Here is a 71,412-nt window from a genome sequence, read left to right as displayed (position 1 = left end):
ATCGATACACATCGATTAATCAATATAATCCTCTATGATTTATTGGCATCAATGCTAAACGTAAACATCGATTTATATCGCCGTGTTTGACCTCAGACATTGAACGCAACTTTATTTTGAAATCCAGTTCATTGTTGCTTGCTTCCTCTTTCCGGGAGCAGTGCGCGCCGCGGCGTTGTTGTGTTGTGAGCAGAGCAGGCACGTGAAAGGGGAGTCGACAACTAGTACGCGGCTCCTGGGCCGGTGCTACGGCTAGTGTCCAAAAAGCCGAGGAAATTTGCTCCCCTTTAGGCTTCAAATCATTCGTTTGGAAGCACTTTGGATTCCAAAAAAAAGATGGCTCAACGGACAAGACACGTGCAGTTTGTAAATCCTGCCATGCGGTGATCAAATATTCAGGGAGGACAAATCTCGCCGCACATTTAAAGAAAAAACACGACATCAAAGTTCAGTGTTAAAATAAGCACTTTGTATACTACAATACTCTTGTAATTTCCTAAATAAAGAGTTTGCAGTACCTTGTTGATTTTGCGTATGAATTGTTATAAATCAGGATATTGTTCTATATTTTTTATTTAAAAAAAAATTTATATATCCATCGTAGAGCACTATATCGCGATATATCGTGAATGAATCGCAGCAGGCTTTAAGATATCGTATCGTAGTTCTTTGTATCGATATGATATCGTATTGTGACAAAACCCGCGATTTACACCCCTATTACTGTCACGCCTCCGCGTCACCTGACTTCCAGCCAAGCCCTACTCAGTGAATTGCCAGAACCTGCTACAGCTCGTTAGGTCCCCTACTTAACCTCTCTGTGTTCTGCCAGTGGTTGTCAGTTCGTCTGCTTACCCTGCCTGTGATACTCCTGCCTTTTTTCCCCGAACCGATCTTTGTAGCCACCTGCTTCCGTGATCTTCGACCACGCTTCTGCTCGCCGCCTGTCCTGACAACGTGCTCTTCCTTCGACTGCCTGCCTGCCTCCGACTACTCCTACGCGCTGTGCTCTGCCACGCCACCCCGTCCGCAGATCCGGCGTTCCATTTCCCCTTTGGCAATAAAGGATTGTGCTGCACTTGGTTGCCCTGCCTTTGCTTCCTGACAGAACGAACTGACCAAAGATGCAACCAGCGCACAATCCCTCAGACCTGGACCGCCTGACCACCACGGAGTGGGGACTTAGCAAGACCACAGAGGAGATGGCGGCTTTAACGAGGATCGTCCAGCAGCAGCAACAGCAGCTCCAGCAGCAGCAACAGCAGCTCCAGCAGCATCATCAGCTCCACCAGGAACTGGTAGAAGCTCTCAGGGACCTCAAAGACTTGGTACCTCTGGCTGCTGCAGACCAATCTGCACGAGCCATGTCCACGTAAGTCAGCACAGTTGTACTACTCCTCCCACCCAGCCCGGCTGGCCAGAGCCGATGGAGATAGGACGCACCGTTCTCTCGGCAAAAAGGCGTAGGGAGCGCCTCAGAGACGGGCTTTGCCTGTACTGCGGGGGTGAGGGTCACTGGGTGGCTTCTTGCCGGAAGAGACCTAAGGGCAACGGCCCAGCAGCGATCCGTTTGGGGACGGTTTCCTTGCCCCCTACCACCTGTTGCGAGGCTCTGCCCCGGACCCGCTATCCGACTCCAGCCCGTGCCCTTGCCTCTCGGCCCCCCGCTTCACCAGCCCGGGGACAGCGGCCGCGGGTCCGGTCTCGTCGCCAGCCGCGGCGTATGGCCCGGGCCCTAACTCGGCTGCCGTTGCGACGTTTGCAGCCGGGTTCTGCTCCGGAGGGCGGGGTGTTATGTTCTGACCGGCTCCCTGCTCAAAGTAGTCAGGTAGAGGCCCATTCGGTTCCTGTGCCGGCCCCCTGGTCGGGATATCCCGATGCCACGGCTGGAGAGGGGGACTGGGCGGTGGTCCCGCCTGAGGATGGGGCTTGGTCGACGTGTTCTGACTCAGACTTTTCGGATTATTGATCGACGCGCGTCTTGGGGTAAGAGCCTCCTGCTCTGGCTCGGGGTTCTGTTTCTTGGACGTCGGGAGCCGTCCCTTGGGGGGGGGGGTTCTGTCACGCCTCCGCGTCACCTGACTTCCAGCCAAGCCCTACTCAGTGAATTGCCAGCACCTGCTACAGCTCGTTAGGTCCCCTACTTAACCTCTCTGTGTTCTGCCAGTGGTTGTCAGTTCGTCTGCTTACCCTGCCTGTGATACTCCTGCCTTTTTTCCCCGAACCGATCTTTGTAGCCACCTGCTTCCGTGATCTTCGACCACGCTTCTGCTCGCCGCCTGTCCTGACAACGTGCTCTTCCTTCGACTGCCTGCCTGCCTCCGACTACTCCTACGCGCTGTGCTCTGCCACGCCACCCCGTCCGCAGATCCGGCGTTCCATTTCCCCTTTGGCAATAAAGGATTGTGCTGCACTTGGTTGCCCTGCCTTTGCTTCCTGACAATTACTTATAGTAGGTTTTAAATTACGTGTATGCATATTGTTAGGCTACGGATTTTAATTATTGATCTGACTCCAAATTGCGATCAACAGTTAACACATGAGTCGTTTTGTCCTAATCCTAAAAAAACTGGATTAAAATTAAGGCAGAATATCCCGAGATCGCCACAAAAGCATTGAAAACCCTGCTTCCCTTTCCAACATCGTATCTTTGTGAAGCGGGATTTTCTGCAATTACAGCAACCAAAACAAAGCTACGGAAGTAATGGTGAGTTTTATTTTTATGCGCTTCGTATTTGTTTTTATGCCAGTCGTGTGGTAGATTGGATCGAGCACTCGGTGCTCGACTGTGTTTGTCTGTCAGTACTGGGAGGTTTAGTGATTGTGTGGTCAGGTCTGTGTGTGGGGGTTGTGACTGAGCACCCAGCAAAGATCAACTCGTACTGCATCCTTGCCTCAATAAGTAATCCACGATAAGTACCAACACTACAATAGTTCGCACAGCATAAAGCCACAAGTCGTATCATTCGCCACATTTCAGGCTTCAAACATAAAGATATAAAATCGTATTCTTTTGTCAAGAATCAACAACAAATGGGACACAATCGTGAAGTGAAACGAAATTTATTGGATAATTTAGACTTCTTTAACAAATAAAAAACTGAAAAGTGGGACATGCAATATTATTCGGCCCCTTTACTTTCAGTGCAGCAAACTCACTCCAGAGGTTCAGTGAGGATCTTTGAATGATCCAATGTTGTCCTAAATGACTGATGATAAATAGAATGCACCTGTGTGTAATCAAGTCTCCATATAAATGCACCTGCTCTTTGATAGTCTCAGGGTTCTGTTTAAAGCACAGAGAGAACCATGAAGACAAAGGAACACACCAGGCAGGTCCGAGATACTGTTGTGGAGAAGTTAAAAGCCGGATTTGGATACAAAAAGATTTCCCAAGCTTTAAACATCTCAAGGAGCACTGTGCAAGCAATTATATTGAAATGGAGTATCAGACCACTGCAAATCTACCAAGACACGGCCGTCCCTCCAAACTTTCATCTCAAACAAGGAGAAGACTGATCAGAGATGCAGCCAAGAGGCTCATGATCACTCTGGATGAACTGCAGATAACTACAGGTGAGGTGGGAGAGTCTGTCCATAGGACAACAATCAGTTGTGCACTGCACAAATCTGGCCTTTATGGAAGAGTGGCAAGAAGAAAGCCTTTCTCAAAAATATCCATAAAAAGTCTCGTTTAAAGTTTGCCACAAGCCACCTGGGAGACACACCAAACATGTGGAAGAAGGTGCTCTGGTCAGATGAAACTAAAATGGAACTTTTTGGCCACAATGCAAAACGATATGTTTGGCGTAAAAGCAACACAGCTCATCACCCTGAGCAAACCATCCCCACTGTCAAACATGGTGGTGTCAGCATCATGGTTTGGGCCTGCTTTTCTTCAGCAGGGACAGGGAAGATGGCTAAAATTGATGGGAAGATGGATGGAGCCAAATACAGGACCATTCTGGAAGAAAACCTGTTGGAGTCTGCAAAAGACCTGAGACTGGGACGGAGATTTATCTTCCAACAGGACAATGATCCAAAACATAAAGCCAAATCTACAATGGAATGGTTCACAATTAGACGTATCCAGGTGTTGGTATAGCCAAGTCAAAGTCCAGACCTGAATCCAATCAAGAATCTGTGGAAAAAGCTGAAGACTGCTGTTCACAAACGCTCTCCATCCAACCTCACTGAGCTCGAGCTGTTTTGCAAGGAAGAATGGGCAAGAATTCCAGTCTCTCGATGTGCAAAACTGATAGAGACATACCCCAAGCGACTTGCAGCTGTAATTGCAGCAAAAGGTGGCGCTACAAAGTATTAGCGCAAGGGGGCCGAATAATAAACTTTTCAGTTTTTTATTTGTTCAAGTTTAAATTATCCAATAAATTTTGTTCAACTTCACAATTGTGTCCCACTTGTTGTTGATTCTTGACAAAAAATTAAACTTTTATATCTTTATGTTTGAAGCCTGAAATGTTGAAAGGTTCAAGGGGGCCGAATACTTTACATATATATATATTAGGGGTGTAAATCGCGGGTTTTGTCACGATACGATATAATATCGATATAAAGAACTACGATACGATATTTGCCAATATCTTAAAGCCTGCTGCGATTCATTCACGATATATCGCGATATAGTGCTCTACGATTGATTTTTTTTTTTTTTTAAATAAAAAAAATATAGAACAATATCCTGATTTATAACAATTCATACGCAAAATCAACAAGGTACTGCAAACTCTTTATTTAGGAAATTACAAGAGTATTGTAGTATACAAATTGCTTACTTTAACACTGAACTTTGATGTCGTGTTTTTTCTTTAAATGTGCGGCGAGATTTGTGCTCCCTGAATATTTGATCACCGCATGGCAGGATTTACAAACTGCACGTGTCTTGTCCGTTGAGCCATATTTTCTTTAGAATCCAAAGTGCTTCCAAACGAATGACTTGAAGCCTAAAGGGGAGCATATTTCCTCGTCTTTTTTGGACACTAGCCATAGCACCAGCCCAGAGTACTAGTTGTCGCCTCCCCTTTCACGTGCGTGCTCTGCTCACAACACAACAACGCCGCGCACTGCTCCCGGAAAGAGGAAGCAAGCAACAATGAACTGGATTTCAAAATAAAGTCGCGTCTAATGTCCGAGGTCAAACACGGCGATATAAATCGATGTTTACCTTTAGCATCGATGCCAATAAATCGTAGAGCATTATATCGATTAATCGATGTGTATCGATGTATCGTTACACCCCTAATATATATATATATATATATATATATATATATATATATATATATATATATATATATATATATATATATATATATATATATATATATATATATATATATATATATATATATATAAAGGCCGGTCCGCGAAAATATTTCTGACACGTGACCGGTCCGTGGCGCAAAAAAGGTTGGGGACCACTGCATTAATGGACATTTTCAAATGTTTGATTTTGTTTTGCTGTTATAAATCTTTTTTTTTTATACTTGGTCTGAGGAAATATTCTAATATTTTGAGATTGGATTTTTGAGTTTCCTTAAGCTGTAAGCCATAATCAGCAATATTAAAATAATAAAAGGCTTGCAATGTTTCAGTTGACTTGTAATGAATCCAGAATGTATGACATTTTAGTTTTTTTAATTGCATTACAGAAAATAAAGAACTTTATCACAATATTCTAATTTTATGAAACAGTCCTGTATAGCAGTGGTCCCCAACCACCGGGCCGGGGACCGGTACCGGTCCGTGGGTCACTTGGTACCGGGCCGCCAAGCCGCACAGAATTTTTTTTTTTTTTATCGACGATCAATTAATTCAGGTCAAGACACTCGTCCCGGTCACGTGACATGTTTTCCCAGTCGAGCCCGCAAAGCTAATATGTGGCGACAGGCTAACTAACCAGGCAATGAAGCATTCATAACTGCTTCAACACATGGAGACCAAGCATCCTGCAATAAAAGACAAACCTTAATCACTTCGGGTGTCATTGTCTCCGATTACGTCTAGATGGGACCGGCTCGTTTCTGAGAAAAAACTCAGTGCTCCCACTAATTCAACGTAATGGTGAGTTTTATTTTTGTCATTTGTAATTGTTTTTATGTCAGTCGTATCATTTTATTTCATCGTATTTATATATTTATTATAAATGTGTTATTTATTTATTTATATAAATGTATTATTTATTTATATAAATGCCGGTCCGCGAAAATATTTCTGACATGTAACCGGTCCGTGACGCAGAAAAGGTTGGGGACCACTGCTGTACAGGTAGGATTTTTGCACACACAAACAGGGGGTGGGAGTAACTGGCAGTTTAGGCCAGTTCAACAGGGGGAGCCATATATTTTTTTATCAAAAGCTCAAGTTTAGTTGAGTGACCTGTATGTTCACTCAAACAGGGGGATTGTTAGAATAGGCCTCTTTGCCACATGTGATTGGCTAGGTAGCTTGAGCTACGCCGTTATATCGCTGTAACCCTTCTCTTGGTTCATTAGCTTTCTCTTCTCTATGACACTCTATGCACATATGTAGAAGTCCCTCTCAGTTAAGACTACAAGGTCACACATTATCACACAGGCTAGGCAGAGTCGCCTCCTTGCAGGAAGGCGGCCGAGAGTAGTATAAGAGCAGGAACCTTGGCGCTGGGAGTTAGACCTTCTTCAGAATCTCACAGAAAGGGCTCCACAGCTGTGCATCGATCATTCTGGCATACATTAAATAGTTAAACTGTGAAAGCGGCCTCTTGGTAATTACTAGGGGTGTAAGTCGCGGGTTTTGTCACGATACGATATAATATCGATACAAAGAACTACGATACGATATTTGCCGATATCCTAAAGCCTGCTGCGATTCATTCACGATTAGGGGTGTAACGATACATCGATACACATCGATTAATCGATATAATGCTCTACGATTTATTGGCATCGATGCTAAAGGTAAACATCAATTTATATCGCCGTGTTTGACCTCGGACATTAGACGCGACTTTATTTTGAAATCCAGTTCATTGTTGCTTGCTTCCTCTTTCCGGGAGCCGGGAGCAGGGAGCAGTGCGCGGCGTTGCTGCACATAAAAGGGGAGTCGACAACTAGTACGCGGCTCCTGGGCTGGTGCTATGGCTCGTGTCCAAAAAGACGAGGAAATTGGCTCCCCTTTAGGCTTCAAGTCATTCTTTGGAAGCACTTTGGATTCCAAAGAAAAGATGGCTCAACGGACAAGACACGTGCAGTCTGTAAATCCTGCCATGCGGTGATCAAATATACAGGGAGCACAAATCTCGCCGCACATTTAAAGAAAAAACACGACATCAAAGTTCAGTGTTAAAATAAGCACTTTGTATACTACAATACTCTTGTAATTTCCTAAATAAAGAGTTTGCAGTACCTTGTTGATTTTGGGTATGAATTATTATAAATCAGGATATTGTTCTATATTTTTTATTAAAAAAAAAAAAAAAAATCGATCGTAGAGCACTATATCGCAATATATCGTGAATGAATCTCAGCAGGCTTTAAGATATCGGCAAATATCGTATTGTAGTTCTTTATATCGATATTATATCGTATCGTGACAAAACCCGCGATTTACACCCCTATTCACGATATATCGCCATAGCCATAGCCATAGCACCAGCCCAGGAGCCCAGGAGCCGCGTACTAGTTGTCGACTCCCCTTTCACGTGCGTGCTCTGCTCACAACACAACACGCGCAGTGCGCTCCCGGAAAGAGGAAGCAAGCAACAATGAACTGGATTTCAAAATAAAGTCGCGTCTAATGTCCGAGGTCAAACACGGCGATATAAATCGATGTTTACCTTTAGCATCGATGCCAATAAATCGTAGAGCATTATATTGATTAATCGATGTGTATCGATGTATCGTTACACCCCTAGTAATTACTGTTAGCATAGCGAGCATTAAAGCTAAAGAATTGGGAACGAACCTAACAGGCGGCAAAATGTAGCTTAAGACATGAAGCATTTCAGAAAAATGTGTCAAAAAGTACTGATTCCTTTCTTGAGACATCGTGTGCTTTTTGTGTGAAAATCTTTGATAGCCAAAATGAGAATGGGCTGTCAACAGCCGTACTGAAGGGATTGCTTTTACGGCAGATGATTGTTCCCTATGTTTATCTCGGATCAAAATGCTTCTCTTTGCGGTCATCCGTAAAGAGACACACACGGCTTCACACAAGCAACTCAGTCACAGGCCATTCCATTCTAACAATGGGAAATTTCTCAGTCTTTTTGTCTGTTTTTGAAACCTTTACAAGTCATTATTACTGACAAAATTTCACGACAGTTTTGTTCCTTTATTTCAAAGTCTGCTTTATTGTCAATTTCTTCACGTCACCCCAAAATGAACACAAAGTGAGCCGGAAGGGCCCCAAAACAAACCGGAAGTGACCCAACATGAACAGTAATTGAACTGGAAGTGCCCTAATTTTAACAGGAAGTGGACCGAAAGTGCCCCAAAACAAACCGGAAGTGACCCAAATTAAACAGGAAGTGACCCAATTCAACCGGAAGTGACCTACCGTTTTTGTCCGTGTATAGTGCGCAATATTTTACTAATTTATTGTCCTAAAATCTGGGGTGCGTATTATACATGGGTACAAAGAAAAAAATTTTTAATTTTTTTTTTTTTAAATTTTTTTTTTTATTTTTTTTTTTAAATAAAGTCATGGTACAACAAAACCAACAACAGGACTGACCGACAAAGTCGTGGAACAAAAAGACAGGGTGACATTACCAAAGACAGGAACAGAATGACAGTAACACATGCAATGATCCAACGGTGAGCGAGGGGCAGACAGGACTTAAATACAAAACACGTTACATCGATTGAGGTGACACAGGAAGAGCGGGGTGACACGAACAGAAACTATGGCAACCTAGACACATAGCAAAACTGGGGACGAGACATGACAAATCTCCCCCGAAATAAAACTCACCTTTCTTCTTGTTTGTTGTCAATCGCGCATCGCATTCAGCCATCCTGCCCAACACACTTAGTAAAATTCATAATTGACGACACATCGTTTGATGCGATGGTGCAATCCTCGATGGTGTGTTATTGTCAAATATTGTTTGTTTTTTAATCTCCATCGCGGACCGGACGTCATACGGAGGCCGCCATTACAGATGCGCAGAACGGTTGCGCAAGACACGTCAGCTATATAAAGAGCGAGAGTTCAGTTCTCCACCCATTAGTTTCAATTCACAGTTTAATTAGCAGTTTCAATCAGCAAATAACAAAATGCGTATTACAGGTAATATTTTATTTCACAACACTTTGCCTTGTTCCTTTCGTCTCTGCTGTTCATTTCAAACACGCTCCATACGACCGCAATGCTCTTGTATCAGACGCTCGCTCGATCACCTGCTAGTTTGCCGTCTGTCACAATGTACCCTACACAAATCCGAAACATTTGTTGCGGCTCCGAGTCACGACGAGGGGCAAGTTTTGGTTTCCAAGGGTGTTTTTATTCCTCTTCAACGTCTCTCCCATACAGAGCCGCCGTGTGCGCACGGAGCGCGGTGGTGCGTTTAGGGGCAGTCGGAGAAATCAACGCCAACAAAAAAAATGACATCCAGCCTAGTTAAGACCATACCAAAGACTTTAAAAATGGGACCCATTGCCTCCCTGCGTGTGTGACGATCTTTGGGACTTAAAAAAAAAAAAAAAAAAAAAAATTAAAATTTTTTTTTAAAAAAATTCATAAAAATTGGGTGCGTATTATACATGGGTACAAGCTTTTTTCCAGCATCAGCATGCCATTGTTAGGGGTGCGTACTATACATGGGGGCGCACTATACACGGAAAAAAACGGTAAATCAAACAGGAAGTGACCAAAATAAACAGGAAATTACCTTTTTAAACCGGAAATGACACGCATAAACCAGAAGTGACCTCAACTAAAGCGGAAGTGACCCTAAACAAACCGGAAGTGACCCAAATAAACCGGAATTGACCTTAATTCTACCAGAAGTGCCCCCAAATAAAACCAGAAGTGAACTACCGTTTTTTTCCGTGTATAGTGCGCCCCCATGTATAGTACGCACCCCTAACAATGGCATGCTGATGCTGGAAAAAAGCTTGTACCCATGTATAATACGCACCCAATTTTTATGAATTTTTTTAAATTTGTTTTTTAATTTTTTTTTTTTTTTTTTTTTTTTAAAGTCCCAAAGATCGTCACACACGCAGGGAGGCAATGGGTCCCATTTTTAAAGTCTTTGGTATGGTCTTAACTAGGCTGGATGTCATTTTTTTTGTTGGCGTTGATTTCTCCGACTGCCCCTAAACGCACCACCGCGCTCCGTGCGCGCATGGGCTGCGGACGTGAAAAAGGCGGCTCTGTATGGGAGAGACGTTGAAGAGGAATAAAAACAACCTTGGAAACCAAAACTTGCCCCTCGTCGTGACTCGGAGCCGCAACAAATGTTTCGGATTTGTGTAGGGTACATTGTGAGACAGCAAACGAGCAGGTGATCGAGCAAGCCTTGTCTGATACGAGAGCATTGCGGTCGCATGGAGCGTGTTTGAAGTGAACAGCAGAGAAGAAAGGAACAAGGCAAAGTGTTGTGAAATAAAATATTACCTGTAATACGCATTTTGTTATTTGCTGATTGAAACTGCTAATTAAACTGTGAATTGAAACTAATAGGTGGAGAACTGAACTCTCGCTCTTTATATAGCTGACGTGTCTTGCGCAACCGTTCTGCGCATCTGTAATGGCGGCCTCCGTATGACGTCCGGTCCGCGATGGAGATTAAAAAACAAACAATATTTGACAATAACACACCATCGAGGATTGCACCATCGCATCAAACGATGTGTCGTCAATTATGAATTTTACTAAGTGTGTTGGGCAGGATGGCTGAATGCGATGCGCGATTGACAACAAACAAGAAGAAAGGTGAGTTTTATTTCGGGGGAGATTTGTCATGTCTCGTCCCCAGTTTTGCTATGTGTCTAGGTTGCCATAGTTTCTGTTCGTGTCACCCCGCTCTTCCTGTGTCACCTCAATCGATGTAACGTGTTTTGTATTTAAGTCCTGTCTGCCCCTCGCTCACCGTTGGATCATTGCATGTGTTACTGTCATTCTGTTCCTGTCTTTGGTAATGTCACCCTGTCTTTTTGTTCCACGACTTTGTCGGTCAGTCCTGTTGTTGGTTTTGTTGTACCATGACTTTATTTAAAAAAAAAAAAAAAAAAAAAAAAAAATTAAAAAAAAAAAAATTAAAATTTTTTTTCTTTGTACCCATGTATAATACGCACCCCAGATTTTAGGACAATAAATTAGTAAAATATTGCGCACTATACACGGAAAAAAACGGTAGATTAAACATTTGCTCTAACTTTTACAATTTTCGTCCGATTCAACCTGTTTCAACTTTAAAATTCCAAAGTGAACCTCTTAAACCAGTAGTTTTTCTTTCATTCCAAATTTCAAAAATGTCTGGCGCAATTTTTTTTTTTTTTAAATTCCTATTCATTCTCTATGAGGATTGAACATTTGCTCTAACTTCTACATTTTTCAACCGATTCAACCTGTTCCAACTTTCAACTGTTCATCTTTTGCCTACCTATTCCACAACTTCCCACATACCGAAAATTCAAAATTTTCAATTTTGGAATTCTCACCAATTTCTTCAAAATTTCATTTTTCAACTCTAATTTCTACATTTTTTAATCGATTCAACCCGTTCCAACTTTCAACTGTTCATCATTTTCCTACCTATTTCACAACTTCCCACTTATCAAAATTCATAAATTTTCAATTTTGAAATTCACCACAAATTCTCCAAAATTTTGTTTTACACTTCTATTTTCTACATTTCTCAAGTAATTCAACTCATTTCAACATCATTCTGCAGCATTCCCCAAGAAGTTATTCAACCTCTTCGCCTTCACACGCATTTTTTCCAGAAATGGCATTTTCTAGTTTGTCTATGATGTCTGGGTTTTTACTTGTGCTGAAAACATGGATGGCTAATTGGTAGTAATCACATCTGATGTTTTCGTTGAGATCTGTTGGGTCCATGGATGACAACCATGAACTTGACCGAATTTGTTGGCACCTGGACCTTTTTTTTTATGCATCCAGGTTGGTCTTCCTGTTCGTAGATCTTCTATATTAAGGAAGAGGTTGCCATTGGGTGTCCTTCACCGAGCTTCCGTCACTATTTCAGGCCCGCCCAGTCCGTCCGAACACAACCCAGACAAAAGTGGAGGTAACACGTTTGGGACAAGAAATGGATTTTATGAATTGGAAAAGGAATAAAATGTGGTTTTGGTTCCATTACCAGCTGCCAAGCCAATCTTCAATTTAAGTTCATGGTACTTTGTCATTAATGAAACTTTTTAAGTGTTCATAGTTGAACGTGGGGTGTCATGAGACATCTGAGTCGTGACCTTTGTGACGATAAGCAGGTTAGATAATGGATGGATACTTTTAAAATGGCTTTAGGCAGGGCTGTCCTGAAGAGCCCCTATCCAGCCTATTTGAGATGTCATCCAACTGCAACACATCCGATACCATGGATGAGCTCAGCAATAAATTTGCAAAAGCCTGATGATTTGAATCAAGCAACGTTGGAAATACAGCCTGGGTAGGTTCTCAGGACAGGACTTGGGCAGCCCTGGTTTTAGGGCTGCTTGTGACACCTGCAGGACAAAAGGTGGACTGTGCAACAAAGAATCGAGTCAGTCTTTCACACTGAAAAGTCCGCAAAGGAAGGGAAGAAAACAGTCACCACTCAGCAGGAGACAAAACAGACAACGACCTCTGAGGAGGAAGACGAGTCATCGTGTCAGAGGATGACTAGGAGCAGGAGGATGACCAAGAGGACAGCCAGCAGCACACCAATGGCGCACCACTGGCGGCGGTCTGCGCCGTCATCCGCGGATGGGGAGATTGAGGGAGGGAGAATGGGAGGTGAGGGAGATTAGGTGTGAGAGATGCCAGTTGGCCAGCCCAAGTCCTTCTAAACCAGCAAGCAGGATGTCCTGCGGCCGGCCGACAAGTTTGAGTGCCTACCGCTGGTCATGTGGGACACTTTGGCCAGTTTCTTCATGACGTTGTCCAGTCTGGAGTGTGTGCTGTCCATCTCCTGGCCAAAGTCGTCCAGCATACTGCAAAAAAACAAAGACGCACACAACTAAGTGCCGGTTTTCCTCGCCTGCCGTCATGGCGGGAGCGGGGCCATCTTACACAGCCTGCTCATCCAACTCCAGGCCAATCCTCTCTGACATGTTCTTCAGGACGCCAATGGTTCCCGAGACAAGCTCCAGCTGTTCGTCCTGCTTCTCCGCCATCAACTGACAGGAAAACCAAGGAATGAGCGAAGCCGGCCGGCGGTTTTTGGGCCGGCCGTGCGTCTTGGGCAACCTGTTGCTGAAGTTGCTGGTTCTCGATGCAGTCGGAGTTAGTGCCGTGCAGGCCACGCGCCGGCGGCCAGTACACGTCGCATTTGGCGCCGTCGCCAAGCGCCACCTGCGCACACACCACATTCTTCAGACCTTACCACCTGAGCACACGCATGGTCATTTGCGCCGGAAGCCGATGGAGCACCCGCTTGTCTGTCCCGTCAGCAAAGGCCACGGCCGGACCACCCGTCATGTGCTCCTTCATTTGCTGCGACGGGAGGGAGGAATGTGACAAGTAGCTCAATGCAAGTCAGACAAAATGAGGCGTGGCGTACCTTGACACTGCGTCTGGTGCTGCTGATGAAGGCTTTTCTCTTGGCCAGCTCATCGGCATCCAGGTTGAACTTCTTGGGGTTGGACTCCACGATGCGTTGACTGACTGTTAAGAAAGCAGACACTGGCGGGCCGGCTTTGAGCCAAAGGGCGGGCCATGTTCTCGCTTTCTCAGCGTGGACTGGACGGACCGCTTTTAAAAGCTCTGAAGGACCTCCTCCCTGCCACCACTTCAAGAAAATCTCATCAGAGTAAAACTACTGTGGCGCTGAAAGTACCTAGAATGCACCACATTCCTTTTACAGCAGGCATAGCCTAGGCCTGAGCATGCTTGATCCTGAACCCTAACCCCAGAAGGGTATTCCAGAAAGTAAGGGGAAACGCTCAGTTATCCGTTCCAGAAAGAGAGGTAACTTAAACTCTCGGTCAGTTACTGCGGTAACTTACTCTATGAACATAACCTGCTCGCTGGCAGGTTTACTATAAGAGACCCGGAGTTTCAACCTGTCTCCTCCCACACAAAGAAAGCGGTTAATCGCGGATTGGCTGTTCATTCAAAATCCGATCGAAGCCGAAATAATTCAAAACACTTTGTCGCGAGAGAATCTTCCCACCCAGATTAGACGTTTTATCATTTCTCGAAGAATATATTTTCGAACGCTACTGCTTTTCTTTAAACAGTATAATTTATCTCAATAACCTTCTCCGTGGCATGCCTGATAGATAGTGTAGTGGCACACTCACCTGTCTTGGGTGCAGCACCGTGAGTTCGATTCCCACACACCGCAGATCAGACCAAACTTTACGCATAGCACTACGTTTTTTTGGGGGGAAATGGCATTTTCTTTATAATATCAGGGATGCATAACATTACTTTTTTCTATTGGCTGAGCAGAACTCAATGTTTGTTTTAAAATTGTATTTTAATGAGTGTTGCTGTAGGCTAGTGTCACATTTTACATGACTACAACATGTCAAGTATTAATCCATGAAGTGTAGGGATTTTAGCCTAAATTAATATTGACTTTGTTTAATAGCGTAAGTCCATTTAAAATAATTAAACCGGAACCGAATACTCAGAGTCTCCATTCTCAGAGTAAGTCACCTCAGAGTTCAAGGATATACTCAGAGTATGTTGAACCTGCTTTCTAGAATACCCCCCAGGTGGAGTTGATTGTCAGCCTGAACACACGACAAAAACGACGACACACCTTGTATATTTGAACAAATTTCAAATACATCACCAATGCTAATGCTAAAGTCAGGGGGAAAATCCCACTCACACGCGAACATTAAATTAGCATTGACTTCTGGGAGCGACAAATATTCACACACAAACGCTGTCCGAGAACTCACGCACACACACGCAAACAGCAAATAGAAAGATCGGCTTGTGAAAACCAGCTCAGCGGCCTAGTGGTTAGAGTGTCCGCCCTGAGACTGGAAGGTTGTGGGTTCAAACCCCGGCCGGGTCATACCAAAGACTGTGAAAATGGGACCCATTGCCTCCCTGCTCGGCACTCAGCATTAAGGGTTGGAATTGGGAGTTAGAAGGAGTGGAGCTCTTTACAAGCCCTAGGCTTTGTCTCCCTCCTTGCACAGTTATTGATATAATAATATGTGCTAAAACAATATAAACATAAACTAAACTAAAAAGCTTAACTTTCTTCTTCTCCTCTTCTAAGCAGCTATCTACACTGGGGAAAGGATATTGATGGTCTCATCAAGGTCTTCCAGGTCCCACTCAATGGAGCGCAAACTGTTCCTCAGCTCATTCGTGGTCCAGTCCATCTCCTCCTTCGAGGCTGCACCCCCTTCCAGCAGCAACTCTCTCCATCTGTGATGGAGGGTTTGAGCGCCGCTCACGGCCTTCTGCACCTCCCTGTTGACGAGCAAACAGGCAAAGTTGGGGGTTGCCAGCTGTCACGAATCATTCTTGGGCAACAAAAACATGGGTGCAATAAGAGGCGAGCTTGAATCCAATTCAATGGAAAGTTGCTACCTCCGGTAAAAATGAACAGTGATATTTCCTATTTACTCATCACTTGTTCAGGCCATTCCAGTTGTGTGTCGCAGAATTGTAGGACGTATTGGCTTTTGACTTGAAGTGTAAACCAGTGGTTCTTAACCTGGGTTCGCTCAAACCCTAGGGCACAGGTGTCAAACTCAAGGCCCGGGGGCCAGATACGGCCCGCCACATCATTTTATGTCGCCCCCGAAGACAAATTGTGCATCAAATTCGTGTCATTACTCGAACTGCAAATTGTCTGCACTTTTATTATCATCTTTTTTTAAAAAATATTTGACCAGTTTTTACTGGTCTGATTTGAAAACGAGTTATTTGGCAGTTTGTTTTGTAGCTTTTACTGTACCGTAATTTTCGGACTATAAGTCGCTCCGGAGTACAAGTCGCACCAGCTATCAAATGCACAAAAAAGTAAAAAAAAACATATATAAGTCGCTCCGGAGTATAAGTCGCATATTGGGGGGCAATTTATTTGACAAAATCCAACACCAAGAACAGACATGAACGTGCAACAACAGGCTAAACGATACGGTATGCTAACGTGACAAACACAAACGGGGAGCTGAGAACGGGCCTGACGTAACATTGAGTTATTTATAAAAACTATTACATAAATAACACGTTTATAAAACCATCTGTGTCACTCCAATTCATTAAATCCATCGATCGTCTTTTGTCAACAATGCCGTGTGCCGCGCCGCAGTTCAAATTATTCCACAGGCCCATACAACGATATATAAACTATATTTTAAATAACTATCACATAAACAACATAATCAAACCATTTGTGTCACTCCAAATCATTCAATCCATCGATCAAATTTCTCGTCCTTTATGTCAACAACGCCGCGCATGAGCAGCTGACGTCAACCTCGTCGGTCAGTCGCGACTCCTTTTATTCCACAGATGAACTCTTCGTCCTCCGTGTCACTTTCAAACAAAGCCGCGACTGATGCCAGTAGTATGTGGGTCCCTTCGTCATCTCCGTCACTGACGTCAGACTTCTCGTCAGTTTCCGTTGGAATTATTCCCGTTTTTCTAAATCCTGACAGAATGATTTTGGGTGTAACCGAAGCCCACGCTTTGTCGATCCATCCAATGACGTCCAGGAATGTTGCTCGTCGCATTCTCCCGGTTGCCGTGAAGCTGTGTTCTCCGTCCACTATCCACTGCTCCCACAGGTTACGCAGAACTGCTTTAAAGCGCCTATTCACGGAGACGTCAAGTGGCTGGAGTATTTTAGTACAGCCTCCAGGGATGGTGGCAGGTATGGAGTTGAGGCTTTTTAATTTCTCTTTTATCTGTGGCGTGATATGCGCTCTCATGCTGTCCATCACAAGCAGAGCTTTGTTCTCTCTGAAGAAGCTCCGATTTTCGCCAATCCCTCACAGGTTTCTCACTAACTCCAAACTTTCTTTCTGCTGCTCGATTATTTTACTTGAAGTTTGTAACCTGCAGAATATGAGTTTGTTTTTGGTGCCATTTTTGTTAAGCCCTTCCCAGTTGATGAGTCACGGCCAACGGTGAAATTTAGAGCGCCCTCATCCAGTTTTGTCTGAAAATAACAGGTTTTTTTTTCAGCTGTAGTTTTTTGTTTTGTTTATTTGGTTGTTTCATTAAAGTCAAAGTCTGCTTTATTGTCAATTTCTTCATATGCCAAGACACACAAAGAGATTGGAATTACGTTCCCACTATCCCACGGTGACAAGACATAGTACAGAATATACATACAAGTAAACACAAAAAAATAAAAACAAGAAGGCACAAACAATGAATAAATAAGAGTGATGAATAAATAATAAATACCGTTTTTTTCCATGTATAATGCGCCCCCATGTATAATACGCACCCTAAAAATGGCATGTTGATGCTGGAAACAAAGCCTGTACCCATGTATAATACGCACCCAAATTTGGACTTTTTAAAAAAATTTTTTTTTATTTATTTATATATTTTTTTAACGTCCCAATGATGGTCACACGCATCTGGGTGGGGTGAAATTTGTCCTCTGCATTTGACCCATCCCCGTGTGATTTTGGTCCATCCCCTGGGGGAGAGGGGAGCAGTGAGCAGCAGCGGCGCCGCGCTCGGAAATCATTTGGTGAACTAACCCCCCAATTCCAACCCTTAATGCTGAGTGCCAAGCAGGGAGGCAATGGGTCCCATTTTTTATAGTCTTTTGTATGACCCGGCCGGGTTACTTAAGTCCGTAAACGTAAAATTATTTCAGAAAAAAAATCATCTTTGGGAACAACCGGTTGTTATTCTGCCGGTCAGCATCACTGCTCATGTAGTGGCAAACTCGATAGCGAAGAAATATGTGAGACTCTCAATGGGATCACCAATATTTGAGTGATGTTCCAGTTATTTATCACAATTATTTATTATTATAATAATAATATATATAATATATATAATAATTATTTATTTATTATTCACAATTGTCATGGTGATCTTTCTGGTGATTTCTTAACTAGGCTGGATGTATTTTATTTGAAATAAATAAACTTGACTTTTGTTGGCGTTGATTTCTCCGACTGCCCAGAAAGGCACCACCGCGATCAGTTAGGTTAAAATGAAAAGAGAGGAAAGTGACGTTGTAAAGAACCATCCGTGACAAGATTTTCTTAAAAAAAAAAAAAAAATTCTTTTTTTTTTTTTTGTACTCATGTATAATGCGCACCCCAGATTTTAGGACAATAAATGAGTTACATTTTGCGCATTATACATGGGAAAAACGGTAAACAAATAACATAATAAATATTAGAGGAGCAAAAATGGAGCAAGTGTGCATACAGCAGATAGTGAACTTGGATATGGCGCTTTAAAGTATTAATTGCTTTATTTGATTTTTTTCTCTATTTTTCATGTTTTGAATATGTTCAAGATAAAGATATAAAAGCATGTGACGTGATCAACTATACTAAAAATAACATGTGAAGTGGTCAACTATACTTGTAAGTAAATGATGTGTTAATGATCAAGTAAAGATTTGTGAAAAAAAAACCATATATAAGTTGGTCCTGACTATAAGTCGCCCCCCCAGTATTGTATTGGAGTATTGTGGTATACAAAGCAGGGCTGTGGACTCGGTTCGGACTCAGGGACTCGGTCGGACTCGGTCATTTTTGCCGGACTCGGACTCAGTGCTGATTTTGACCGAGTCCACCGAGTCCGACAATAAAAAAAAAAGAGGCAAGACGCAGCCAGAGAGTGTCACGTTACAGTCAGCGCGGTAGGAGTTGTAAGAAGCAGTAAAAACTCCACCAAACTCGCCGTAATGACCCGTGATATATGTTATATCCTTACTATTTTCCAGGTTCTTAGATAGCAAGAATAGGTCGGACAACGACGTGAATGATAACTGCTTTATTCCTTACTCACAGTGCGTTCACAGGGCGTATCACAACAACACAGAATGCGCCCATCCCACTTCCGGGGTTTTTCTACTACGGAATTTGAGTTAGCCCAAAATACACAACATCTCTTCCCCTCTTACAATGAACGTGCTATATGCACCTATAACTTGACATCTTCAAGATCTATCAATAACTACCATTAAACAAATATCTTATATGGTCCAGACAATTATGACAATAATATTCCCATGAAACCTTAACTTTGGGTGCGTTTGGACTACGTCAAATTATACCGAATTATAGCGAAAAACCGATGTCGTACGGCGTCAGCACTATGTTTATAAAGGATTATTCTCATTTGATGTCTTTAAATTCATCTGCATTCTGCCATTGAAGCGGGGTGCATTAAAAAACCAGTCGTACAGACGGAAACGTTTTGTGATCAAATCTTTCATAACGAGAATGATTCGAGTGAATTGATTTGAATGAATAATTGAGACAAAATTTCCCCAAGCAAAGTGACAGATGGTGGGGAAGGTGGATACAAATTGTAAAATCAATTCACTCAAATCATTCTCGTTATGAAAGATTTGATCACAAAACGTGTGTGGCTTTTTCTTAAATGAACACGTTTGACATTGCTATCGGGTTAGCTTTTAATTATATTGCGCTGTCATGTTAAAGCAAATTAATAAATGCAACAATATTAATTTGCTTTGAAAATACCTGAGTAATAAAATAAAATGGATGGATGGATGAATGATGATCACAATTAAGTAGAAAGTCTCCTTTGTAATATATACTCCTTGTAGCCTGTACCCAAAAAGAGGAGTTTCTTTGCATCGATGTTTATGCAAAGAGCTCACGTAATTATATTGTTGCGTTTTGGTGAAGTGAATGAGTGTTCCGTCTGTACGACTGGTCTTTGAATGCACCCCGCTTCAATGGCAGAACGCGGATGGCATCAAATGAGAATAATCCTTTATAAAAATTAAAATTGACTGACGCAAACGTGAGTTCATGTTTTTATTGAAAACAACATAGTGCTGACGCCGTACGACATGGGTTTTTCGCTTTCCAAATAAGGGGTCGTCACTAATCATTTGTGTTTAGATAAATGTCTGAGCTATAATGGTGTAATTAATGATTAAAACTTGAAAGTATCTGTTTATTGTATTCGTTTACCGTTTTTTTCCGTGTATAGTGCGCAAAATTTAACTAATTTATTGTCCTAAAATCTGGGGTGCGTATTATACATGGGTACAAAAAAAAAAAATTTTTTTTTTTTTTAAAGAAAGTCATGGTACAACAAAACCAACTAGAATTTTGCAATTTCTGGAGAAATTGCGTGTGAAGGCGAAATGTATGAATAACTTCTTCGGGGAATGCTGCCGAACGATGTTGAAACGTGTTGAATTACTTGAGAAATGTAGAATATTTGGAGAATTTGTGGTGAATTTCAAAATAAAAGATGTGAAGTTTTTGGTAAGTGGGAAGTTGTGGAATAGGTCGAAAAATGATGAACAGTTGAAAGTTGGAATGGGTTGAATCGGTTGAAAAATGTAGAAATGAGAAGGGAAAAGGGAATTGGGTGTGAATTTCAAAATAAAAGATGTGAAGTTTTTGGTAAGTGGGAACTTGTGGAATAGGTAGAAAAATGATGAACAGTTGAAAGTTGGAATGGGTTGAATCGGTTGAAAAATGTAGAAATTAGAGTACAAAAACGGAATTTGAGAGAATTTTGGTTGAATTTCAAAATAAAAGATGTGAAGTTTTTGGTAAGTGGGAAGTTGTGGAATAGGTAGAAAAATGATGAACAGTTGAAAGTTGGAATGGGTTGAATCGGTTGAAAAATGTAGAAATGAGAAGGGAAAAGGAAATTGGGTGTGAATTTCAAAATAAAAGATGTGAAGTTTTTGGTAAGTGGGAAGTTGTGGAATAGGTAGAAAAATGATGAACAGTTGAAAGTTGGAATGGCTTGAATCGGTTGAAAAATGTAGAAATGAGAAGGGAAAAGGAATTGGGTGTGAATTTCAAAATAAAAGATGTGAAGCTTTTGGTAAGTGGGAAGTTGTGGAATCGGTAGAAAAATAATGAACAGTTGAAAGTTGGAATGGGTTGAATCGGTTGAAAAATGTAGAAATTAGAGTAGAAAAACGAAATTTTAGAGAATTTTGGTTGAATTTCAAAATAAAAGATGTGAAGTTTTTGGTAAGTGGGACGTTGTGGAATAGGTAGGCAAAAGATGAACAGTTGAAAGTTGGAACGAGTTGAATCGGTTGAAAAATGTAGAAGTTAGAGCTGAAAAACGAAATTTTGTGAAAATTTGTCGGAATTTTTAACGTGAAAACGTGAAATTTTCGAATTTGGGAATTTTGGGAATGTCGAGAATCCTTCCGAATGTGATTAGAATGTGCTGAATGATGTGAATTTCAAATTGGAACGACGTAAATGTGAAATGTCGAATGTGCCATTAAGAATGAATGGGGAAAAATTTGTCGGAATTTTGGGAATTTTGCGGAATGGGAAAATTTTCGGAACGAGAAAAATACAAGCACCCATGTCATGAATTTTTGGAATACGTGAAAAGTGGAATGGAGTGAATCGGATGAATTTTGTGGAAGAAGAAGCGGGACAAAAAAGTGAGGAGAATAAAATAGAATAATAACTAGAATTTTGCAATTTCTGGAGAAATTGCGTGTGAAGGCGAAATGTATGAATAACTTTTTCGGGGAATGCTGCCGAACGATGTTGAAACGTGTTGAATTACTTGAGAAATGTAGAATATTTGGAGAATTTGTGGTGAATTTCAAAATTGAAAGTTTGGAATATTTGGTAAGTGGGAAGTTGTGGAATAGGTAGGCAAAAGATGAACAGTTGAAAGTTGGAATGGGTTGAATCGGTTGAAAAATGTAGAAATGAGAAGGGAAAAAGGAATTGGGTGTGAATTTCAAAATAAAAGATGTGAAGGTTTTGGGAAGTTGTGGAATAGGTTGAAAAATGATGAACAGTTGAAAGTTGGAATGGGTTGAATCGGTTGAAAAATGTAGAAATGAGAAGGGAAAAGGGAATTGGGTGTGAATTTCAAAATAAAAGATGTGAAGTTTTTGGTAAGTGGGAAGTTGTGGAATAGGTAGAAAAATGATGAACAGTTAAAAATTGGAATGGGTTGAATCGGTTGAAAAATGTAGAAATGAGAAGGGAAAAGGGAATTGGGTGTGAATTTCAAAATAAAAGATGTGAAGTTTTTGGTAAGTGGGAAGTTGTGGAATAGGTAGAAAAATGATGAACAGTTGAAAGTTGGAATGGGTTGAATCGGTTGAAAAATGTGGAAATGAGAAGGGAAAAGGGAATTGAGTGTGAATTTCAAAATAAAAGATGTGAAGTTTTTGGTAAGTGGGAAGTTGTGGAATAGGTAGAAAAATGATGAACAGTTGAAAGTTGGAATGGGTTGAATCGGTTGAAAAATGTAGAAATGAGAAGGGAAAAGGAAATTGGGTGTGAATTTCAAAATAAAAGATGTGAAGTTTTTGGTAAGTGGGAAGTTGTGGAATAGGTAGAAAAATGATGAACAGTTGAAAGTTGGAATGGGTTGAATCGGTTGAAAAATGTAGAAATGAGAAGGGAAAAGGAATTGGGTGTGAATTTCAAAATAAAAGATGTGAAGTTTTTGGTAAGTGGGAAGTTGTGGAATAGGTAGAAAAATGATGAACAGTTGAAAGTTGGAATGGGTTGAATCGGTTGAAAAATGTAGAAATGAGAAGGGAAAAGGAATTGGGTGTGAATTTCAAAATAAAAGATGTGAAGTTTTTGGGAAGTTGTGGAATAGGTAGAAAAATGATGAACAGTTGAAAGTTGGAATGGGTTGAATCGGTTGAAAAATGTAGAAATTAGAGTACAAAAACGGAATTTGAGAGAATTTTGGTTGAATTTCAAAATAAAAGACGTGAAGTTTTTGGTAAGTGGGAAGTTGTGGAATAGGTAGAAAAATGATGAACAGTTGAAAGTTGGAATGGGTTGAATCGGTTGAAAAATGTAGAAATGAGAAGGGAAAAGGGAATTGGGTGTGAATTTCAAAATAAAAGATGTGAAGTTTTTGGTAAATGGGAAGTTGTGGAATAGGTAGAAAAATGATGAACAGTTGAAAGTTGGAATGGGTTGAATCGGTTGAAAAATGTAGAAATGAGAAGGGAAAAGGAATTGGGTGTGAATTTCAAAATAAAAGATGTGAAGCTTTTGGTAAGTGGGAAGTTGTGGAATCGGTAGAAAAATAATGAACAGTTGAAAGTTGGAATGGGTTGAATCGGTTGAAAAATGTAGAAATTAGAGTAGAAAAACGAAATTTTAGAGAATTTTGGTTGAATTTCAAAATAAAAGATGTGAAGTTTTTGGTAAGTGGGACGTTGTGGAATAGGTAGGGAAAAGATGAACAGTTGAAAGTTGGAACGAGTTGAATCGGTAGAAAAATGTAGAAGTTAGAGGTTAAAAAACGAAATTTTGTGAAAATTTGTCGGAATTTTTAACGTGAAAACGTGAAATTTTCGAATTTGGGAATTTTGGGAATGTCGAGAATCCTTCCGAATGTGATTAGAATGTGCTGAATGATGTGAATTTCAAATTGGAACGACGTAAATGTGAAATGTCGAATGTGCCATTAAGAATGAATGGGGAATAATTTGTCGGAATTTGGGGAATTTTGCGGAATCGGAAAATTTTCGGAATGAGAAAAATACAAGCCACCCTTTCCTGAATATTTGGAATACGTGAAAAGTGGAATGGAGTGAATCGGATGAATTTTGTGAAAGAAGAAGCGGGACAAAAAAGTGAGGAGAATAAAATATAATAAAAACTAGAATTTTGCAATTTCTGGAGAAATTGCGTGTGAAGGCGAAATGTATGAATAACTTTTTCGGGGAATGCTGCCGAACGATGTTGAAACGTGTTGAATTACTTGAGAAATGTAGAATATTTGGAGAATTTGTGGTGAATTTCAAAATTGAAAGTTTGGAATATTTGGTAAGTGGGAAGTTGTGGAATAGGTAGGCAAAAGATGAACAGTTGAAAGTTGGAATGGGTTGAAAAATGTAGAAATTAGAGTAAAAAAACGAAATTTTGGAGAATTTGGTTGAATTTCAAATTTCGAATTTTTGGTAAGTGGGAAGTTGTGGAATAGGTAGGCAAAAGATGTACAGTTGAAAGTTGGAACGGGTTGAATCAGTTAAAAAATGTAGAAGTTAGAGCAAATGTTGAATCCCCATAGAGAATGAATGGGAAAATAAAAAAAGCAATTGCGCCAAAATCTTTCTAAATTTGGAACAAAACAAAAAAAACGGCCTCAGGAGGTTCACTTTTGGGGTAAAAATGTTGAAACGAGTTAAATCGGACAAAAAACGAAGACGTTAGCGCAAATGTAGCTATTTGGGGCACTTAGTGTTGAAATAAGGTCACTTCCGGCTTGATTCGGGTCATTTCCGGTCTAATTTGGGTCACTTCCGGTTTATTTGGGACACTTCCGATTTAATATAGGTCACTTCTGGTTTAGCTGAGGTCACTTCCGGTTTATTTGGGGTCACTTCCGGTCTAAAAAAGGTCACTTCCGGTTCATTTGGGGTCACTTCCGGTTTGATTTGGGGTCACTTCCGGTTTACCAGAGGTCACTTCCGGTCTATTTGGGGTCACTTCCGGTCTATTTGGGGTCACTTCCGGTTTATTTGGGTCACTTCCGGTTTAATTTGGGTCACTTCCGGTTCGTCTGAGGTCACTTCCGGTTTATTAGGGGTCATTTCCGGTCTAAAAAGGTCACTTCCGGTACATTTGGGGTCACTTCCGGTTTGATTTGGGGTCACTTCCGGTTTACCTGAGGTCACTTCCGGTCTATTTGGGGTCACTTTCGGTTCGATTTGGGGCACTTCCGGTTCATTCTGGGTTCATTGGTGGCACTTCAGGGTCATCCAAGATGGCCGCCACACTGGAATTGGGGGTCAAGGGTTGAATTGTGTAAGCATAGTGGAAGTGGGGGTGAATGGGAGTGAATGTGGGAAGCATAGTGGAAGTGGGGGTGAATGGGAGTGAATGTGGGAAGCATAAGGTGAATAAGGGGAATAAATGTGGAATGGGTTGAATCGGTCGAAAAATGTAGAAATTAGAGTAGAAAAACGAAATTTTAGAGAATTTTGGTTGAATTTCAAATTTGGGAATTTGGAATTTTTGGTAAGTGGGAAGTTGTGGAATAGGTAGGCAAAAGATGAACAGTTGAAAGTTGGAACGGGTTGAATCGGTTGAAAAATGTAGAAATTAGAGTGGAATAACGGAATTTGAGAGAATTTTGGTTGAATTTCAAATTTGAAAATTTGGAATTTTTGGTAAGTGGGAAGTTGTGGAATAGGTAGGCAAAAGATGAACAGTTGAAAGTTGGAATGGGTTGAATCGGTTGAAAAATGTAGAAGTTAGAGGTGAAAAACGAAATTTTGTGAAATGTCGAATGTGCCATTAAGAATGGATGGGGAAAAATTTGTCGGAATTTTGGGAATTTTGCGGAATCGGAAAATTTTCGGAATGAGAAAAATACAAGCCACCCTTTCCTGAATATTTGGAATACGTGAAAAGTGGAATGGAGTGAATCGGATGAATTATGTGAAAGATGAAACGGGACAAAAAAGTGAGGAGAATAAAATATAATAAAAAAAATAATAACTAGAATTTTGCAATTTCTGGAGAAATTGCGTGTGAAGGCGAAATGTATGAATAACTTCTTCGGGGAATGCTGCCGAATGATGTTGAAACGTGTTGAATTACTTGAGAAATGTAGAAAATTTGGAGAATTTGTGGTGAATTTCAAAATAAAAGATGTGAAGTTTTTGGTAAGTTGTGGAATAGGTAGAAAAATGATGAATGGTTGGAAAAAAGTTGGAATGGGTTGGATCGGTTGAAAAATGTAGAAATGAGAAGGGAAAAATGAAATATTGGAGAATTGGGTGTGAATTTCAAAATAAAAGATGTGAAGTTTTTGGGAAGTTGTGGAATAGGTAGAAAAATGATGAACAGTTGAAAGTTGGAATGGGTTGAATCGGTTGAAAAATGTAGAAATGAGAAGGGAAAAGGGAATTGGGTGTGAATTTCAAAATAAAAGATGTGAAGTTTTTGGTAAGTGGGAAGATGTGGAATAGGTCGAAAAATGAGGAACAGTTGAAAGTTGGAATGGGTTGAATCGGTTGAAAAATGTAGAAATGAGAAGGGAAAAGGGAATTGGGTGTGAATTTCAAAATAAAAGATGTGAAGTTTTTGGTAAGTGGGAAGTTGTGGAATAGGTAGAAAAATGATGAACAGTTAAAAGTTGGAATGGGTTGAATCGGTTGAAAAATGTAGAAATGAGAAGGGAAAAGGGAATTGGGTGTGAATTTCAAAATACCGTTTTTTTCCGTGTATAGTGCGCCCCCATGTATAGTACGCACCCCTAACAATGGCATGCTGATGCTGGAAAAAAGCTTGTACCCATGTATAATACGCACCCAATTTTTATGAATTTTTTTAATTTTTTTTTTTTTTTTTTTTTTTTTTTTAAGTCCCAAAGATCGTCACACACGCAGGGAGGCAATGGGTCCCATTTTTAAAGTCTTTGGTATGGTCTTAACTAGGCTGGATGTCATTTTTTTTGTTGGCGTTGATTTCTCCGACTGCCCCTAAACGCACCACCGCGCTCCGTGCGCAGGGGAATGAGGCGGCTCTGTATGGGAGATACGTTGAAGAGGAATAAAAACAACCTTGGAAACCAAAACTTGCCCCTCGTCGTGACTCGGAGCCGCAATAAATGTTTCGGATTTGTGTAGGGTACATTGTGACAGACGGCAAACTAGCAGGTGATCGAGCGAGCGTCTGATACAAGAGCATTGCGGTCGTATGGAGCGTGTTTGAAATGAACAGCAGAGACGAAAGGAACAAGGCAAAGTGTTGTGAAATAAAATATTACCTGTAATACGCATTTTGTTATTTGCTGATTGAAACTGCTAATTAAACTGTGAATTGAAACTAATAGGTGGAGAACTGAACTCTCGCTCTTTATATAGCTGACGTGTCTTGCGCAACCGTTCTGCGCATCTGTAATGGCGGCCTCCGTATGACGTCCGGTCCGCGATGGAGATTAAAAAACAAACAATATTTGACAATAACACACCATCGAGGATTGCACCATCGCATCAAACGATGTGTCGTCAATTATGAATTTTACTAAGTGTGTTGGGCAGGATGGCTGAATGCGATGCGCGATTGACAACAAACAAGAAGAAAGGTGAGTTTTATTTCGGGGGGAGATTTGTCATGTCCCGTCCCCAGTTTTGCTATGTGTCTAGGTTGCCATAGTTTCTGTTCGTGTCACCCCGCTCTTCCTGTGTCACCTCAATCGATGTAACGTGTTTTGTATTTAAGTCCTGTCTGCCCCTCGCTCACCGTTGGATCATTGCATGTGTTACTGTCATTCTGTTCCTGTCTTTGGTAATGTCACCCTGTCTTTTTGTTCCACGACTTTGTCGGTCAGTCCTGTTGTTGGTTTTGTTGTACCATGACTTTATTTAAAAAAAAAAAAAAAAAAATTTAAAAAAAAAAAATTAAAATTTTTTTTCTTTGTACCCATGTATAATACGCACCCCAGATTTTAGGACAATAAATTAGTAAAATATTGCGCACTATACACGGAAAAAAACGGTAAAAGATGTGAAGTTTTTGGTAAGTGGGAAGTTGTGGAATAGGTAGAAAAATGATGAACAGTTGAAAGTTGGAATGGGTTGAATCGGTTGAAAAATGTAGAAATGAGAAGGGAAATGGGAATTGAGTGTGCATTTCAAAATAAAAGATGTGAAGTTTTTGGTAAGTGGGAAGTTGTGGAATAGGTAGAAAAATGATGAACAGTTGAAAGTTGGAATGGGTTGAATCGGTTGAAAAATGTAGAAATGAGAAGGGAAAAGGGAATTGGGTGTGAATTTCAAAATAAAAGATGTGAAGTTTTTGGTAAGTGGGAAGTTGTGGAATAGGTAGAAAAATGATGAACAGTTGAAAGTTGGAATGGGTTGAATCGGTTGAAAAATGTAGAAATGAGAAGGGAAAAAGTAATTGGGTGTGAATTTCAAAATAAAAGATGTGAAGGTTTTGGGAAGTTGTGGAATAGGTCGAAAAATGATGAACAGTTGAAAGTTGGAATGGGTTGAATCGGTTGAAAAATGTAGAAATTAGAGTAGAAAAACGAAATTTTAGAGAATTTTGGTTGAATTTCAAAATAAAAGATGTGAAGTTTTTGGTAAGTGGGACGTTGTGGAATAGGTAGGCAAAAGATGAACAGTTGAAAGTTGGAACGAGTTGAATCGGTTGAAAAATGTAGAAATGAGAAGGGAAAAGGGAATTGGGTGTGAATTTCAAAATAAAAGATGTGAAGTTTTTGGTAAGTGGGAAGTTGTGGAATAGGTAGAAAAATGATGAACAGTTGAAAGTTGGAATGGGTTGAATCGGTTGAAAAATGTAGAAATGAGAAGGGAAAAAGTAATTGGGTGTGAATTTCAAAATAAAAGATGTGAAGGTTTTGGGAAGTTGTGGAATAGGTCGAAAAATGATGAACAGTTGAAAGTTGGAATGGGTTGAATCGGTTGAAAAATGTAGAAATTAGAGTAGAAAAACGAAATTTTAGAGAATTTTGGTTGAATTTCAAAATAAAAGATGTGAAGTTTTTGGTAAGTGGGACGTTGTGGAATAGGTAGGCAAAAGATGAACAGTTGAAAGTTGGAACGAGTTGAATCGGTTGAAAAATGTAGAAATGAGAAGGGAAAAGGGAATTGGGTGTGAATTTCAAAATAAAAGATGTGAAGTTTTTGGTAAGTGGGAAGTTGTGGAATAGGTAGAAAAATGATGAACAGTTGAAAGTTGGAATGGGTTGAATCGGTTGAAAAATGTAGAAATGAGAAGGGAAAAAGTAATTGGGTGTGAATTTCAAAATAAAAGATGTGAAGGTTTTGGGAAGTTGTGGAATAGGTCGAAAAATGATGAACAGTTGAAAGTTGGAATGGGTTGAATCGGTTGAAAAATGTAGAAATTAGAGTAGAAAAACGAAATTTTAGAGAATTTTGGTTGAATTTCAAAATAAAAGATGTGAAGTTTTTGGTAAGTGGGACGTTGTGGAATAGGTAGGCAAAAGATGAACAGTTGAAAGTTGGAACGAGTTGAATCGGTTGAAAAATGTAGAAATGAGAAGGGAAAAGGGAATTGGGTGTGAATTTCAAAATAAAAGATGTGAAGTTTTTGGTAAGTGGGAAGTTGTGGAATAGGTAGAAAAATGATGAACAGTTGAAAGTTGGAATGGGTTGAATCGGTTGAAAAATGTAGAAATGAGAAGGGAAAAAGTAATTGGGTGTGAATTTCAAAATAAAAGATGTGAAGGTTTTGGGAAGTTGTGGAATAGGTCGAAAAATGATGAACAGTTGAAAGTTGGAATGGGTTGAATCGGTTGAAAAATGTAGAAATTAGAGTAGAAAAACGAAATTTTAGAGAATTTTGGTTGAATTTCAAAATAAAAGATGTGAAGTTTTTGGTAAGTGGGACGTTGTGGAATAGGTAGGCAAAAGATGAACAGTTGAAAGTTGGAACGAGTTGAATCGGTTGAAAAATGTAGAAGTTAGAGCTGAAAAACGAAATTTTGTGAAAATTTGTCGGAATCTTTAACGTGAAAACGTGAAATTTTTGAATTTGGGAATTTTGGGAATGTCGAGAATCCCTCCGAATGTGATTAGAATGTGCTGAATGATGTGAATTTCAAATTGGAACGACGTAAATGTGAAATGTCGAATGTGCCATTAAGAATGAATGGGGAAAAATTTGTCGGAATTTGGGGAATTTTGCGGAATCTGAAAATTTTCGGAATGAGAAAAATACAAGCGCTCATGTCGTGAATATTTGGAATACGTGAAAAGTGGAATGGAGTGAATCGGATGAATTTTGTGGAAGAAGAAGCGGGACAAAAAAGTGGCGGGAATAAAATAGAATAATAATAATAAAGTAAATGGAGTAGAATAACATATGTGTGAAGGCCTTCGCCTTCACACAATAAAGTGAATGGAGTAGAATAACATATGTGTGAAGGCCTTCGCCTTCACACAATAATAATAAAGTGAATGGAGTAGAATAACATATGTGTGAAGGCCTTCGCCTTCACACAATAATAGAGAATGGTGTAGAATAACATATGTGTGAAGGCCTTCGCCTTCACACAATAACTAGAATTTGCAATTCCTGAAGGAATTGCGTGTGAAGGTGAAGAAGTTGAATAAATATTTAAGGAATGTTGCAGAATGATGTTGAAACGAGTTGAATCGGTTGAAAAATGTAGAAATGAGAAGGGAAAAAGGGATTGGGTGTGAATTTCAAAATAAAAGATGTGAAATTTTTGGTAAGTTGTGGAATAGGTAGAAAAAAGATGAACAGTTGAAAGTTGGAATGGGTTGAATCGGTCGAAAAATGTAGAAATGAGAAGGGAAAAAGGAATTGGGTGTGAATTTCAAAATAAAAGAAGTGAAGTTTTTGGTAAGTGGGAAGTTGTTGAATAGGTAGAGAAAAGATGAACAGTTGAAAGTTGGAATCGGTTGAATCGGTTGAAAAATGTAGAAATGAGAAGGGGAAAAGGAATTGGGCGTGAATTTCAAAATAAAAGATGTGAATTTTTTGGTAAGTGGGAACTTGTGGAATAGGTAGAAAAATGATGAACAGTTGAAAGTTGGAATGGGTTGGATCGGTTGAAAAATGTAGAAATGAGAAGGGAAAAAGGAATTGGGTGTGAATTTCAAAATAAAAGAAGTGAAGTTTTTGATAAGTGGGAAGTTGTTGAATAGGTAGAAAAATTATGAACAGTTGAAAGTTGGAATGGGTTGAATCGGTTGAAAAATGTAGAAATTAGAGTAGAAAAAAGGAAATTTTAGAGAATTTTGGTTGAATTTCAAAATAAAAGATGTGAAGTTTTTGGTAAGTGGGAAGTTGTGGAATAGGTAGAGAAAAGATGAACAGTTGAAAGTTGGAATGGGTTGAATCGGTTGAAAAATGTAGAAATGAGAAGGGAAAAGGGAAAAAGGAATAGAGTGTGAATTTCAAAATAAAAGATGAAAACGTGAAAATGTTGAATTTGGCAAGTTTGGGAATGTCCCCAATGTGATTTGAATGTGTTGAATTATGTGAATTTCAAACTGGAACAACATAAATGTGAAATGTTGAATCTGCCATTAAGAATGAATGGGGCAAAAATCGCCGTAAATTTGTGAATTTTGCGAAAACGGAAAATTTTTGGAAGGAAAAAAATCTAAGCAGTGTTGCCATGAATATTTCGAATAAGTGAAAAGTGGAATGGAGTGAATCGGTTGAAGTATGTGGAAGTAGTTAAGCGCCGAAAAAGTGGGCAGAATAAGTAGAATAATAATAACTAGAATTGCAATTTCGGAAGAAATTGCGTGTGAAGGCGAAGGCAGATGTTAATTTAGAAACGTTAAGCGTTAAAAATGATGAGCGGGAAGAATGAAAAGGGAAAGAAATAATTGTGAAATAAATGGGAAAATGTTACAAATACATGTTACAAAAAGGTACAAATGATAAGCGTTAAAAATGAAATGTTACAAATGTTACAAAAAAGGTACAAATGATAAGCGTTGAAAATGATAAGGGGAAGGATAAAGAGTAAAATAAATAATGACGCCCAATGTGGGAATCGAACTGACGCGGGTTTTGATACCACTCGGGAAAGATACTCGTGTACTGGAATCACTTGTGTTTCCCACGAGCTAATTGTGTCCCTGTCTACATACTGGTTGAATTTGGTTAATGTAATGAATGTGTTTGTTGAATGCGAATACGTAATCAAAGTGGTGGAAATTGCTTAATGTAATGAATGTTGAATGCGAATGTTAGTTACAAATGATAAGCGTTGAAAATGATAAGCGGGAAGAATAAAGAGTAAAATAATTAATGACGCCCAATGTGGGAATCGAACCCACTACAGGAAACTGGCTCGGGTTGACATTGCCATTAAGAATGAATGGGGAAATAAAAGGCACAAATTTGCTAATTACTTAAAAACGGTAAATGTTATGAACGCGAAAAATACTGGCAAGCGTGCCATGAATTTTTGGAACGTGTGAAAGGTTGAACGAGGTGAATCGGTTGAAGCATGTGGGAGTAGTTAGATGTCAAAAAAGTGGGAGGAATAAGTTGTTTAATAATAAAGTACAATATCAATGTGTGAAGGCCTTCGCCTTCACACAACTAGAATTGCAATTTCGGAAGAAATTGCGTGTGAAGGCGAAGGCAGATGTTAAGTTACAAACGTTAAGCGTTAAAAATGATGAGCGGGAAGAATACAAAGGGAAAATAGATAATTGTGAAATAAATGGGAAAATGTTACAAATACATGTTACAAAAAGGTACAAATGATAAGCGTTAAAAATGAAACGTTACAAATGTTACAAAAAAGGTACAAATGATAAGCGTTGAAAATGATAAGGGGGAAGAATAAAGAGTAAAATAATTTATGACTCCCAATGTGGGAATCGAACCCACTACAGGAAACTGGCTCGGGTTGACATTTCCATTGTGTTTCCGACTGAGCTAATGAGGATCCTTCCTTCTTGCTGGTTGAATTTGGTTAATGTAATGAATGTGTTTGTTGAATGCGAATGCGTAATCAAAGTGGTGGAAATTGCTTAATGTAATGAATGTTGAATGCGAATGACAAAAGTTACAAATGATAACCGTTGAAAATGATAACCGTGAAGGATAAAGAGTAAAATAAATAATGACGCCCAATGTGGGAATCGAACTGACGCGGGTTTTGATACCACTCGGGAATGATGCTCGTGTACTGGAATCACTTGTGTTTCCCACGAGCTAATTGAGTCCCTTACTATGTCATGGTTGAAATTGGTTAATGTAATGAATGTGTTTGTTGAATGCGAATACGTAATCAAAGTGGTGGAAATTGTTTAATGTAATGAATGTTGAATGCGAATGTTAGTTACAAATGATAAGCGTTGAAAATGATAAGCGGGAAGAATAAAGAGTAGAATAATTAATGACGCCCAATGTGGGAATCGAACCCACTACAGGAAACTGGCTCGGGTTGACATTGCCATTAAGAATGAATGGGGAAATTAAAGGCACAAATTTGCTAATTACTTAAAAACGGTAAATGTTATGAAGGGGAAAAAAGGTGGCAAGCTTGCCATGAATTTTTGGAACGTGTGAAAGTTTGAACGAGGTGAATCGGTTGAAGCATGTGGGAGTAGTTAGATGTCAAAAAAGTGGGAGGAATAAGTTGTTTAATAATAAGAATAAAAAAAATAATAATAATAAAGTAGAATAACAATGTGTGAAGGCCTTCGCCTTCACACAACTAGAATTTGCAATTCCTGAAGGAATTGCGTGTGAAGGTGAAGAAGTTGAATAAATATTTAAGGAATGTTGCAGAATGATGTTGAAACGAGTTGAATCGGTTGAAAAATGTAGAAATGAGAAGGGAAAAAGGAACTGGGTGTGAATTTCAAAATAAAAGATATGAAGTTTTTGGTAAGTTGTGGAATAGGTAGAAAAATGATGAACAGTTGAAAGTTGGAATGGGTTGAATCGGTTGAAAAATGTAGAAATGAGAAGGGAAAAGGAAATTGTGTGAATTTCAAAATAAAAGAAGTGAAGTTTTTGGTAAGTGGGAAGTTGTGGAATAAGTAGAAAAATGATGAACAGTTGAAAGTTGGAACGGGTTGAATCGGTTGAAAAATGTAGAAATGAGAAGGGAAAAAGGAATTGGGTGTGAATTTCAAAATAAAAGATGTGAAGTTTTTGGTAAGTGGGAAGTTGTGGAATAGGTAGAAAAATGATGAACAGTTGAAATTTGGAATGGGTTGAATTGGTTGAAAAATGTAGAAATGGGAAGGGAAAAAAGAATTGGGAGTGAATTTCAAAATAAAAGATGTGAAGTATTTGGTAAGTTGTGGAATAGGTAGAAAAATGATGAACAGTTGAAAGTTGGAATGGGTTGAATCGGTTGAAAAATGTAGAAATGAGAAGGGAAAAAGGAATTGGGCGTGAATTTCAAAATAAAAGATGTGAATTTTTTGGTAAGTGGGAAGTTGTGGAATAAGTAGCAAAATGATGAACAGTTGAAAGTTGGAATGGGTTGAATCGGTTGAAAAATGTAGAAATGAGAAGGGAAAAAGGAATTGGGTGGGAATTTCAAAATAAAAGATGTGAAATTTTTGGTAAGTGAGAAGTTGTGGAATAGGTAGAAAAATGATGAACAGTTTAAAGTTGGAATGGGTTGAATCGGTTGAAAAATGTAGAAATGGGAAGGGAAAAAGGAATTGGGAGTGAATTTCAAAATAAAAGATGTGAAGTATTTGGTAAGTTGTGGAATAGGTAGAAAAATGATGAACAGTTGAAAGTTGGAATGGGTTGAATCGGTTGAAAAATGTAGAAATGAGAAGGGAAAAAGTAATTGGGTGTGAATTTCAAAATAAAAGAAGTGAAGTTTTTGGTAAGTGGGAAGTTGTTGAATAGGTAGAAAAATGATGAACAGTTGAAAGTCGGAATGGGTTGAATCGGTTGAAAAATGTAGAAATTAGAGTAGAAAAAAGGAAATTTTAGAGAATTTTGGTTGAATTTCAAAATAAAAGATGTGAAGTTTTTGGTAAGTGGGAAGTTGTGGAATAAGTAGAGAAAAGATGAACAGTTGAAAGTTGGAATGGGTTGAATCGGTTGAAAAATGTAGAAATGAGAAGGGAAAAGGGAAAAAGGAATTGGGTGTGAATTTCAAAATAAAAGATGAAAACGTGAAAATGTTGAATTTGGCAAGTTTGGGAATGTGCCCAATGTGATTTGAATGTGTTGAATGATGTGAATTTCAAACTGGAACAACGTAAATGTGAAATGTTGAATCTGCCATTAAGAATGAATGGGGCAAAATTCGCCGTAAATTTGTGAATTTTGCGAAAACGGAAAATTTTTGGAAGGAAAAAAAAGTGAGCAGACGTGCCATGAATATTTGGAATAAGTGAAAAGTGGAATGGAGTGAATAGGTTGAAGTATGTGGAAGTAGTTAAGCGTCAAAAAAGTGAGCGGAAGTTGAATAATAATAATAATAATAATAACTAGAATTTGCAATTCCTGAAGGAATTGCGTGTGAAGGTGAAGAAGTTGAATAAATATTTAAGGAATGTTGCAGAATGATGTTGAAACGAGTTGAATCGGTTGAAAAATGTAGAAATGAGAAGGGAAAAGGAACTGGGTGTGAATTTCAAAATAAAAGATGTGAAGTTTTTGGTAAGTTGTGGAATAGGAAAAAAACTGATGAACAGTTGAAAGTTGGAATGGGTTGAATCGGTTGAAAAATGTAGAAATGAGAAGGGAAAAAGGAAATGGGTGTGAATTTCAAAATAAAAGACGTGAAGTTTTTGGTAAGTGGGAAGTTGTGGAATAGGTAGAAAAAGTGATGAACAGTTGAAAGTTGGAATGGGTTGAATCGGTTGAAAAATGTAGAAATGAGAAGGGAAAAAGGAAGTGGGTGTGAATTTCAAAATAAAAGATGTGAAGTTTTTGGTAAGTGGGAAGTTGTGGAATAGGTAGAAAAATGATGAACAGTTGAAAGTTGGAATGGGTTGAATCGGTTGAAAAATGTAGAAATGAGAAGGGAAAAAGGAAGTGGGTGTGAATTTCAAAATAAAAGATGTGAAGTTTTTGGGAAGTTGTGGAATAGGTAAAAAAATGATGAACAGTTGAAAGTTGGAATGGGTTGAATCGGTTGAAAAATGTAGAAATTAGAGTAGAAAAACGAAATTTTAGAGAATTTTGGTTGAATTTCAAAATAAAAGATGTGAAGTTTTTGGTAAGTGGGAAGTTGTGGAATAGGTAGGCAAAAGATGAATAGTTGAAAGTTGGAACGAGTTGAATCGGTGGAAAAATGTAGAAGTTAGAAGTGAAAAAGGAAATTTTATGAAATTTTGCAAAATTTTATGCAAATATTAAAAGTGAAAACGTGAAAATTTTGAATTTGGGAAGTTAGGGAATGTCCCCAATGTGATTTGAATGTGTTGAATGATGTGAATTTCAAACTGGAACAACGTAAATGTGAAATGTTGAATCTGCCATTAAGAATGAATGGGGCAAAAATCGCCATAAATTTATGAATTATGCGAAAACGGAAAATTTTTGGAACGAGAAAAATGTGAGCAGTCGTGCCATGAATATTTGGAATAAGTGAAAAGTGGAATGGAGTGAATCGGTTGAAGTATGTGGAAGTAGTTAAGCGTCAAAAAAGTGGGCAGAAGATGTTGAATAATAATAATAACTAGAATTGCAATTTCGGAAGAAATTGCGTGTGAAGGCGAAGGCAGATGTTGATTTACAAACGTTAAGCGTTAAAAATGATGAGCGGGAAGAATAGAAAGGGAAAATAAATTATTGTGAAATAAATGGGAAAATGTTACAAATACATGTTACAAAAAGGTACAAATGATAAGCGTTAAAAATGAAATGTTACAAATGTTACAAAAAAGGTACAAATGATAAGCGTTGAAAATGATAAGGGGAAGGATAAAGAGTAAAATAAATAATGACGCCCAATGTGGGAATCGAACTGACGCGGGTTTTGATACCACTCGGGAAAGATGCTCGTGTACTGGAATCACTTGTGTTTCCCACGAGCTAATTGTGTCCCTGTCTACATACTGGTTGAATTTGGTTAATGTAATGAATGTGTTTGTTGAATGCGAATACGTAATCAAAGTGGTGGAAATTGCTTAATGTAATGAATGTTGAATGCGAATGTTAGTTACAAATGATAAGCGTTGAAAATGATAAGCGGGAAGAATAAAGAGTAAAATAATTAATGACGCCCAATGTGGGAATCGAACCCACTACAGGAAACTGGCTCGGGTTGACATTGCCATTAAGAATGAATGGGGAAATAAAAGGCACAAATTTGCTAATTACTTAAAAACGGTAAATGTTATGAACGCGAAAAATACTGGCAAGCGTGCCATGAATTTTTGGAACGTGTGAAAGTTTGAACGAGGTGAACCGGTTGAAGCATGTGGGAGTAGTTAGATGTCAAAAAAGTGGGAGGAATAAGTTGTTTAATAATAAAGTACAATATCAATGTGTGAAGGCCTTCGCCTTCACACAACTAGAATTGCAATTTCGGAAGAAATTGCGTGTGAAGGCGAAGGCAGATGTTAATTTAGAAACGTTAAGCGTTAAAAATGATGAGAGGGAAGAATGAAAAGGGAAAGAAATAATTGTGAAATAAATGGGAAAATGTTACAAATACATGTTACAAAAAGGTACAAATGATAAGCGTTAAAAATGAAATGTTACAAATGTTACAAAAAAGGTACAAATGATAAGCGTTGAAAATGATAAGGGAAAGGATAAAGAGTAAAATAAATAATGACGCCCAACGTGGGAATCGAACTGACGCGGGTTTTGATACCACTCGGGAATGATGCTCGTGTACTGGAATCACTTGTGTTTCCCACGAGCTAATTGAGTCCCTTACTATGCCGTGGTTGAAATTGGTTAATGTAATGAATGTGTTTGTTGAATGCGAATACGTAATTAAAGTGGTGGAAATTGCTTAATGTAATGAATGTTGAATGCGAATGTTAGTTACAAATGATAAGCGTTGAAAATGATAAGCGGGAAGAATAAAGAGTAAAATAAATAATGACGCCCAATGTGGGAATCGAACCCACTACAGGAAACTGGCTCGGGTTGACATTGCCATTAAGAATGAATGGGGAAATAAAAGGCACAAATTTGCTAATTACTTAAAAACGGTAAATGTTATGAACGAGAAAAAAAGTGGCAAGCTTGCCATGAATTTTTGGAACGTGTGAAAGTTTGAACGAGGTGAATCGGTTGAAGCATGTGGGAGTAGTTGGATGTCAAAAAAGTGGGAGGAATAAGTTGTTTAATAAAAATAATAATAAAGTAGAATAACAATGTGTGAAGGCCTTCGCCTTCACACAATAATAATAATAAAGGACAGGAATAACAATAGTGTGAAGGTCTTCACCTTCACACTAATAATAAAGGACAGGAATAACAATAGTGTGAAGGTCTTCACCTTCACACTAATAAAGGACAGGAATAACAATAGTGTGAAGGTCTTCACCTTCACACTAATAAAGGACAGGAATAACAATAGTGTGAAGGTCTTCACCTTCACACTAATAAAGGACAGGAATAACAATAGTGTGAAGGTCTTCACCTTCACACTAATAATAAAGGACAGGAATAACAATAGTGTGAAGGTCTTCACCTTCACACTAATAAAGTAAATGGAGTAGAATAACATATGTGTGAAGGCCTTCGCCTTCACACAATAATAATAATAGAGAATGGTGTAGAATAACATATGTGTGAAGGCCTTCGCCTTCACACAATAATAATAGAGAATGGTGTAGAATAACATATGTGTGAAGGCCTTCGCCTTCACACAATAATAATAATAGAGAATGGTGTAGAATAACATATGTGTGAAGGCCTTCGCCTTCACACAATAATAATAAAGTAAATGGAGTAGAATAACATATGTGTGAAGGCCTTCGCCTTCACACAATGATCCAACGGTGAGCGAGGGGCAGACAGGACTTAAATACAAAACACGTTACATCGATTGAGGTGACACAGGAAGAGAGGGGCGACGCGAACAGAAACTATGGCAACCTAGACACATAGCAAAACTGGGGACGAGACATGACAAATCTCCCCCGAAATAAAACTCACCTTTCTTCTTGTTTGTTGTCAATCGCGCATCGCATTCAGCCATCCTGCCCAACACACTTGGTCAAAAAAATCCACAATTGACGACACATCGTTTGATGCGATGGTGCAATCCTTGATGGTGTGTTATTGTCAAATATTGTTTGTTTTTAATCTCCATCGCGGACCGGACGTCATACGGAGGCCGCCATTACAGATGCGCAGAACGTATGCGCAAGACACGTCAGCTATATTAAGAGCAAGATATGTTTTCTTCCTATTAGTTTCAATTCACAGTTTAATTAGCAGTTTCAATCAGCAAATAACAAAATGCGTATTACAGGTAATATTTTATTTCACAACACTTTGCCTTGTTCCTTTCGTCTCTGCTGTTCACTTCAAACACGCTCCATACGACCGCAATGCTCTTGTATCAGACGCTCGCTCGATCACCTGCTAGTTTGCTGTCTGTCACAATGTACCCTACACAAATCCGAAACATTTGTTGCGGCTCCGAGTCACGACGAGGGGCAAGTTTTGGTTTCCAAGGGTGTTTTTATTCCTCTTCAACGTCTCTCCCATACAGAGCGCCTTTTTCACGTCCGCAGCCCATGCGCGGACGGAGCGCGGTGGTGCGTTTAGGGGCAGTCGGAGAAATCAACGCCAACAAAAAGAATTACATCCAGCCTAGTTAAGACCATACCAAAGACTATAAAAATGGGACCCATTGCCTCCCTGCGCGTGTGACGATCATTGGGACTTAAAAAAAAAAAAAAAAAAAAATTAAAATTTTTTTTTTTAAAAACTCATAAAAATTGGGTGCGTATTATACATGGGTACAAGCTTTTTTCCAGCATCAGCATGCCATTCTTAGGGTGCGTACTATACATGAGGGCGCACTATACACGGAAAAAAACGGTATATGTTTAATAAAGACAAAGCCATCACAAAACTGTTGTAATTATTTAGATTTTGATCTAAATTAGCCTTGAATAAAGACTAAGCAGTCACATGAATTAACAGAAAAAATGGACAGCCGGACTCGGACTCATGGCCAAGAGGCCGGACTCGGTGCAAAAATCCGACCGAGTCCACAGCCCTGATACAAAGTGCTTATTTTAACACTGAACTTTGATGTCGTGTTTTTTCTTTAAATGTGCGGCGAGATTTGTGCTCCCTGAATATTTGATCACCGCATGGCAGGATTTACAAACTGCACGTGTCTTGTCCGTTGAGCCATCTTTTCTTTGGAATCCAAAGTGCTTCCAAACGAATGACTTGAAGCCTAAAGGGGAGCAAATGTCCTCGTCTTTTTGGACACTAGCCATAGCACCAGCCCAGGAGCCGCGTACTAGTTGTCGACTCCCCTTTCACGTGCCTGCTCTGCTCACAACACAACAACGCCGCGCGCACTGCTCCCAGAAAGAGGAAGCAAGCAACAATGAACTGGATTTCAAAATAAAGTCGCGTCTAATGTCCGAGGTCAAACACGGCGATATAAATCGATGTTTACGTTTAGCATCAATGCCAATAAATCGTAGAGCATTATATCGATTAATCGATGTGTATCGATGAATCGTTACACCCCTAATAGTTAATATAACATTCATATTATATGTTCCCCCTCCTGAGAGATTGCCACCTTATTGTGGTCAGGGGGTTTGCGTGCCTCAGTGACCCTAAGAGCAATACCAGCAGAAGCTTTAATCTTCAGGTGGGACACCCAAGCTGGACAGGTCTTAGTGTAGAGGCCTGACAGAGTGCAATCCACTTCTCCAGGTTGAGATCTGGACACACAGCTAACAACTGCCGTGAAGAAAACACTAACAGTGTTAAAAATGTGTAAAAAAAAAAAAAGGAAAAAAGAACATGCCCCCTTCACATTTCTGACTTCCCCCTCTCATGTGCATTCTTAGAACCGGCCCTGGTTGACAGTCATAATGGCCTTCCGAAAGAAGCTATGACTACAATGCGGCCCGCAAAAACAAAAGAGTTTGACACCCCTGCCCTAGGGGTTCAGTGAGTCGGTCTCAGGGGTTCGGCAGAGCCTCCACTGCAGAGGTCCGAACTCACCTGGTTTATTGTGTAAATTCGTGATGACGCATATCTTGCAAAGGCAACAGCAGAAGTCGAAACTAATTTTATTTTTTTAACTAAAGAGGGGTTCGGTGAATGTGCATAAGAAATTGGTGGGGTTTGGTACCTCCAACAAGGTTAAGAACCACTGGTGTAAACCATGTGAGCCATTAGGCTGAGCCTGTCCTTCGTTGTAAATACGAGATGAATTGCTGATTTGAGCTATTATCAACGCACCTTTTTTCCACCTAATTACTGTCAAACGAATTGTTTAATGGAACGAGTTGATTACGAATATCGCTCTATTATCACATGAACTATTGTTAGGAATATAAGATAAATTATTTCTTGAAAATCATACGTTATATGCTTGAACAAGTCTATATTTGGAGATTTAACGCTGACTTGTTTGTTTGTGCAGAGACACGGGATGTGCCAGTGCTAACACGCTAACAGTTTCCCATAAGCTTTTCTGACCCTTTGACGACGAAGAAGGGGTCTTCCATGGACATGTTGCCGCCTCCACTTCACTCCATCATTCGCGTCACACCCACGAACAACCTCGACGTCCAGTACGAGAGCCTTTTTCTTAAACGCCGTTTGTTTACATCAAGCTGCTGTAGCTGCCTTCGTCAACGGAAATAGCAGATGGAAGTCATCCGGCGGGATGGGGGGTTATGTATGCGCCTGCTGCTATCTTGCGGATAGAAAGGAACTACGGTCTTCAAAAACCAGCGGCGCACATACCACGTTTCTCCAGTTGAGGTTACTTTACGGAAATGTATATATAATTCAATGAAAATGAAGCCCAGATGCATTTATGATCAATACATCTTTTATATAGCACTTTCGCAATGGCTTTCGTTGAAATAAAGCGTTTTACAAAACTAATGACAGAAGATAATAGAATATTGATGATCAACATTGATAATGTTGCCCCAGTGCATGCGGAATTTGTATGCTGACAGCACATAGCCTACTATGCTACCGCAATGATAGCATAGTTGCTTGTGATATGTTGCATTACTTGGCTACTGAGAAACTTCAAAAGCTTCTTGTAAATCGCTACTGTTAGGATACGGATTTTAGCTATTGATCTGACTCCAAATTGTGATCAACACTTAACACAATAATTGCTATGTTCTAATCCACACACTGGCGCACCTAACAATTTTGCGAGTTCGTTCTGTCAAAGAGAAGACCAGTAGATCAATCAGACCGGATTTACCAATTGTTTAATCCTGACAAAGCAAGCTAATACAGGCGCCTGGGTCTTGGGTCCTTAACACAAAAACTCGTGTGCCTTCGTGACCAGGAAAGACGACACATTCTTCCGGGTTGCCCAGTTTTAAAGAAACACAATATGAATATTCAAACATGCAGAAGATTGTGTGGTGATTGGTCGATGGTCGATGGTCATCTCCTCCTCGTTTGGGTTTTTCCCCTGCTCAGCACAGGTGTCTGGACCACAATGACGAGTTGTTTTTCGCGTTCCCCATCGGCCTTGAGATATCCTCCCTTTCTGGACATCCTGTTCCACAATACTTTGAAGAAAACAAATTCATGTAGCCTGCACATTCCTTTCCACTTATTAAGCGACCACACTACTACTAGAAATTATATTGATATGATTATATGTGTCTAACGGAGCCTTAATCAAATGTGTTTGCAAACTGCCGAAAGTACATTTCCCTTTATTCCCTCTCATGACCTCATTTATGAGGTCATCACCAGTTACTTTAGCAAGCAGCAACCAGCACATGTCGGTCCTTTCTTCCCCCCGCGGCTCATGCTGAGTCAGCAGGGTATATTGGCCATTCGGCAACAGCGGGCCAACGGTTTTCTCGATCAACCGAACAGTGAGTGATCTAATACATGGAATACAGCAACAACCGCATAAAATCATTATTGTAGTAAAAATAGCCACAGCAACAAGCACAGACATGATGAGGCCTTTCCAGTTTCCGAACGTTTTCATCCAATCGTACCAAATATCGGTGCGTACACCTGAATGATCTTTCATCTTTTTGTTCAGTGTCCTTAGTCCTTCCAACGCCCGGGTCAGTCGGCCCCCTGGTGCCGTGTTGTTGGGGATGAAAGTACAACATGCATCACCAAACATTCCGCACACACCATGTTCCTTAGCCAATAGCATGTCCAACGCAATTCTATTTTGGAACGACATCAATGACGTCGCGGCCAATTGTTCATGGACCGCTGCAAATGATTCAGCTGTATAATTACCCAGTCGTTGGACATTGTAATGAACGTAATTAATACGGTCAACATTTTTATTAGGGGTGATCCATAAGAAAATGCTTTCGAATCCCGAGGCCACTTGATTAACGAGTTTATACTGATCTGGCACACCCCGGGGCACTCCTATAGCGTCAATATATGTTGGATCGTTTTCGCTCAACCATGGGGGCAAAACGTCTCTTTTGGCTCGCCTCAGAAGCCCCGCCAGTGGGAACTCCATGTTCCAATTGAGATTCTGTATTTCAATGGGGACTACCACCACAGGCATTATCAAAGACACAAGGGCACAGATACCTGATCCATTCTTCGGCAAGCGATCATATAATTTGTTGTCACCACACCACAACCAGAGGTCTGCACGAGAGAGAGGAGAGGGGACATTCAGAGACAAATTTATCTTGCACCATGTGTGATCTATTGTCCCAATACTTATGCCGTTTCCCTTTAACTTTAAACATGTCATATTTTGCTGAGTCACATGGCTATCAAAAATGGGCTTTCTTTTTTCCAAGCCCACGACCGGGAAAATATCATTATAAATCAAACAGTCGCCACTGGTCCTGGACTGAGTCAACACCTGTAAAACACATGCTGATTCTATTGCAGCTGGAACAACTTTTAACACTATTCTTGCTTCTAGACAGACCACACAATCTTCACCAGTTGCATTAGCAGCTTGTTCCGCCATCAAAAGCCAATTATTGTTTACAGCGGTGACCCTCGTAGTGACCCTAAACCAATCATCTACGCTCCTAACCGCTTTCGCTAAGATTCGGGGGTCTGTTGAGGGACTCAAATACACTTCTTGTTTGGCATCCTCATCTTGACAGAGGAACATCTGCCAATACGGGTATTTATACACATATATGTTTAACTGGAAACCCCAGCACCCTTCTGTGCGTCTTCCTAAATGTAAATCGTGTGAAGCATTAACCCACAAGGTGATGCCTGTCTTCGTTTTTTCCCCTTTTATCATTTGCTGATGTTGTTTTGCTTGAACACTAGTCCCCCATGACTGATACCAATCTTTAGTGTCCCATACCAGATCTTTCCAACCCCCAAGTCGTTGGTCAAATACCAATCATAATCCCGATAATCCTGTCCTCTAATCTGCCCGTTCACCAAACTTTCAAACGGTATGACAATTTGTACTGTCACGTTTTTAGGGACGCAAACCTGGATCCCCCATTTAAATGATTGAACCGGTTCGCAGTGTCCCCGGTGTGTCTGAGTGACCCCGGTCACTTGTCTTTTGGACCGGATGTTTAAATGATGCTCAGACATGATGTTGTTTGTGGTGTGTGAAATTTGAATCTGGGACGTTTTCTGCTGGAAGGTCTCATCAATCGTCATCACTGTCCACACAAAAATACAATTTACAAATAGCAGTCCTAAAATTAATCTCGCAAATTTTGAAAAAACATTCGGGCCCTCCCCTTTCCTTCTCCGTATTGCTTCCCCTACTCCTTCTGTTCCCCCCCTCTTGGCCGGGTCCGGGACACGGCCAACCAGGAACACCTTCATCCTGACGGAACAAACTCTGGGGCCGGACGGAATTGTGAGTAGTGATACCACCGGCGTCCTTTGAAGTCGAGTTGGGCCGCGTGAGACGTCCTGGCCAAGACACGAAAGGGGCCTTTCCACCGGGGGTCCGTCCACTTCCTGGAGATGACTCGGACGTACACGTACGGCGTGAGCTGTTTCTCCACCGACACACCTTCCTCTGCCGCAGCCGCAGCGGATTTCTCTCCAAGCTGTGCAGAAACACTGGACACCAAAGCAGACAAATAGGACCAGTACGCTGTGTGTGACAAATTAGGTACCGGAACATCCTCTGGTGGGACGAGCGTCGTCGCTGGTCCCGGCATTAGACGGCCCGTCATCAACTCAAACGGTGCGAATCCAGTGCTCCTGTTAACGGATTGTCTCACAGACAGCAAAGCAAGCGGAAGTGCTTGTAGCCAATTCATCGTCGTCTGAGCCATAAATTTGGCCAATTTCTCTTTTAGCGTTCGGTTAAGTCGTTCAACGCGGCCTTGTGACTGAGGATGGTAAACACACCCGAAGCGATGCTTCAATCCCAAAATTGATTCCACCTTGGCCAAGGCTTTGTTGTTAAAGTGTGTACCATTGTCAGAACGGATCAAGGCCGTGAAATCAATGATCACCTCCGCCCCCGGCCACGGGGCTGGTTGAAACAGGCCGGGTTTAGGCTTCAACGTAGGGCGTGCATTGAACGTCTGGCAAGACCCACAATCTGCAACGAATTTCCAGACCACATCTGAGAGTTTGGGATGCCACCAACTTCGAAGATGAATCATCATGGCATGGGGACCCACATGGGAAGGTGTGTGAGCCTGTGTCAGGATCTCCGACATCAGCCTTCCCTCCGGAAGAGCTGGCTGTCCTTTGGGTCCTACCCACAAGCCATCTGATCGTTTGACAGCCTTTGCTGCCAGCCAGACCGATTTTTGTTCCGGGGACGTGGCACCCTGGGCGGCACACAGATCGGCATGCGAGAGTGACAGAGGCAAACAGGAGTCGGGGTGTTCCCCGTCCACAATTAGTGGACCGCGGGACACCATCATGTCCTCTGCCCCGCCGTACCCGGCCGTCTGCTTGGCCAATTCATCAGCCGCTCGATTCCCCCTAGCCACTAAAGTGTCAGCTTTGGAGTGACCAGGCACTTTGACAATGGCCACCTCGCTCGGGCACTTCAACGCCTCAAACAACTGTAACATCAAATCCTTGTGCGCAATCTCCGAGCCTCTGGCCGTCGTGAACCCATTCTGTAGCCACCCTACCAGATCGATCAAAGCCGCTGACACCGCATAAGCGGAGTCAGAATAGATGGTCACGGCTTCCCCCTTGCATTGTCGTAAAGCTAACACCAGAGCAAAGACTTCTGCCGCCTGGGCCGATGGGTGGGTGCTGAGCTTCATCACTATAAGAGGCTGGAAGGACCCATCCCTCCACTCGACTGCAGCCGCATGGAGGGAGCCCATCCTGTCTCTCCAACAACAGCCATCTGTAAACACCACCCGACCGCGCCCGAGCGGAGTGGAATAGAGGTCAGGTCGGACTTTCGTCACCGTCTGGATCTTTGATGCACACTCATGGGGTCCCACCAACAGTTGATCGGCCATGTTCACTCCGGAATGGACATAGTTGACATTTGGGGCAGTCAATATTTTCAACAACCGTGTTTGTCGCAGCGGAGTCAACGTGAACGCCGTCGATGCGACAAATGAGGAGACTGCATGATCAGTTAACACATAGACCGGATGCCCCATGACCGTGTGGGCTGTTTTGAGTAAGACCTTCGCCAGGCCAGCCGCATACCTGGAACAATCGGGTTGTCGTTGCTCAATGTTGTCCAAGGGGACGCTGCAATACATCAACACTGCACGTCCATGCTGAATTTTCTGGTACAGAGCTCCATTCACAACTTTCCCTGAAATAGAGACATCCAGATAGAAGGGCAGAGTGTAGTCAGGAGTGGCCAAGGCCGCAGCAGAGGCCAGCTCCTGCACCAGTGACACAAAGACCTCGGCAGCTTCCGGTGTCCAGACCAGGCAAGCCTTGAGATTCCTGGCCCCCTGTTCGCGGATCAGGGTTCGGAGGACACCAGTTTTGTCGGCAAAACAGGGTATGTAATGTCTGCTGTAGCCGCACAACCCCAGGAATGATAGCGTCTCCTGGACGGTGGCGGGCCGTGGGTGCCGGAGGATGGAGTTTCTATGTTCAGGCGACATGGCGAGGCCACTAGGGGTCAGCACACGTCCCAGAAAAGTGACCTGTTGGCGACAGCATTGCAGTTTCTTTCTTGACACCTTGAACCCTTTCTCCCCTAACCACAACAACACTTTCTTTGTCCCTGCAAGACACGCCTGCTCGTCTTTTGCTGCAATCAACAAATCATCAACATATTGCAACAACAATGTGCCATCCGGCATTTGGCATGGTTCGAGGAGTTCTTTGAGGACCTGATTGAACAATCCTGGCGAATTTTTGAATCCCTGCGGCATGCGAGTGTATTGTAATTTCATCCCTTTGTAAGTGAATGCGAACACGTGCCGCACTGAGGGGGAAAGCGGGAGGCAGAAGGAGGCATTAGCCAAATCAATCACGGTGAACCACTGATAGGCAGGGTTCAATGATGCAAGAATTCGGTGTGGGTCTGGCACGGGAAGAACAGGAGTTATAGTGACATCATTTACTGCTCTCAAATCATGTGCCATGCGCCATGTTTTCCCATCTGCTTTTTGGACTGGCCTTAACGGGGTGTTCCATTCGGAGCATGACACTTCCAACACCCCTGCGTCCCAGAGGCCGCACAGAGTGTCTTCCATGCCTTGGTTCGCCTCACTCGGCCAACGATATTGAGGTCGTTTGATAGGCTGCGTCTCATCCATTTGGAGATCAATAGGGGCCATAGAGTGACAAAACCCGACATCAAATGGACCTTGGGACCACAAGGTGTCGGGCAAGGTCGCGAGCATTACTTCCGCGTCCTCATGATCAGTTAATTCCCTGCCATGTGTGCGAGATACTAACATCATCTCCAGCATCCCTGAGTCTACCATGGGTTGTTTAATTTGGTAAGCTTTCTGAGACTCTGACCAGTACAAATTAGGGATGTGTGTTTTCCGCCAGTCGGTTTGCAGCAACAAATGTTTGACCATTGAGCCCAATTGTCTGGCTTTATGACCTGGGGCAAGAGCTAGCGAAATGTGTGGTACCCCTTTTTCTGTCATTTTGAACCACTGCATTTGTTCAGGTGTTAATTCAGTAGCTGCCGCAACTCCCTCTTTACCAATCAAAATGCATGATGAAGTTAAATCCCACATGTGCCCTTCAATTTCTTCAAACAAATCCCGATAAACATCACTTTTTCGGTCATAGTATAGAGTGCAATGCAAAGGATCAACAGGTGGGTGGCACGGCGCCAGTGAGCAGATCCAGGGCTTCCACAGTAGGTAGGTCGAGAACACGCCGCCACCAGCAGGGGTCTCAGGCTCCAGCCTGGCCCAGTAGATGGTTGCAGTTTCTGCTTCTGCCTGTAGGGGCGCCATCAGCCACTGGCCATGTTGTTGTAGCTGCTGTGAGCACGGAATGCTGACACCATTTGGAAATTGAATAATCACACCCTCTGGCCCACACAGGATTTTAGCTTCAACGGCTGACAGCAAATCCCTCCCCATCAAGTTGATCGGAGTGTCTGTAGAATGGATATATTTGTGCCACAGTCTACACCCTGTCTGGGTGACCACCGTCTCAAGTGGTTTGGTAAAAGGCAGAGTCCGTGGTTGTCCCGAAAAGCCGACTAAAGTTGTTGTTTTCTTGGACAGTGAGGATACAGGTAGGGCAGTGTTTATTGATGAATAAGTTGCTCCAGTGTCCACCAGCATCTGCACAGGTTTTCCCTCCACTGTCACCTGAAGCATTGGCTCCGCCGGGCCACTGCTTCTCTGGCTTCCCGGGCAGCCCTATTCAAATTGTCCACACCAGAGATCATCATGTTGGTAGTACTGACCTCCGTGTGTTTGTGGCTGTTGCCAGGGCCGTCCACCAGATGGAGCTGTTGCTGCCTGTTGCATCGGCGCCTCGGGTTGGGGTGGTGGGCCTCTGGCTGGGCGGGCGGCTCCTTGCGGTCGACTTTGTGGGCATCCTCTTGCCCAATGATCGGTTTCGCCGCAGATGAAACATGCGTTGTATGGAGAGGGTTGGTATGTCGCCCTCCCCTGGTAAGCAGGCGCACTCACTCCCCGGGCCCTGTATCCACCCCGGAACTGGCCCCTCCCGCGCCCAACCACCCGAGGAGCCTGTGACATTTGCATTTCCCTTTTCTGTGATTTTGACTGTTTAGCTTCACCATGCATCTTTGCCAATTGTAATTTCAGCAACTGTTTCGATAATGCGTCTGTCTCGTTCTCAACTTTAGCTTGTGACTCAGTGAACGTTCTGCAGTGATACAAAAGATGACGTTTAAATCGTGCTTCGGCACAAACCAGAATGTCAGGGTCTGACATCAGCTGCTTCTTCACGTCTGGCGGAAGTCCATCCACTAGCGCCGTCCGGAAGAGCACCTCTGCCTCGGGCGAGAGAGCTGGATGGCGACCTGTGGTTTCAATCCAACTTTCCACACATGTTACATAATGTTGTGCTGGTGACATTTTCACATCATAAGGAAACATAGTGGGGGCCAAATCGGTGGGTTGTGGGAAAGTCAATTTAATGTTTTCAAACAGGGGCGCTGCTACTTGTGGCAAGGGTACCTCCCTCCCCAGTCTCGCTGTGCCTGCTGCTTCCTCAATCGCCTGCAATTGTACTAGAGAGCATGCTCCTGCCAATATCTGACGCATGTCACCGAATGTACAGCTCTGCCCACTCATCAGAGCCAAAAATTTGTTCAGCCATACTTTACCTCCTCTGTGAAGTGGGGGCATTTTTTCCATCATCGCAGTCACATCGCGGAGCACCATAGGCTCGTAGTGCTGGCCGCCTGGTGTGGTCACCAGCGGACACATTAATTCATTTTTCTGCCCCTCGGTCTGCGTCATCTGTCCCTGACCACTCCGCAAATTGTATCCTTTCCGCGTCTCTTTCTCTCCCTGCCTGTACCTCTTTCTACTATCCTGATTCGCGTACTGTAACATTTTCCTCTGTTGCATTACAACGTCGTCTTCTCCCTCCCCCTCGCTGCTATCACACTGTGGAAGCTCTTTCTGTCTCCGCTCGCCCTTTGCGTCTTCTCGTCTCACTTTCTCTGTTACCCATTTCAACATCTGCGTTTCCAGTCTACGCTGCTCATCAGCTTGATCAACTTTTTTCTTTAGCTCCTCATTTTCAGCACTAAGTCTCTGCCAACTCTCTCCTTTCGTCACGTTGGAGGAGTGGGGGCTCGGGCCGGGGGTGGATGTGACCACGTGGGCTATATCTCCCTCCCGGGCCCGGCGCCTCTCTTTATTTACTGCTTGTTCGATCAGCTGCACAATGCTCTGATCTGCCCTTTCGCCTTCGCCCTCAACATCCAATACCATCCGGCCACCCAACGTCACCACCGGAGCCATCACTCCGGGGGCGCCGTAGGGCGGCGGTCCAACATTGGTCACTCCGAGTGTGGGGGCACTCGGGTGTGTCACATCATGCAAAGATGGATAAATGCTCTTGTATTGATTCCTTTCCTTGTCTATTTTCACCACTTTCTCTACCTTCTCTGCTCCTCTCTCACTCTGCGTGTTCTACGGGAGTTTTCTTTTGAGTAGCATACAAAGCTGTTGCAGCTGTCGCCAAATTGTGCAGAGCGCGCCGCTTTTCCTCTTTCTCCCTAATGTGCCTCTCTAGCAACCTGCGCTTGCGCCAGCCGGCGCCTTTTTTCTCAACCTCTAGGTCAAGCTTTCCTTTCAACACTACACGCTCTTTTTCTTGTAATTGCCTTGCCAGGCGTTCCATGTCCCAAGCTGTTGGGAAGCCCTGAAACAATTTGTCAGTTTCCAATTTCGCGAAGACCTTTCTGTGTTTCATGCGCTCCTTTGCAACTTCCTTTCGGTCAAATCCACTCACAATTTGCGCTTCCACATCATCATACAATCCTTCAACCTCATTCCATTCATTCCTCTCATCACACACACTCCCCCCAATTTGGTTGTTCTTTTTGGACATTTTAGCGCTCTTGTCTCTCACAGGAGGGACTGTTATCACCGGATACTTTTTGAGGAGGCCTCACTTCTCCTCGGGGATCTCACAAGCACCCCAGCTATTTGAATACGATCGTCACCGCACCCTTGTCCGCCACGATGAAGCACTAGGTCCCTGACCTATCCTTAGTACGCGTAAGTCCCTGACTTTACCGTACACGTTACACACGTAAGTTCCAAACTTATTCACCGTATATGTAACTTAATACACACGTAAGTTGCAAACTTATTCACCGTATATGTAACTTCTTGCACACCTTATTTGATCTGAACGACAGTCTCCTCTTAAATTTCCTCTTTCAATTTGCAAAATTTCGACATATAGTAACAGGTATTCTGCTTACCTCATCGGTGATGAGCTCAGGGTTGAGGAGACGTCGTACCAGCTCAACGTTGTGCGCTTATTCCTTATTCCCAAACGGTACGCCGACCGGGAGTCAGCTGTCCCAGACTAACTGTCCGATGACCTGGATACAGACCACGAGTTTGTCAATTACCCTTCTCTTGACATCACGTACGGGGTCACCAAGAAACTGTTAGGATACGGATTTTAGCTATTGATCTGACTCCAAATTGTGATCAACACTTAACACAATAATTGCTATGTTCTAATCCACACACAGGCGCACCTAACAATTTTGCGAGTTCGTTCTGTCAAAGAGAAGACCAGTAGATCAATCAGACCGGATTTACCAATTGTTTAATCCTGACAAAGCAAGCTAATACAGGCGCCTGGGTCTTGGGTCCTTAACACAAAAACTCGTGTGCCTTCGTGACCAGAAAAGACGACACATTCTTCCGGGTTGCCCAGTTTTAAAGAAACACAATATGAATATTCAAACATGCAGAAGATTGTGTGGTGATTGGTCGATGGTCATCTCCTCCTCGTTTGGGTTTTTCCCCTGCTCAGCACAGGTGTCTGGACCACAATGACGAGTTGTTTTTCGCGTTCCCCATCGGCCTTGAGATATCCTCCCTTTCTGGACATCCTGTTCCACAATACTTTGAAGAAAACAAATTCATGTAGCCTGCACATTCCTTTCCACTTATTAAGCGACCACACTACTACTAGAAATTATATTGATATGATTATATGTGTCTAACGGAGCCTTAATCAAATGTGTTTGCAAACTGCCGAAAGTACATTTCCCTTTACTACTTATGTCTGCGGAAGTGAATACTGAGCAGCATGGCTGATTTTTGGGATGGCTTTTTATTGAGCTGAGGTGGTTTGGAGAGAAACAAGCAACATTGTGGGGAGAAATTTAGTCTGTGGATGAGAAGGGTTTGCTTGTGACAAGTGAAACCAAAGCAACGAGTTGAGCTCAGGACAGCCAAAATGAGCGTACACTCCACAGGTGGACAAGGTAAGCCCCAGAGAAAGAGCAACAAGCTGGGACCTGGGGTCTACTTGTGTCCTTTGCTGGTCTTGAAGGACACCTGGAGGACTTTGTCCCCCAGCCTGTAGCCATTGAGGTTGTGTATGGCCATGGCCGCCTCCTCGTAGTTGTTCATGGTGACAAAGCCAAAGCCTTTGCATTTGTTGCTGCTGAAGTCGCGGATGACCTTGACATTGCTGACGGCGCCAAAAGGTCCGAAGAGCTGCCACAGCATGGCCTCGTCCGCTTCCTGGCCCAGGTTGTAGATGAAGATGCACCATCCTGACGGAGTTCCCGAAGCCCCTCCTCCTGCGCCCATGTGCTCCACGCTCATTGGAGAGAACCTGGAGGAGAAACAGCTGTTACGTGATGGCAGCGATTTTCGCACCACCCCGCCTTCCTAAAAAAATCCCAATTTTTCTGTAAATTTAAAAACCACATCCTGTGTGAATTCCCATATGCCAGGATTAAAGCAAAAAGAAAAACACACAAAAAGATGACTTACAAGTTGGGGTACTTCCATCTTGAAGTACATAAATATTATACATTTTTATACCAGGTATGATGTGCCCTAATTGCAGTTTTTCACCTGGGTTTAAACCAGGGGTGTCAAACTCCTTTCCTCGGGGGCCGAATCCCATCGTAAATGACCAGTTCGTCCTCACTTTCAGCAGGAGCCTGATTAATTGAATCAGGTGTGTTTAACGAGGGAAACTTGGAAAACATGTAGGGATTCTGCCCCCGAGGAAAGAATCCTGACTTCCCTGGTTTAAACCCTCAAAAACAGCATTATTTTTCTCTGCAAAAAGTGAATCGCCATGGCAACGGCATGTGACAGGGAAAAAAGCATTCAAAAACGTTTCATGAATGAAACACCAAATGTTTGAAGATAATCGGAGAAAAAAACTAGGAGTTTGTTAAAACATGACCTCTGTCCAAAGGACGGACTTGCTGCATTTAGATAGATGAAACGTAGAACCGTGAATAATTTGTCAAACCTTTGTAAGGGGAGCTATGAATCCTTTCTTGAAAATCGTACAAGAGGTCTCAAAACTATACGTAGGCGTTTATGCCAGGTCTAATGTGCTTGCAAAGTTATTAAGTTTGCGTTCAAGGTCCGAACAGGGCTGGGCCAAATAGCCCACAATTTATATCACTATCAATTGCATGCCTTCACAGTGACTATACATATCATCAAGATACAAAAATGATATATGGGACGTTTAGCAACGCTAAATCTGTACAGTTCCGCAGCTTGTGGCGAACAGGCAAGATAAGCTTAACGATTTCAGTGACGACAAGGACCGCGTCGTGTTTACGTTTCCTGGTGATTTATGAAAGGCAATGGACAGCCATGAGCAAAATGGCACCTTAGCCGCAGGGAGGCAGCTCATTGCCTGCTCTTTGGCATGGTGGCCAAGAAAAGCGGTATATGGTTTTGCTTTTGTATTGTCATTGTCCTTCATTCATACTTGGCCTGACTTTTGTGATAAGACATTCCAGTGACCACTGTCTGTGGCTTGTTCTTTCCTGAGCACATGTATGTGTGCCGTGGCGTGTACCTGAACCTCTGTGTCTGGTGGTGCACAGGTCCAGCGAAGCGTCGCGACTGGCCATGGTACATTTGTGACACAAGCTGAGAGTTCCTGGCCTGGTTGGGATTAGCAGCAAACTTGACCGTGATGGGCTCGGAACCGCCGGGCGGTGTGTGCCCGTTGAGCTCCTTGATGGCCTCTTCCGCCTCAGCCCTCTTGTCGAATCGGATGAAGGCCACGCCCCTCGACAGACCTAAATGGCCGAGCGCATGTGTGAGCTGGATGTGACTGCTGCCTGGCATGCGTGTGTGCTTACCTGATGCCTGGTCCACCAGCACACGGGAATTGATGATGTGCCCGTAGCGAGAAAACATGTCTTCCAGGTCCTGCTGGCTGATGGTGCGCGGCAGGCCGCTAATGTACAGATTGGCATCTTTGATGGTGTCTGAGCTGGGACGCGCGTACGACACCTGCAGCAAAAGACCAAACGCTTGAACAAGCTGCACAAAGTCAAAAGAAAACATTGACATATTCAAGAGCAAAATTTCATTGGCAGCATTTAGGCAATTTCACATTAAAAGTCAAAACAAAAGCCTCAAACAGCAACGTTTGTTCATAAAAATAGAAATAAAAGACATCAAAACTTGATCAAATCAAAACAATAGGTGAATAAAAAAAAGTCAGGCACAATAGAAGTGACAGATTGCTTTGTTGAAAAAAACCCCGACAATGTTGAGTACCTTGTGGATGCTTGAGAAAGAGCACCCCCTACAGAGCAGCAAGTGAAAGTGGAACTTTACCTTGATGGTTTTAGACTGAAGCCTCAGGCCGTTGAGGGAACTGATTGCCCTCTCGGCATCACTAGCGTTAACAAAGTTAACAAAGCCGTAACCTAAACTGTTTCCTAGAAACACAAAGCAAAACAACAAAACAAAAAACAACAACAAAATGACAGAGGTCAACAAAAGTGCACAGTGTACAAATGCTCGCTAAGGCTGCATGACCTTTCCACCGGCTCAGATTTTACAAAAACACAAAAGGTTGCTACAAATCAAATACATTCCCTTCATGTTGACGATTACAGTGACTCTTTGACAGCGGGGCCAGTTCAAGAAACAAACAATTTAGAAAAAGCTCACAGGTCAACACGCCCTCGACGCAACATATTGTAAAAATTCGACATCCAAACAAACACAAAGCAACGCCGGTTCCCAAAAACAAGGACAACGGTCGGCGGAAAAAACAAACGGCCGCCTGAACAGCATTTGAAAGGGAACCGGTCGTGGATGTGACAGACATGGAAAATCCAAAATAAAATAACAAAAACACACCATTTGGAACTCAGGTCTTAACTGAAAGACGTCATGACTGGAAATGATTGTCGTGACACGAGACTCGTTGCCGCTGCCCGTTTGCAACTGGCCCTCGCTTCAAGGCGTAGGGAATGTGCGGGGAGCGCCCGCCGTCGTACATGTTAAGTACGTCCGATGTAGATCGAGCATATTTCCGTTCCAGTGGCGGTACTAATTTCCTTGAGCGGCCCAATGGCTGGCTCATGTGAGCGAGAGAATGCAAAGGGAGGCACTTTCCAAGACTGATTCTTTCAATAAAATGTCATGACATTAGATGCCAACGCTGTACCGCTTCACCGCATCAGGAATAACGTCAGGCGCCCAGACAAACTTTCTTTTCTTTTTCTCCATAAAAAAACAAAACAAAAATAACCTAGGAGCACAGTGGGCCTGAACTGACACTGCTTCACGCCCCGTACAGGTCAGTGTCATTGTGGTAGTCCGCCGCCGCTAACGTGACAGCATGGTGGTGTGAGCGGCCGCAATGCGATTCAGCAAACAATCACATACCTGCGACTTTGTCCCGAATCAGCTTGGCCGACTCCACCTCCCCGACATTGCTGAACAGGTTGCGCAGTTCCTCCTGGTTCATACTTTGCGGCAGGTAGTTGACGATCAGGTTGGTTCTGGCGTTGTCGTCCTCGGCAGCGTGCTCGCCGTAGCCGTTGTCGTACATCTCCTGCGGACACAGCGTCATGACATTATCAAGCACATGGACATTCGCGGGCCGTCGCGCCCTGCTGTGCAAAATCACCTTTGCTCCGCCGGCTCCTTCAGCGTCTCTGATATCCTTCTGGGACGCCTGCACCTCGCACACCTGAAACACAGCCTGTGGGTTAAAGGGTCCCCTGCCGACACATTTCAACTTTGTGACTTTCTCCCACAGGCCAACTCGGCCAGGGATCAGAGGCCTCTCTCACCTTCAGGTACCTCACGTGTCCTCGTCTCAGCGCCATGCGATTGACTGACCAACTGATGGATTGATGAATGGTCTGTCTGTCCGCCTGCCCTTGAAACAGTTGGGTGCCTGAGCAACAGCCCACGACACATACAGTTATACATGCGCAAATTGATAGATACTTTATTGATCCCCAGAAGCAGGTCATGTGCATCATAACGTGAAGGGGTGCCAGTGTGCCACTAGATACTTTATTGATCCCCAGAAGCAGGTCATGTGCATCATAACGTGAAGGGGTGCCAGTGTGCCATAAATATCGTAGATGCAGGAGGTTTTGCATTGTCTCAGAGCGGTTATTGTGCAGTGATCACCAACTCGCCACAGTTAATTGCACATGGATGACCAGGACAAAATCTGTGATGGGTAAAATGTTGAAGACTACTTGAAACAGAACTTACCCTGTATTTTGCTCCTTTTTAATGTTTTCCTTTACAAACGTTTTTTATTAGGCTGTTCATTTCCACAAACTAATTATGAATGGATAATGTGTGAATTAGGGGTGTGAATCGCGGGTTTTGACACGAAACGATATATCGATACAAAGAACTACGATACGATATTTGCCGATATCTTAAACCTGCTGCGATTCATTCACGATATATCGCAATCGATTTATATACATATTTTTTTTTAAATAAAAAATATAGAACAATATCCTGATTTATAACAATTCATACGCAAAATCAACAAGGTACTGCAAACTCTTTATTTAGGAAATTACAAGAGTATTGTAGTATACAAAGTGCTTATTTTAACACTGAACTTTGATGTCGTGTTTTTTCTTTAACTGTGCGGCGAAATTTGTCCTCCCTGAATATTTGATCACCGCATGGCAGGATTTACAAACTGCACGTGTCTTGTCCGTTGAGCCATATTTTCTTTGGAATCCAAAGTGCTTCCAAACGAATGACTTGAAGCCCAAAGGGGAGCAATTTCCTCGTCTTTTTGGACACTAGCCATAGCACCAGCCCAGGAGCCGCGTACTAGTTGTCGACTCCCCTTTCACGTGCCTGCTCTGCTCACAACACAACAACGCCGTGGCGCACACTGCTCCCGGAAAGAGGAAGCAAGCAACAATGAACTGGATTTCAAAATAAAGTCGCGTCTAATGTCCGAGGTCAAACACGGCGATATAAATCGATGTTTACGTTTAGCATCGATGCCAATAAATCGTAGAGCATTATATCGATTAATCGATGTGTATCGATGAATCGTTACACCCCTAGTATTTATTCAATGAGTCTCATTTCTTGTGTAATTTTATTTATATTTCTTAGCCTTGCATTCGTTGCAATTACCTTGGACTGCTGTGTTTTTAAAATGACCAATGTGTGAAAGTTAGTCCATGGGGCTTTTTTGTTTGGGCGGGCGGCTAACTACTTTGTAGTTGTGTCTTCTTTGCAATATGGTAATACGGGCATAAAGGTCTCAATAAGTTGGCACGACCGTGTTAACTGCTAATAGTGTTTCATCTCCTGATAGTTCCTTTTTAATTTCATGATTTTCAACGCTACCTAGGCCAATTTGAGGTTTCCATTATGCAAGCCTGAGTGCAATAGTTTCAACAATAGGACACTCGCAACCCGAACGAAAACTCTCTGAAAATTCCGGTGGGCTGAATGTGATGGAGGCCACGACCTAGCAGCCAATGTTAGCCTCGGCGCAAACAAAGAAAATGATGGCGGGAAGAGGGAGCGACACGTTCTTACCTGGGACGAAAGTGTGACAAAGCAAAAAAAAAAAAAAAAAGAACTTCTGGCGCGTCAAAAAATTCACAACAGATCTCGGAGGCGATTGGATTCCAGCCTAGCGCAAGCTCACTCGCACAGGCACCTTCAGAATCACGCTAAAACTAACGCCACGCCAGGAAAATTTGTGCGCAAGGCCGCAGGGATATTTTCCCCCTTTTCTTCTTCTTCGTCGTCTTCGTCGTCTTCTTCGTCGTCTTCTTCGTCGTCTTCTTCGTCGTCTTCTTCGTCGTCTTCTTCGTCGTCTTCTTCGTCGTCTTCTTCGTCTTCTTCGTCTTCTTTTTCTTCTTTTTCTTCTTTTTCTTCTTTTTCTTCTTTTTCTTCTTTTTCTTCTTTTTCTTCTTTTTCTTCTTTTTCTTCTTCGTCTAACGTTTAACGAGGATTGGCCAACTCAAGCAGTGCATTACCTCATCCCAGAGGTATGTCATGTTAACTGCTTTCATGCGAATAAATCATTATACAGTCATCCCTCGCTACATCGCGGTTCGTTTATCGCGGCTTCAGTACATCGCTAATTTTTTTCCAAATAAAAAAAAACTGAAATTCACAAATTCAAAATAAAACTTCTAAATTGAAGAATTATGGCACGAAAGTTGCCCACAAGCCAGCAGAAGGCAGGGCATGTCCACACAATTGCAGTACGTACACTTGTACCGTTTTATAAAAAAAAGTTGTTGTAATAATAAGAGTTCTAAAAACATATTTATAGTATTGTACTTTGTTATTAAAAAAAGTTATAATAATAAGCGTCCTAAAAACATATTTACAGTACGTACACTTGTACCTTCTTTAAAAAAAAGTTGTTATAATAATAAGAGTTCTAAAAACATATTTACAGTATGTATACTTTAGTTACATCTATAAATGTTACACCAAGGGTCGGGAACCTTTTTGGTAGACACAGCCATAAATGCCCATTTTTTAAAACTAACTTCCCGTGAGAGCCATACCATTTAAAAAACAACGACAGGCTAAATACAATTAAATACATGTATTTTAATTAAGGCCAACATATTTTTTGAGTGTACTAATGTATTCTTTTTAATAACGTTTTTATATTGCAGCTGTTAGGATACGGATTTTAGCTATTGATCTGACTCCAAATTGTAATCAACACTTAACACAAGAATTGCTATGTTCTAATCCACACACTGGCGCACCTAACAATTTTGCAAGTTCGTTCTGTCAAAGAGAAGACCAGTAGATCAATCAGACCGAATTTACCAATTGTTTAATCCTGACAAAGCAAGCTAATACAGGCGCCTGGGCCTTGGGTCCTTAACACAAAAACTCGTGTGCCTTCGTGACCAGAAAGACAAGACATTCTTCCGGGTTGCCCAGTTTTAAAGAAACACAATATGAATATTCAAGCATGCAAAATATTGTGTGGTGATTGGTCAATGGTCATCTCCTCCTCGTTTGGGTTTTCCCCTGCTCAGCACAGGTGTCTGGACCACAAAGACGAGTTGTTTTTCGCGTTCCCCATCGGCCTTGAGATATCCTCCCTTTCTGGACATCCTGTTCCACAATACTTTGAAGAAAACAAATTCATGTAGTCTGCACATTCCTTTCCACTTATTAAGCGACCACACTACTACTAGAAATTATATTGATATGATTATATGTGTCTAACGCAGCCTTAATCAAATGTGTTTGCAAACTGCCGAAAGTACATTTCCCTTTATTCCCTCTCATGACCTTATTTATGAGGTCATCACCCGTTACTCTAGCAAGCAGGGACCAGCACACTGTCGGTCCTTTCTTCCCCCCGTGGCTCATGTTGAGTCACCAGGGTATATTGGCCGTTCGGTGACAACGGGCCAACGGTTTTCTCGATCAACCGGACAGTGAGTGACCTAATACATGGAATACAACAACAAAATCATCACTGCAGTAAAGCCACAGCAACGAGCACAGACATGATGAGGCCTTTCCAGCTTCCGAACGTTTTCATCCAATCAGACCAAATATCGGTGCGTACACCTGAATGATCTTTCATCTTTTTATTCAGTGTCCTTAGTCCTTCCAACGCCTGGGTCAGTCGGCCCCCTGGTGCTGTGTTGTTGGGGATGAAAGTACAACATGCATCACCAAACATTCCGCACACACCATGTTCCTTAGCCAATAGCATGTCCAACGCAATTCTATTTTGGAACGACATCAATGCCAATTGTTCATGGACCGCTGCAAATGATACATTTTTATTGGGGGTGATCCATAGGAAAATGCTTTTGAATCCCGAGGACACTTGATTAACGAGTTCATACTTACCTGGCACACCTATGGCGTCAATATATGTTGAATCGTTGTCGCTCAACCACGGGGGCAAAACCTCTCTTTTGGCTCGCTTCAGGAGCCCCGCCAGTGGGGACTCCATGTTCCAATTGAGATTCTGTGTTTCAATGGGGACAACCACTACAGGCATTATCATAGACACGAGGGCACAGATACCCTATGCATCCTTTGGCAAGCGATGCTATAATTTGTTGTCACCACACCACAACCAGATGTCACTGGTCTTCCTCTGCTCCTTCCATCAGTGCTAGTTGAATTCTGGCATGTCCTGTTAAAGCTTAAAAACAAGTGGATTTGGAAAAAAACTTTGGATATCAAAATTACAAATTGAAACCTCCTCACCCATTTCTATTTTACAACCTACTCACCCATTTCTATTTTACCACATACTCACCCATTTCTATTTTACCACTCCCCCTTTTGACACATTCATCCAGTGTGTCATTATGTATCAAAAGGAACCTGCTAAGCATCCCCTCTCATCACCACTGTCAGGTTTATTTTGCTGACTGAATAAGTGAATAGAAGAGCAACAGCAAACAAACCACAATTGAGACAGAATATTAAGTATTTTCTTTTCTCGCGAGGAGTGCAGTACAGATAGCTTGAGACAATCTCTACACACACCAAAAATCTGTAGGCACTCCCGCTCTTTTTATTTGGATTTGCCCTACCCACAGTGTGAGACACGAGCCATAAGGGGGGGAGGAAGGCATGTGGGCTTTGTCTCGTAAGCAAAAAAACACTAGGTGTTTACATACTGATAGGAACATCTGGGAAGAGGAGTTTGAGTGGACTGGATACAAAAGAAAAAACCTTTGACCTCTAGTTAAAACATAGCAAGGGAAGTTTTACGACATTGTGTAGGATGCAACAAGCTAAGTTATTTATTACTGGTTATATACATTCCAACCTAATCCTACGATAAAGATAGTTAGGAAAAACCCTGACTTTAATGGTCACTTGGAGGTTCATCTGAGGGTGCAAGACAGCAATGAGGCATGTTGTCTAACAAAGTGGTCATTGTTAGAAAGGAACGGTAGATGTCTTCCTTTATGCTGAGTTGTCAGCTGCGTCCTGTCTGACCCAGTCTGTAATCTCTCTTCTGTGGTACATCATAAAAACAGCAAGGCCAAACAGCAAGCATCTCTTACAGTACTATTGGGGTAAAGCATTGATTAGAGAACGCATGATAACATATATATACATTTTTCTAACAATTCCCCCCTGTTTATCATAAGTTCTCAGAGACCATTTCATCACCTAAAATCGGCCACTTCAAAAAGATTTTCAGCCGTAGGATCATAATTCACAAGAACAAATCTACACCCGGGAGGAGATTGAGCCTTAATAATCAACGTCAGAGTCGGGAAACAAAGATGGAGCCATCGCCAGAGTGACAACGCTCATCAGACGCAAAGTCTTCCCCTTGGAGCAATGGAAAAGTCTCAGCTGCTGGAGAGATAGCAGTCGTAATTAACCTGTTAATTAGAGACCGGAGACACGGAATACAACAACATCCACACAAGGTCAAAACAGCAGAGAAAACGGCAAGGGAGACTAGGACCGAGGACACCAGGGTACGGTACTTTCCGAACACGTTTAGCCAGTCGTTCCAAACCTCCGTGTTCACTCCGCTGTGTTCCTTCATTTTCCCATTCAAGGTCCTCAGGCCCTCAAGGGCCTGGGACAGGCTTCCGTCAGCGGCAGTATTATTTGGAATAAATGTGCAGCATTGCTCACCAAACATGGCGCAGACACCACCCTCTTTTGAGAGTAGCATGTCAAGGGCCATTCGGTTCTGGAAAGCCATGAGGGAAGTTGCAGCCAGTTGGGAGTGGACCGCCCTGAAACCCGCCTCGGTCCAATTTCCAAGCCTCTGCACATTGTAATGGATGTAGTTGATCCTGTCGACATTTTTGTTAAGAGTACACCACCAACACAGGGCGGATTCAAAACCAGCTGCTATCTGATTCACCAGCTTATACTCATCCGGTTGTCCCCTGGGAACACCAATGGCATCTATGTATGTTGGATCTGTTGCGCCCAGCCATTCAGCGCTTCGCTTCGTTCTTAACCAGAATTTGGGTACCATAGATTTAACAAAAGATCCCAGATCATAAGGAGTCATGGGAATCAATTGAACAGGAAGCAAAAGGGTCACCAAAGCGCAAATTCCAGAGCTATTGAAAGGCAACCTATCATAAAGTTCGTTACTATTACACCAAAACCAAATATCACTACGAGCAATGGGTGAAAACGGGGCAGTAACATTAATCAGGGAAGCACACATTGGTGCGGCTGGAGCACCTAGCTTCACACCGGTACCAGGCAGCTTGATGCACGTGAAATTACCCTTAGCTACAGTGGAAGAAAAAAGCTGTTTATTTTTTGTCATGGGAGAAACGGGATAAATCTTATCCCATATAAAACAACCATGAGCAGGTGGTATGGATGAGTTCAACATTAAAACAACAGCACACTTTGGAACAACGTTTGCAGCTATAATTCTTAAAAGGGGTCTTGGTCCCATACACACAACGCAACTGGTGTTAGCCATCTTAGCGGCTTGTTCAGTCATAAGGAGCCAGTTGTTAAGTCTGACCACTTATTCCTGTGGAGGCCATGAAATAGCTGTCTATATCAGTGAGGCGCACACTCGTGATCTTCACCCCAGCTGTTTCAGTATAATTATTCATGCCGGGACGGTCGGCCACCGACATAGTTTTGTTAATGCAGATTACGACAGGGAAATGAGGATCAACACCGGAGGACCAAGCCCACAACTGAAACCCCCAACAGGAAGTGTTAAACAAAGTGGCGTTTGGAGGCCGAATTTGGCCATCAGGGAGTGCAAAGGTCAAAAGGAAGCTTGTGCCTTGGTTTTTTAAAGTTACTCGCCTAGCAAAAAACACAGCCTCTTCACTGGATCCAGAGGGCCAATATTCTAACGCTTGTGTGGTGACAAGGGTGCTCCAGTCAGTGCTAACTGGATGACCAGTTAAATACCACCAATATCCGAGCCATTTGTCCCCAGTAGTGGGGTGGCCATTTTGAAAACCCTTTAAACTCGTCATAGGTAAGGTAATAGTGGAAGATGTGTTAGGAGCCACAGTGAACATTAATGAGTTATTGTAAGTCCAAGACAAAAGCCACGGTAGGCAAGTCGGAGCGTGGATAATGTGAGGCGTGCAGACAACATGATCAAAAGGGGATTGGGTGTCACGCTTACGTCTAGCAGTCTCAACCCATGAACTATATTGGTTAGTATGAGTGCTAGCCAGGTTAGTGTTTTTCTGATGAAAAGAGGCTAGAGACTCATAGCACACAACCCATGCTACTACAGCAACACACGTGAGAACAGTCATCCAGAAGGCGCAGGCCCGCACTTTCTCAAAGGATTCATACAGTAACATCCTAACTCAAATTTTTTAATCCTAACCTTTATTTTTAGATCTCCCCAGAGTCAACGCCCTGAGCTTCAGGTTGGTGTCTTGGAATTCTTCTGCTAGCTTTCGTGTCAACCCTGGATCTTGACACCAGGATCAGGCACTATTACCAGACTTTGCTCACCTTCCGTACTTAGGTTGGATCTGTGGAGATCACCTTTTTACAATGAGATAAATGAATCCACGTGTTGCGTTCAGCTATTTTCAAGGCATTAGGCGTTGTGAGCAATACCAAAAAGGGACCTTCCCACTTGGGTGAATGCCAATTCTTCTTCTTGATACTCTTGATCAAGACCCAGTCTCCCGGTACCACTTTGGGGTCTTCCTGCGGAGAAATGGGGTCATCATCAGTGTTAATGGTCTGTTTCTTGTGACGTTCTAGCATTTTCCTCATGTAATCGGCTAATGTGGCTTCTTCAGGGATGTCCCATGTGTTTTTAAACTGAGGAAGCCTATAAGGTTTTCCAAAAACGATTTCGTAGGGAGTTAGCCCCGTTGTACTTGTTATATTAATGTACATTTTGAGGCAGCAATGTAGAATGGGTAACGGGCTTGCCCGTAGAAGTTATCATGCCACGGTTGCTCCATTGTTGAGCAAAAACGTGCACTGTAGCAAAAGCATACTGGCTATCAGTCCAAATAGTGACAGACTTGTTAGCAAACATTTTGCAAGCCTCAGTGAGAGCAATGAGTTCAGCGGCCTGTGCCGACATATGGGATGGCAGTTTGACAGCTCTTAAAACCTCAGTAGCAGAGACAACGGCATACCCAGAGAGGGTCACGCCAAGTTCACTTTTCTTTGACGACCCATCAACAAAAAACCACATGACTGTCAGGTAAAGGTGTGTCTTCCAGATCGGGTCGAGCCTTTGCAACTTGCTGAGCAGCATCAACACAATCATGGAATTCGCCATCGTCAGGAAGGGGAATAAGAGTAGCAGGATTGAGTGTCGTGCACCTTTCAACAGTCAAATGCGGCTGAGAAAGCAACGTAGCCATGCACGACAGATGACGTGCAGGCGACAAGAAGGTCATATTTGTTTGCAGCAAAAGAGCCGAGACCGCATGGGGTACCTTCAGAGTCAAAGGATGAAATAACACAACACTAGCACTGCTTTCCACAGCCATGGAGGCCGCCACCACGGCCCTCACACATGGCGGGAGAGCACAAGCAACACTATCCAATTTCGAAGAATAAAAGGCAATAGGTCGAAACTTTGAGCCATGCGATTGAAGCAAAACAGAGGTCATATAATGACCTTTGCAATCAACAGTTTGGACAAACGCTTTGTCATAGTTAGGTAGGGCCAGAGTGGAGCTGGAGACCAGAGCCTGCTTGATTAGCACAAAAGCATCCTCAGCTTCGGGAGTCCATTTTAATTGAGTGGACATTGAGATGTTCTCTTCATACATCAATTTGGACAGAGGAGCAACAATTTGTGCATAGTCAGGTATCCAGCTTCTACAATAACCTGTGAGCCCCAAAAAAGACATCATTTGTTTCTTTGTGAGTGGTTTAGGAGCTAGCAAAATAGAGGTCTTCCTACTTTGAACTATAGTCCGACCTTGGGAACTCAGATTGTGGCCTAAATATTTGATTTCTGTGGACCACAATTGGAGTTTATTTTTGCTGACTTTGTGGGCTTCTTTTGCCAAGTGATGCAGCACTGCAAGCGTGTCTGCCTGACAAGAGGCATAATCAGGGGACGCCACCAAAATGTCGTCAACATAGAGCAAAATCTGACTCTCCATTGGTGGGACAAATTTTGCCATGCTGGCTGCCATCACCTGCGAGTAAATTGTAGGGCTTTCACAGTACCCCTGAGGCAATCGGGTAAAGGTGTACCTCAAACCAGCATATGTGAAAGCAAACCAAAACTGACTTTCTTCAGCAATAGGGACAGAGAAAAAGGCATTGCTAATGTCAATTACTGAAAATATCTTCGCATCAGGTGTTAACGAATTCAACAGGGTATGCGGGTCGGGGACACAAGGTGCTCTTTGAATGACAGCATTGTTCACTGCTTGCAAATCTTGCACCAATCTCCACCCAACAGAAGGTAGTGCCTTTTTTACAGGGAAAATTGGAGTGTTGCAAGGAGAATCAGGGCAAGGAATGATGACACCTGCCCTTAATAAATCTGAAATAACAGGTGCAATACCCTGCAAGGCATTGGGTTTCAATGGGTACTGTCTCACACAAGGGAGGTATTCATTTTTAGGTCTAATAACAACAGGAAGTGCTCCTTTCACCAAACCTACGTCAGAAGGACCTGTCGACCAAAGTTCACTGGGAATCCCAGCGAGGATTTGCTCGTCATCTGATGACAGCACAAAATGTCAAAATGAGGATGCTTTCTCAGAACAGGAGTCAACGTGAACTCCACTAACAAATGACAGGACCTGGTTCATGTTTTGTTTAAAAAACTTAGTAGAAGGACCATAAAAGGAGTCAGGCCCAACTTGAGTCCAATCAGAAGCCGCCAGTGCATCTCTGGCCATAAATCCCAAACTCTGCCATGTGGCCAAAAAGGCCGAAACAATGAGATGTGGAGCGGAGTGGGAGACATGAGCAATTTCTGCACCTCAGAGGGAGGTGACAACACAGGCACGGCTTTCACCATCATGCAGGAGGAAAGATGTCTTCAAGGAGGCAGGCGTAACAGCCTCAAGCATGTTCTCGTAGTTGTGATCAGGACCAGGCGTGTTTTTATGCCACATGGTTACGTGCAGGTTGGTTGGGTCCATCGCCTGTTCAGGGCAGCGCAACAGGGTGCCTGCCTGGGCTAAAAGAGGGGTTCCAAACTGCACAACTTCTGCATCAGTCAAATCCAATGAATAGAAATAATAGCAATGAAACTGGCCAAAAATCTGTAATTGATGTCGCCTTTTGACAACGATTTTGTCATTAATGGGCACAAGGGAAAGACTAAGTGCACTGAGAGCATCTCTTCCTAGCAAATCAACAGGGCAATTGGGCATCAGCAAAATGGGAATGCAACAACTTCCCCCTTCTGGGTCCCGTATCCAGACTGGACGAGACTGGGGTACTGGAGTTGTCACACCATTTGCTGCTCTCACCCAGAAAGTCTTTCCTCCTTCTCGCACATCAGCGGGTATGTCGCGACATGTGGTCACACACGCGCCTGAGTCACACCAAAACGTTATGGGAGTCCCATTTACCATCAAAGTTATCACAGGTTTCTCTACATTGTTCATCAACAAGTCCTGAATGTTCAAATCTACATCAGCAGGTGGAGCTGTCGCCAGGACAGTCTTTTCAATTTTCTGTTGACCATCGGTTAGTCATAAGGGAGGATCAGCCTGACCCTTATGGGGATTTGGACAGTATTTTGCTATATGGCCCTCTTTGCCACATGACCAACAAAGAGGAGGTCGGGAGTCATATCGCTTTGACTGACCCTGGGCGGGCTGGCCGTTTGGGTCATAATCGAGCGCACCACGATTATACCCTCCTCTGCCTCTGCCACGGAAATTCTCACGACCGCGCCCTCTCTGGCGTGGTTCGAAGGTTCTGTTTTGATAAAACACCTCAGATGAATCATTTGCAAAAAAGATGGCGGCCACTTTCCCTTTTTCTTTTCCCTTTTTTAAATTGACAACCTTTTCAGCGTGTATAGCATGATCAATAAATTGTGGCAATGTAGAGGTTGGGAAAGTAATCATGTGTTTAGCAACCCAGCTTTGGATTGCTGGTCGTGAATTTGCATGTAGAGCATTTTTGAGTTGTTGGTTATAGACATCAGTTCCAGGCTCCAAACCACTATTGGCTTTGAACACCTTCTCCAATCTGTGTCTATAATCTTCAAACAACTCATCCTCTTTTTGTTTGGTTCAGCCAATATCTGTATAATTTGCTCTACGTTGAAATTTTATTTTGATCCTGCCCAATAGTTGGTCAATTTGAGTTTTCAATGGCACCCCATTATATTCTAATGGACGGCCTTGGTCATCAAAAGGATTCCACCCGCCCTTGACACTGGCCCAATCTTTGGTCAAGGTTGCCATAAAAACCTGCTGCACCTCATCACCTCTCAAGTTATAGGAAGCAATGAGTTGAATTATTTTTTTGTCTTCAGAAGGTAATGCCATTCCTTCTGCAGCTGACTTTACATCAGCTTGTGTCCATGTTCTGTATACTAAAATTGTGGGTCCCCCGTCATCATGAGGATTTGCTACTTGAATCATTGGGTAAGCGTCAGCTACTTCCGCTCCCGTGTAGCCTGGGCCGCAGCTTGCCGCGGGGGCCGAGGGAGAGGGAGCTTCTGACTTCACGCGGCTTCGCGTCACCATGGCATGAGCAGAATCACTGTGTTTTGGAGGATCATCTGCACTTGACAATTTGGGGTACAAAGTCGGAAAGGATGGTTCGCTTTGGCGTCCCACAACGCCTTTCTTTGTAATTTGATCATCCTTTTCATCTTTATCTATCACACCCTCAGCTACGGCCCTCAAGCGAGGCCGCGCTGATGTCGTTTCATCATCTTCCTGCCTATGCAACAACAAGCTCTTTTTGGATTTTTCTTCACTCCCCTTATTCTTCAGTTTTTCTTTCAATTGTCCACATTTTCTTTTCTCAGCTTCCAATTCCCATTGTACTATTAAATGATACCCGTCTTTATTCTTTTTATTCGCGCCACACTTGGCTTTAATCGATTGCGTAAGGTCGTTTAATGATTTTGAGCTCAGCTGGCCATCAAAGTTGTAATTGGTTATCCATTTGTCAAGATATTTTACATTTTCTGGGTCGACCCATTCCATTAATTTCCAATCCTTGCATTTTAGTTCATGTCGGGGTAGGGACTTTCGCTTACTATTTAAGTTTCCCATGGTTTATTTTTCTAAATTTTGGAGTTAGTAGTTTGAACGGCACCTACAGTGTCCTAAAACCAACTTTATTCACAGGACAGTGGTTAAAAATTCAATGTGTGGTAAGTCTCCTTTCACCTCCCCCGAAAGAGTTGATGTCTCTGCACCCACACAAAGCCACCGTTTCCAATCCTGTGTGTTTATATAGAGGAGCGCTCAATTGAGATCATTCTCAGTCAAACCGTTCACAAGCATACCACGCGCGTTTTTTTTTTAAGAACAGAGGAGTCTGCCCCTCCTGCTGGGGAATTTAACTAACATAAAACGTTAGGGGGCTCCACATCCGCCCCTGCAGAATTTAACTGTTTCTAGTTGTACTTGATAGGGTCTAGAATTCTCAAGGGTTTTTTTTTTTCTTTTTTAATAACAGAGGAGTCCGCCCCTCCTGCTGCAGAATTTAACTAGCTTGAAAGCTAGGGGGCTCCACATCCGCCCCTGCGGAATTTAACTGTTTCTATTTAGTAGAATTAATATTCCTACTCACGGTCTGCTGATTCTCTTCCTCGGAAGATCTCGTCAACCCTCCCGGTGTCCAGCCGGACTGATCGAGACAGTCCCGTCAAAGGGCTTTTGTTTAGCTCGGCCGAGGATTTTCGCCTGCGTTGAAGAGCCCGCTGGAACCGTTCAGGGCGTGTTGAGATCCCGGACGAGCCCCCAATTTCTGTCAGGTTTATTTCGCCGACTGAATAAGTGAATAGAAGAGCAACAGCAAACAAACCACAATTGAGACAGAATGTTAAGTCTTTTCTCGCGAGGAGTGCAGTACAGATAGCTTGAGACAATCTCTACACTCACTAAAAATCTGTAGGCACTCCCTCTCTTTTTATTTGGATTTGCCCTGAGATTCTGTGTTTCAATGGGGACAACCACTACAGGCATTATCATAGACACGAGGGCACAGATACCCTATGCATCCTTTGGCAAGCGATGCTATAATTTGTTGTCACCACACCACAACCAGATGTCACTGGTCTTCCTCTGCTCCTTCCATCAGTGCTAGTTGAATTCTGGCATGTCCTGTTAAAGCTTAAAAACAAGTGGATTTGGAAAAAAACTTTGGATATCAAAATTACAAATTGAAACCTCCTCACCCATTTCTATTTTACAACCTACTCACCCATTTCTATTTTACCACATACTCACCCATTTCTATTTTACCACTCCCCCTTTTGACACATTCATCCAGTGTGTCATTATGTATCAAAAGGAACCTGCTAAGCATCCCCTCTCATCACCACTGTCAGGTTTATTTTGCTGACTGAATAAGTGAATAGAAGAGCAACAGCAAACAAACCACAATTGAGACAGAATATTAAGTATTTTCTTTTCTCGCGAGGAGTGCAGTACAGATAGCTTGAGACAATCTCTACACACACCAAAAATCTGTAGGCACTCCCGCTCTTTTTATTTGGATTTGCCCTACCCACAGTGTGAGACACGAGCCATAAGGGGGGGAGGAAGGCATGTGGGCTTTGTCTCGTAAGCAAAAAAACACTAGGTGTTTACATACTGATAGGAACATCTGGGAAGAGGAGTTTGAGTGGACTGGATACAAAAGAAAAAACCTTTGACCTCTAGTTAAAACATAGCAAGGGAAGTTTTACGACATTGTGTAGGATGCAACAAGCTAAGTTATTTATTACTGGTTATATACATTCCAACCTAATCCTACGATAAAGATAGTTAGGAAAAACCCTGACTTTAATGGTCACTTGGAGGTTCATCTGAGGGTGCAAGACAGCAATGAGGCATGTTGTCTAACAAAGTGGTCATTGTTAGAAAGGAACGGTAGATGTCTTCCTTTATGCTGAGTTGTCAGCTGCGTCCTGTCTGACCCAGTCTGTAATCTCTCTTCTGTGGTACATCATAAAAACAGCAAGGCCAAACAGCAAGCATCTCTTGCAGTACTATTGGGGTAAAGCATTGATTAGAGAACGCATGATAACATATATATACATTTTTCTAACAACCACACTCATTGTAGCCAGGCCTGCGGAGCCTCTAGCTCGTCCACCACACGCTCGGCAACACAAACAAAAATCATCGCAATCCTGTCAGTGAGCTTATAGCCCTGCTGATAGCGGACATTTGTACACACAAAAACAGACATCAAGTATCAAAATAAAAACAGTCATAAAATGAATCCTGGCGCCCGCGGATCATGTCCTGAAAACCATGTCATCAACAAGTTCATCATAAAAACCAAAAGGGCAAAGGTTAACATATTCTTGTAAATTCAATACAAATTTTCCACGAACGCAATCGACAACCTGCAAGAACAAAAACAAGTTCCGCAAGCAGCGCGCAATCCGCTCCTTGGCTGGTGGCTGTTGCTGCTGCTGCAAAAAAAATTAAGTCACACAGAAAAACAAAGCAGAGCGTGCACTTGTCGCAAGCAAGCTCAAGCGTCAAACATTTGGTCACTGTCCACCTAGTCCGTCACCCCGTCGGGTGAGCTCAAAGTCGTCACACGTCAAATCGTCCAGTCTTAATGTTCGATACCAGTTCTGTCTAACCATATTACTGAAATGGGCCTTCTCCATCGCACTGTTTTGTTGTCGATGGTGCCCCTGAGTAATCCTAAACCCATATTTAGTCCAAAATTAGTCCTGATCAATCGTGCTTTTTCAAATCTGTAGTATCTTTATATTTTTCAGGTGAGAGGAATGTTATCCTCTGCTGTGATCACATCACCCCAACTTTGAATCATATCAACCATTCACAATACACAAACACCACACCACAAGCACAGACTTGACATTCATACACCATTACAAACAAACTGTCATTCCACAACACACACATAAAAACATACAATATTAAATTGTAAAAAGGAACCGTCCCTACGCAAAATTTTCTCCTCAATTAAAACTTCCCTTTTTTTAATTTTAA

The 71,412-nt window shown here is 42.3% G+C and overlaps 3 protein-coding genes across 5 annotated transcripts; all 3 read right to left on the bottom strand.

The window, feature by feature from the left end:
* Positions 1-11,454: 11,454 nt before the first annotated feature.
* Positions 11,455-41,648, bottom strand: stx6 (syntaxin 6). The gene is made up of 8 exons (XM_061297744.1): positions 41,433-41,648; positions 15,440-15,609; positions 13,730-13,824; positions 13,600-13,662; positions 13,417-13,521; positions 13,240-13,346; positions 13,066-13,160; positions 11,455-12,915 (listed from the first exon to the last, which is right to left on the bottom strand). Exons 1-8 carry the CDS (start codon positions 41,465-41,467, stop codon positions 12,839-12,841), a joined length of 747 nt encoding a protein of 248 aa, XP_061153728.1. The 5' UTR covers positions 41,468-41,648; the 3' UTR covers positions 11,455-12,838.
* Positions 41,649-44,720: 3,072 nt separating this feature from the next.
* On the bottom strand, positions 44,721-50,287 carry LOC133167242 (uncharacterized). The gene is made up of 4 exons (XM_061297868.1): positions 49,642-50,287; positions 49,226-49,335; positions 48,751-48,885; positions 44,721-48,703 (listed from the first exon to the last, which is right to left on the bottom strand). Exons 1-4 carry the CDS (start codon positions 50,285-50,287, stop codon positions 44,735-44,737), a joined length of 4,860 nt encoding a protein of 1,619 aa, XP_061153852.1. The 3' UTR covers positions 44,721-44,734.
* Positions 50,288-52,108: 1,821 nt separating this feature from the next.
* LOC133167068 (ELAV-like protein 1) lies at positions 52,109-58,090 on the bottom strand. Of its 3 annotated transcripts, XM_061297593.1 has the most exons (8): positions 57,848-58,083; positions 56,101-56,207; positions 55,935-55,997; positions 55,691-55,859; positions 54,629-54,732; positions 54,145-54,298; positions 53,856-54,081; positions 52,109-52,637 (listed from the first exon to the last, which is right to left on the bottom strand). In XM_061297593.1, the coding sequence occupies exons 2-8, from the start codon at positions 56,134-56,136 to the stop codon at positions 52,322-52,324; spliced, it is 1,068 nt and encodes a 355-aa protein (XP_061153577.1). In that variant the 5' UTR covers positions 56,137-56,207; positions 57,848-58,083; the 3' UTR covers positions 52,109-52,321. The 3 variants fall into 3 exon arrangements, with proteins under 3 accessions (XP_061153577.1, XP_061153575.1, XP_061153574.1); XM_061297591.1 differs by having other exon boundaries at positions 53,856-54,298; positions 57,848-58,090; XM_061297590.1 differs by having other exon boundaries at positions 55,691-55,997; positions 57,848-58,087.
* Between the last annotated feature and the right edge of the window lie 13,322 nt (positions 58,091-71,412).

The sequence above is a fragment of the Syngnathus typhle genome, linkage group LG14, assembly GCF_033458585.1.
Source record: "Syngnathus typhle isolate RoL2023-S1 ecotype Sweden linkage group LG14, RoL_Styp_1.0, whole genome shotgun sequence".
Taxonomy (NCBI): domain Eukaryota; kingdom Metazoa; phylum Chordata; class Actinopteri; order Syngnathiformes; family Syngnathidae; genus Syngnathus; species Syngnathus typhle.
This window is presented reverse-complemented; position numbering and strand designations above follow the sequence as displayed.

Coding starts and splice junctions, on each gene's coding strand:
- stx6 (XM_061297744.1), bottom strand. CDS start 41,467: ATGTCCATGGAAGACCCCTTCTTCGTCGTCAAAGG. Junction 15,610..41,432: donor CCCTTCTTCGTCGTCAAAGG/GTCAGAAAAGCT, acceptor GCTCGTCAACAG/GGAGGTGCAGAAGGCCGTGA. Junction 13,161..13,239: donor GAGTTGGATGAGCAGGCTGT/GTAAGATGGCCC, acceptor GTTTTTTTGCAG/TATGCTGGACGACTTTGGCC.
- LOC133167242 (XM_061297868.1), bottom strand. CDS start 50,287: ATGGCTCCGGTGGTGACGTTGGGTGGCCGGATGGTATTGGATGTTGAG. Junction 49,336..49,641: donor GCCCCCACTTCACAGAGGAG/GTAAAGTATGGC, acceptor TTGAAACCACAG/GTCGCCATCCAGCTCTCTCG. Junction 48,704..48,750: donor ACAGCCACAAACACACGGAG/GTCAGTACTACC, acceptor CAATTTGAATAG/GGCTGCCCGGGAAGCCAGAG.
- LOC133167068 (XM_061297590.1), bottom strand. CDS start 56,136: ATGGCGCTGAGACGAGGACACGTGAGGTACCTGAAG. Junction 54,299..54,628: donor TTCAGTCTAAAACCATCAAG/GTAAAGTTCCAC, acceptor CTTTTGCTGCAG/GTGTCGTACGCGCGTCCCAG. Junction 54,082..54,144: donor GCTGGTGGACCAGGCATCAG/GTAAGCACACAC, acceptor TCGGCCATTTAG/GTCTGTCGAGGGGCGTGGCC.